This window comes from Helianthus annuus, chromosome 1 (genome assembly GCF_002127325.2).
Source record: "Helianthus annuus cultivar XRQ/B chromosome 1, HanXRQr2.0-SUNRISE, whole genome shotgun sequence".
NCBI lineage: Eukaryota > Viridiplantae > Streptophyta > Magnoliopsida > Asterales > Asteraceae > Helianthus > Helianthus annuus.
The window spans coordinates 131,091,243-131,163,331 of record NC_035433.2 but is presented as its reverse complement, the minus strand read 5'-3'; the positions used below and the strand labels follow the sequence as shown (position 1 = coordinate 131,163,331).

Genomic DNA, 72,089 nt, shown 5'->3' with positions numbered 1-72,089 from the left:
TATTGATAATTACAAAAATGCCACCTTGTCTTTTTGAGTTTTCCTTCAATTTGTATGTTTAGTATGTTAAGATTATTTGTACAAGAACTTTACCCTATATATATATGCAGTATCTTTCTAGTTTTGGAAAGTATCAGCCAGTGATTCAGACTTTGATCCTAGAATCGGGATGGGAACGCGCTCGTAATCTCGCGTTTGCTGGGGGTGCTAGTTCGGGCATATTATGTGCCATGAAGAAATTAAGAGGCAAGGAAGATGTGCTGGCACGGTAACCAACTTATACTCAATCTCCAAAATATCCCAGCTCGAGCAAAAAGATAAATAATAGGGAACAAAACATGTTTTCGATTGCATACTTATCTACGTATAATATCGTTGCAGTATGGCGGCAGCTTTTGGTTGCATGACCACCATGTCATTAGTGATGGGTTTGAGAGGCCCGGAAGTAATTTCTTTTGGTGCTATGTTTGCTCTCTGGTCTGGTGGAATGTTTAAGGTGATCATGTTACATTCTCTTTAATCTTTCTATGAAATAGCAGCTTAGATTCATGCTTTTGATTCATTTGTTTATAAATAAATGCGTCAAGTACGTGTCAGCTGTAACTTCTTCAGCTTATATAACATGCTAACTTTTTTTTTTTTTTTTTTTTTTTTTTTTTTTTTTTGTAAAATCTCTAGGACAAAAGTATATTTTCCTGTCAAACCCAACCCAACGCAACATGACCCTTTAAACACGTATAAAAAATATTTGTTTTGACCTGGACCGACTACCTATGTGCAGGTGTGTGAGAAGTTATCAAAGGTAAAAGCTGACGATGTGTCTTATGATAAAACAAGAGACAAGTTTTCTTGTATTGGTCTTGGTATTGATCATCATGGAATGAACTTTAACACGGGCTTCTTCACTAGCAACGCTCTCGCATTGCTTACTGATCACAGGCAAGTAATAACATATCATATTGTTTTTTTGTTTTGTGATGTTTTGTACCATATTATTGATTTGTCAAACCGGTATTCTCTTTATGTTTTTGTGTTTATAGGAAGGAGGCGAAGAACGGAGGCAAGTGGAAATGGTTCCGCTGATGAGCTTTGAAGATAAAATTTCAGTGATCTGGTAAATTTTTGTAAGTAGTATTAGAGCATGAGAAAAACTTTTGAATAGATTAAGGGAATCTCCTAAAATATGGTTTCATCTTTGAAATTTCTATCGATGTTATGTGTTATTTTTCGATGTCATTGTCATATGAAGCTAAAAAAGGGTTGGATTCATCGAACGAGTAGATCCAGTTTGAGAGTGGGAATGATTTACACAAACACAAGGTCATAATGTAGAATTGGACATGAGAAACTAAGCTGAAAGGACAAGTTGGTCAAAAGCAGATCATTTAAACATAACTTGTGAAACGATCGCTCGTTTCATAATCAACTCACCCAACGCCGGTAATAAGTCTAGAGTTCGATATCTGGCCTCTAATTCTAAGAAAGATTGTAATGGTTCCTTATGACTCAACAACCCGGGAGTTGTGAAAAGTTATCTCAAGGAAAACTAATGGACGAGCCTAATTGTCCCCTTAATACATTTGAGATCAACCCATGGCATTATAGCCTAGTGGTATCTAGCTTGGTGGTGGGATAAGACTTATGACCATTATGTCATGGGTTCGATTCCCACAAAGGGGGTTTTTTTCCCAGATTTATTGGGTTTCCTCCTGAATTGGTGTATAGGCATTATTGCCTAGTGGATATGGATATGATCGGGTGGTTCTGCTGGTGGCACGACGATACTCCAGTGGTCCGTCAGTGATCCAAATTTGCCGTCCAATATATATATATATATTTGAGATCATTTTATGAAACGTATAAACCCTTCATTAAACTTCCTTTCATAATCCATCCATAAGTGAATTAGCCAATGACACTCAAATATTCTTCTTGAATCCCTTACTTTAGTTATTAGGGGTTGGTTCTGATACAAACCATATTTATCCTACAAACCATAAGAACAGATCTTAGCACTTAAAAAAAGTTAAATTAGCAATTACTAAAACAATACATACATAAAAGTAGCACTTTAAATTATATTAGCACATGAAAATTAATCAAGATAATTGATTTTAGCACATATGTGAAATGATATCAGCACTTTTCTTTATCAGCACATTGAAAACAAAAGGAAGATTCAAATAAAGAATTAATTGTTTGTTAGCATAATTATAAAGAATTCAAGATAATTGATATTATTTAAGTTATCATTTTACCATTTCTCTATAATTGGTTGGATGTTACATGTTACTTTTTAAATGGTTCTTACAATTTATATACGAAATATACGTGATTTGTATTTGATACTACTCCCATATAAACCCTTCATTAAACTTCCCTTCATAATCCATCCATAAGTGAATTAGCCAATGACAGTCAAATATTCTTCTTGAATCCCGTACTTTAGTTATTAATATTTTCTTACTATGCTTTAATCCAAGTTAATAGAGATCCCGATATTTATGTTGTAATTAACGTGTAATTAGCTGTGATTGGTTATTTCCTATTATATGTCACACATTGTATATTATATATAGTTTGGTAAATGAATGAGAAAGGGGTAAGGAAATCATATTCAATATGGTATCAAGAGACCAGTAATATTCCTCTCGAAACTTCCCCTCTTTCTTTTTCAAAACCCTTCTTTTCACAAAACCCTTCTGCCGCCATAACCCTTCTTCTTCATGGCACTACCCCTCTTCTCACTTGCTCCATTCAATCATGTCTAACAAAAACAACATCCATCCTGCTTCAACTGTCTCAAATATTAAGGCCGTAATCCCTATCAATCGTGGTCGGAACTTTTTCGAATTCACTGTCGGACTTGTCTTGTTGCCGACCACCTTTCTCCTCCACCTGCCTCCAAACAACCTGCTTCTTCCGATGGCAAAACAACAGATGCTATCAAAACCGATGATGATTGGGATCGTCTGGACGACATCGTCCTCCAGTGGATATACGGCACCATATCCAACGACCTACTTCACACCATTCTTAAACCCAACACGACTGCCCACGCTGCCTGGAAAGCCATTGAAGATATTTTTCAGGACAACAAGAGTTCCCGCGCCATTCACTTGCTTCACAAATTTTCGAATACTAGGCTGGACGGGTTCTCAAGTGTAACATTTGTGCTTGTAGTCATTGTGAACAGTTCAGTTATCAATAAAACAATGTTATTTTATTCCAATGTTTGTTTGGTTGTGTTTTACATTTTTCATATTTTGACTTTTGTCCAATTTCAAACTCTACATCGTTTTCTGGAGAATTATAAACAAACTAGTGCGTAAACGTACTCAGTTTATTGCGACAAATACTCCGGAACATCAACATATACTCAACATACCTTAAATAACATTTACATAACTTAGAAATAAGTTTTGAAGGCTTTGGTATAGCAAAAACAAGTTAATTCGCTTACAGGGACTAAACTTGACAAACTGCGAAAGTATGCCAATTTGAACCGTAACGAACATTCTAGGACATGTCCATAAGTTAAACATACCATAAATATCCTTTACATAGCTTAGAAATAGGCTTTGAGGGGTTTGGTATGCTAAAATAAACTTTTGGATCATTCAGGGACTAAAAGTGTCAAAAAGTGCACAAGTTTGCACTTTCGCGCATAACTTACGTTCTGAATACATCCGGACATCCAAAAATTTATGTAAGCATCCTAATATTATGCCTTAGTGTTTGGCATGAGAAAAATCCATTCGTCGCGTCATTTGGATCGTCTTTCGCGCTTATGCGCATTCCGTAGTAATTAAGCGAACATCGCGATCGTACGGCCAAACGAACTGACATCCGACATATTTTTTAGCATATTTCATGTCCACAAAGTTTAGGCACCATTTTAGGGCCTTAAAGTTGGCTTTACGGGCCTTAGAAGTGTCGGAAATGGCTTAAATACGCAACACTGACCAAAACTGCCAATTCTGAAAATATGTGCAGATCAGACGGGGCTAGGCGGCCCGCGTGAGTTTGGCCTGCATATTGAGGCGGGCCGCGTGGGACTATCAGACCAGATTCAATGTTGAATCCACTTGCAGTTGGCCTTTCGTTCGTTCAAGGGGCAATGCCCTTTCACCCAATCAAGAGCCAAGGGCCATTTTCAGTAACCACAACATTTTGACAAGTGGACGCTCAAGATCGTGGCACGAAAATCAAGAAACGATCCTAACGGCTCTACTTTTCCTATAAATACCCCCCCCCCCTTGTTGCTAAAAACTCACACAATCTGATCAAAATGCTCTAAGTTAATGCCATTGCTTCATACCTGAGCTCTTTGATCTAGATTAGCATTCGGGGACCCTCCGTAAGTCTTTTTTCGTTCTTTTATTCGCTTTTTGAGTCCGAAAGTCAATGTTTTGTTGACTTTCTGCATTGACCAGCCTATGGTCAACATGAAGTTCATTAGAACTTCATAACGTGAGCGTGATCACGATGGTTATAGTCCGTAGTGACTATACCTACTGATTACCACGTTATCTAGGCTCAGTGACGAGTCGTAGTTTCGGCCAAAATGTGCATTCTTGCATATTTTGTAACCAAACTACTCGTGAGCATCAAAGCCGTTTGCTTTGACGCCAAACCTGTTTTCTAAACTTAGTTAAGCATGTTCTAACATGCTTAGCTCGTCACTTTTAGTTTAGTGCTTATATAAGGGTCGTAAGGTAAGCGATCTAAACCATCGCTTATACTTTCGAACCCGACCCATTTGGTCGATCATTAGGATCCGACCAAACACATTAGGTGACCATAGCTATAACCTTCCGAGGTTATGCCTTGTGGTCACGATGTTAGGCGTTCCAAACGCGTTCTACGCGAACGACGCGTAAGGTAGCATAAGCTACCTAAACGGGTCGTAATGGGTCGCAAGCACTTAGGTTAAGTTTCATTTTAGTATGTAGGCTTCGTTAAACCATATTACACGAGTCTCCATACTCGTTTGGTTTACGAACCCGCATACTATCCGATCCTTCCGATTTGGTCCGGTATATTAACATAGCTACCTATTAGGTGCCGTTTGATATCCCGTGATCTTTAGCATTACCTGGTTATTATACAAGGAATTCAAAGCAATCTCAGGTGAGTACATAGAACCCCATTTTCTACTGTTTTACAAACTGTTTTGGGGTGAAACACATGTGCCAATCTGTTACATTCATGCTTTCCATGTTTTCACATCATATGCCTGCTATGTTGTTAGTACATTATAGTACACGATTTCATTACATTTTATGCTATGTATGCCCATTGTGTGCGTACTTAGTGCATTGATTTACATTACATTTCTGTTGCATATGTTTACTCAGCATATGGACACATTTATTTACATGAACATTTCTGTTGCATATGTTTACTCAGCATATGGACACATTGATTTACATGAACATTTCTATTGCATATGTTTACTCAGCATATGGACACATTGATTTACATGAACATTTTTGCTGCATATGTTTACTCAGCATATGGGCACATTGATTTACATGAACATTTCTGCTTCGTATGTTTATTTAGCATACTTAGTACAATTGTTTACATCACATGCCTTCATTTTGTTATGACATTTGGTTTGTTTAACATGGGACAATACATTCATTAACATTAGCTGCGCCGTTCGTTAGTAGGTAGTGGTACCATAGAATTGACAACTCCCGTTCTTGAAATCCTGGGTTTGATAGGACTGTAAGGAATGACCGAATTCGATATACATAACTTAGATAAACCTTAATTTGTTTAAGGGTTTATCGCCACAGTCTCAAGGCTTGGATGTATGCATATTTCACAATACCGCATAATTGTTAATATTAATAGAGCATGCATTTTTCCACAGAACATGACGTTGATTTAAACCACGTTTTACTTCAACGACTTGTTTTGTGCATTTTACATATGGTTTAAGTTGATACATTTCGCTTACCGTACATGATACATTTTGGGATACACATTACATGATTTACATTGAACATAAACACGTTGACATTGACATACACATTTGGTGGTTTACATTGAACATAGACATTTGACATGGTTTACACAATAACACTTGACAATTGAGTTATACAAGAACAATCTTACATGGTAGATGGTTTGGGTAAATGGTTTGAGTAACGTGGAGTATGTAAAATGATGCAAACATGGTGGATACGCCGCTGGTACTTCCTATATATAAATGTTTGTATAATATTACATATCTTAGCGTTATCTAAATCATTTCAGTTTAGACATATAACATTTTATACAAATAACATACTTTTCATAAAACATTGTCCTACAAAACAACTTATCTTATTCAACTCATTTTACTAGGTTATTCATTTAACCTTACATTTATCTATACATATCATCTGATATTATCGTTTTTCAAATGGTTTACAAAGCGAGACAAATTACAAGGTTCATGACTGACTGTTATTAAACATTTCTTTAAAACCCAAGTCATGAGTCCCACTTTCACAAAACCTATGTATCTCACAGGCATTTTTATGCTGACGTACCTACTTTCAAATGTGTTTTCAGGAGCTGTTCCATAAGATGTTGATCACGAACTTAGGGCGAACCTGTGCCTTAGAGACTAAAAGTGAAGATAGAACTAGTATAACTATGTTTTGAATTCTGTACTTCCTTTTAAGACAATGTAACACCCGTGTTTGATAAATAAAATGTGACTTTAATTTCCATGGTTGTATAACAATTAATTCTGTCCACAACACTCCCCGACGTTTTCCGCCGCGGTTGCATGTTATACGCGGTCGGGTGTGACAGAAGAGTTGGTATCAGAGCCAATGGTTATAGGGAATTAGGTTATTAGTAATGCTTTGACCTAGACTATAACTTTCTAGGACCCTAACACAAGTTATCTTGTGTTTAGAGTTTAAAACATGCACATCACCTATCCTTAGGTGATAACCACAACGAGAACTTCGGTTCTGAATCCGCTTTGAAAATTAATCATCTGTTCGAGGATGATTGATTACTAGGTTTTGAACCCTCTGTTATAAGGTTTTGAACCCCTTTGGATTCTCAAAAATCTCGTCAAGGTTTTGGGCTTTAATAGTGTGAACACGTGCGAACTGGAAGAGTGAATGCCTGTACCCTGAGTTTTCGGTCTAAGGCTAGAGTGTTCGTACAAATCCACATAATCGGACCAGTCACTCTTACCTGGGAACTCTTGGGGTGAGTGTTCACTTATAGGCGAGCATGTCTTCGCGATACACTAATTCTGACCCATTTACTTTGACTAGACATTTCATGTCGCTTGTTTGCTTTGCGATGCATAACCGCCATCTTTGCTTTTGTTAATTTTGCTTCATCTCATTCTCTTCATCCAATCATCTCACTCGTTTCATTTCATGTTTTTCTCTTCTAGAATGCCTCCTCGACGCGACAACCAGATAGCTACTGCCGAGCTGGCAGAAATTATTGCGCAGCAGATGGCTGCTCAATTCCCAAATCTCTTTGCTCAATGGAACCAGGCCAACAACAACAACAATGGTACATGCAAATACAAGGATTTTAACTCGGCTAAGCCACTCAAGTTTAGTGGTTCTGAGGGAGCAACTGGGCTTCTTCAGTGGTTCGAGAGCATCGAGAACACTTTCCGTCATGTGCAGTGTCCTGACAATCGCAAGGTCGAGTTTTCTTCGAGTGTGTTTCAGAAGAGGGCTCTTACATGGTGGAACGGGGTTATGAGAGATCAAGGTGCAGAAGTTGCTCTAGCTCAGACATGGGCTGAACTGAGAGCTCTTATGATGAGGGAGTTTTGTCCTCGTCATGAACAACGAGCGTTGGAGAAAGAATTTGATGTTTTGAAGCAAGATAGTGGCGAGCACAGGGCTTATACTGATAGGTTTGAGGAGTTGAGTCTGCTTTGCCCGACTATGGTTACCCCACTCGATAAGGCTATCGAAAGGTACATCGACGGCCTGCCTGACTCGGTACAAGACATCCTTACTGGTAGCAACCCTACCACACTCCGTCAGGCGATCGAGTTATCAGCGACGTTGACTGAGTCGCAGATTCGAAAGAATAAATTACACAGGAAGGGTGACAAGGGCAAGAAGCAGTCGGCTGACAAGTAAGATAGCAAGAAAAGTCAAAACAAGAATGGAAAGGATTCTGGTTCATCAAAAAGGTCAAGGAAGCGTAAGGCTTCCCAAAACTATGCTGTCACTGCCCAAGCTAACCAGGCAGCTCCCAACCAGCCTCCAGCAAAGAAGCCCTATTCAGGAAGTGCACCTTTGTGCAATCAATGCAACAGTCACCATCAGCCGCAATATCAGTGCCGTTTCTGTACTAACTGTGGGAAGTCGGGTCATCTTGCCGATGTTTGTCGGTTTGCTCAGAATCGCGCAGTTCAGAACCCTGCTCAACAAGTTGCTCAGCAACAGGGTCAGGCTGCACGACCAAACTACCCACCAGGTGCTTGTTATAACTGTGGGGATCTGACCCACTACAGAAATCGGTGTCCAAGACTAGCCAACCAGAACCAGAATGCAAACCAGAATCAGGCTCAGGCTCGAGGTCGAGTCTTCAACATGAATGCACAAGAAGCACAAGCAGACAACGAAGTGGTGAACGGTACGTTCTTTATTAATAATCAGCCAGCATCTGTTCTTTTTTATTCGGGCGCCGACAAGAGTTTTGTGTCATTGTCTTTTGAGACAATGCTTCGCGTATCTAGAACAAAACTAAGTAAACCTTTGACAGTAGAGGTTGCCAGTGGTGAACCCGTTGTTCTTAATTCTGTTCTACGCAACTGCCAGTTGAACCTTAACGACCATATTTTTCCTATTGACCTCACGCCAATGCAACTTGGAAGCTTCGACGTTATAGTGGGAATGGATTGGTTATCCAAGCATCGCGCAGAGATAGTTTGTTCTGAGAAGATTGTTCGTGTGCCGCTGTCGACAGACGAGATCCTACAGGTTCGTGGTGAGAAGCCTGCCGGTGGTCTCAAACTCATGTCTTGTTTTAAAGCACGGAAGTATCTACGGAAGAAATATGTGGCTTTCTTAGCACGTGTTACAGCAGATAAAGGCAAAGGTAAGTCTATTTCAGATATTCCTGTCGTTCGGGATTATTCTGAAGTTTTCCCTGAAGAGTTACCTGGTCTACCTCCAGCACGCCAAGTCGAGTTCCGTATCGATCTCGTACCTGGTGCAAATCCCATTGCCAGAGCTCCATACCGTCTTGCGCCGTCTGAGATGCAAGAATTATCTAAACAGCTTCAGGAGCTCTCCGACAAAGGTTTTATCCGTCCTAGCTTTTCACCTTGGGGTGCTCCCGTTCTTTTTGTAAAGAAGAAGGATGGATCTTTTAGGATGTGTATCGATTATCGTGAGCTTAACAAGCTCACCATCAAGAATCGATATCCCTTACCTCGCATTGATGATCTCTTTGATCAATTGCAAGGCGCTTCTTATTTTTCAAAGATTGATCTACGATCTGGATATCATCAGCTTCGGGTGCATGAAGAAGACATTCCCAAGACAGCGTTCCGTACTCGTTATGGACATTATGAGTTCACAGTCATGCCATTCGGTTTGACTAATGCTCCTGCTGTTTTCATGGACTTGATGAATAGGGTCTGCAAGCCTTATTTAGATAAGTTCATCATCGTTTTCATTGATGACATTTTGATATATTCTAAGACGCGAGCTGATCATGAACAACATCTTCGTCTTACATTGGAACTCCTAAGGAAAGAGCAACTTTTCGCCAAATTCTCCAAGTGTGAATTCTGGCTTAAAGAAGTTCAATTCTTAGGGCATATTGTCAACGAACAAGGAATTCATGTAGATCCCTCTAAGATCAGTGCGATTAGGGATTGGGATACACCTACTACCCCTACTGAGGTTCGTTCTTTTCTTGGTCTAGCGGGTTATTACCGCCGCTTTATTGAGAACTTCTCAAAGATTGCAGTTCCTCTAACTGCTCTAACTCAGAAGAACAAGCCATTTGATTGGGGAGTCAAACAAGAGGAAGCGTTTCTGACTTTGAAACAGAAACTTTGTGACGCGCCTGTCCTAACTTTGCCCGAGGGTAATGATGATTTCGTCGTTTATTGCGATGCATCTAAATTGGGTCTTGGCTGCGTCCTGATGCAAAGGAACAAAGTCATAGCATACGCATCGAGACAGTTGAAGATTCATGAGAAGAACTACACCACTCATGATCTTGAGTTGGATGCAGTTGTCTTCGCTCTTAAGATTTGGAGACACTATTTGTACGGTACGAAATGTGTGGTTTTCACTGACCACAAGAGTCTTCAACATATCTTCAATCAGAAAGAGCTCAACATGAGACAATGACGTTGGGTTGAACTTCTAAACGACTACGACTGCGAAATTCGCTACCATCCTGGTAAGGAGAATGTCGTAGCCGATGCTTTGAGTCGCAAGGAACGTACTAAGCTTCATTGTGTTCGTGTCCAATCTGTTATCCAAGCTCAAACCGATATCCAAGCTCGTATTTCTCAGGCTCAACAATCTTGTGTTTCACAAGGTTTGATGGATAAGGAATTTCCTTATCACATAACACCTGCTCTTGAACTGAAGGACAATGGATCGTATTACTTCATGGACCGTTTGTGGGTCCCAAGCCAAGATAATCTTCGTACCTTGCTTATGGATGAAGCCCATAAGTCTCGTTATTCTATTCATCCTGGCTCAGATAAGATGTATAAGGATCTTCGTATTCAGTATTGGTGGCCTGGTATGAAGAAAGACATTGCCTTATATGTATCAAAATGCCTTACTTGTCTTAAGGTTAAGGCTGAACATCAGCGTCCTTCTGGTTTATTGGAGCAACCAGAGATCCCGGTTTGGAAATGGGAAAACATTACTATGGATCTCATTACTAAACTCCTGCGCACAAAGAAGGGTCACGATGCCATCTGGGTAGTCGTTGATCGTCTTACCAAGTCAGCGCATTTCTTGCCAATCCGTGAGGATTTTTCGGCTGACAAACTTGCTCAAATCTACGTAGATGAAATTGTAGCTCGACATGGTGTTCCTTTGAAGATCATTTCTGACAGAGATGCTCGTTTCACTTCTCATTTTTGGAGAACCATGCAATCTGCTATGGGGTCTCAACTTAATCTGAGCACAGCTTATCATCCGCAAACGGATGGTCAATCTGAAAGAACAATCCAGACACTGGAGGATATGCTTAGAGCTTGTGTGATCGATTTTGGTGGTAGTTGGGATTCACATCTCCCGTTGATTGAATTCTCCTACAACAACAGTTATCACTCCAGCATCAACATGGCTCCTTTCGAGGCTCTCTATGGTCGAAAATGTCGTTCACCAGTCTGCTGGAATGAGATTGGCGAGGCTCAACTTACTGGACCTACCCTCATTTTAGAGACAACAGATAAGGTTAAGAAAGTACGTGATAACCTTCAGACAGCTAGAAGCCGTCAGAAGAGTTACGCGGACCTAAAACGCAAACCCTTGGATTTTCAAGTCGGTGATCGTGTATTACTTAAGGTCTCACCTTGGAAAGGTGTGATTAGATTTGGAAAGAAAGGAAAACTTGCACCTAGATACGTTGGACCATTCAAGATCGTCGAAAGAATCAGTAAGGTAGCCTACAGACTTAAGTTACCTCCTGAACTTGGAAATGTTCATCCAACCTTTCACGTGTCCAATCTCAAGAGGTGTTTAGCTGATGAAAACCTCCACATACCGCTTGACGAAATTCGTGTTGATAAAACACTGAAATTTGTCGAGAAACCAGTAGAAATCATGGAACGTGAAGTCAAGTGGCTTAAACGCAAGCGCATTCCTTTGGTCAAGGTTCGCTGGGAATCTAAACGTGGACCCGAGTTTACTTGGGAACGTGAAGATCAAATGAAGGCAAAATATCCGCATCATTTTTCACGAGTTTCCTCTAAATAAATTTCGGGACGAAATTTCCACAAGTAGGGGAGACTGTAACATTTGTGCTTGTAATCATTGTGAACAGTTCAGTTATCAATAAAACAATGTTATTTTATTCCAATGTTTGTTTGGTTGTGTTTTACATTTTTCATATTTTGACTTTTGTCCAATTTCAAACTCTACATCGCTTTCTTGAGAATTATACGCAAACTAGTGCGTAAACGTACTCAGTTTATTGCGACAAATACTCCGGAACATCAACATATACTCAACATACCTTAAATAACCTTTACATAACTTAGAAATAAGTTTTGAAGGCTTTGGTATAGCAAAAACAAGTTAATTCGCTTACAGGGACTAAACTTGACAAACTGCGAAAGTATGCCAATTTGAACCGTAACGAACATTCCGGGACATGTCCATAAGTTAAACATACCATAAATATCCTTTACATAGCTTAGAAATAGGCTTTGAGGGGTTTGGTATGCTAAAATAAACTTTTGGATCATTCAGGGACTAAAAGTGTCAAAAAGTGCACAAGTTTGCACTTTCGCGCATAACTTACGTTCTGAATACATCCGGACATCCAAAAATTTATGTAAGCGTCCTAATATTATGCCTTAGTGTTTGGCATGAGAAAAATCCATTCGTCGCGTCATTTGGATCGTCTTTCGCGCTTATGCGCATTCCGTAGTAATTAAGCGAACACCGCGATCGTACGGCCAAACGAACTGACATCCGACATATTTTTGAGCATATTTCATGTCCACAAAGTTTAGGCATCATTTTAGGGCCTTAAAGTTGGCTTTACGGGCCTTAGAAGTGTCGGAAATGGCTTAAATACGCAACACTGACCAAAACTGCCAATTCTGAAAATATGTGCAGATCAGACGGGGCCAGGCGGCCCGCGTGAGTTTGGCCTGCATATTGAGGCGGGCCGCGTGGGACTATCAGACCAGATTCAATGTTGAATCCACTTGCAGTTGGCCTTTCGTTCGTTCAAGGGGCAATGCCCTTTCACCCAATCAAGAGCCAAGGGCCGTAACCACAACATTTTGACAAGTGGACGCTCAAGATCGTGGCACGAAAATCAAGAAACGATCCTAACGGCTCTACTTTTCCTATAAATACCCCCCCCCCTTGTTGCTAAAAACTCACACAATCTGATCAAAATGCTCTAAGTTGATGCCATTGCTTCATACCTGAGCTCTTTGATCTAGATTAGCATTCGAGGACCCTCCGTAAGTCTTCTTTCGTTCTTTTATTCGCTTTTCGAGTCCGAAAGTCAACGTTTTGTTGACTTTCTGCATTGACCAGCCTATGGTCAACATGAAGTTCATTAGAACTTCATAACGTGAGCGTGATCACGATGGTTATAGTCTGTAGTGACTATACCTACTGATTACCACGTTATCTAGGCTCAGTGACGAGTCGTAGTTTCGGCCAAAATGTGCATTCTTGCATATTTTGTAACCAAACTACTCATGAGCATCAAAGCCGTTTGCTTTGATGCCAAACCTGTTTTCTAAACTTAGTTAAGCATGTTCTAACATGCTTAGCTCGTCACTTTTAGTTTAGTGCTTATGGACACATTGATTTACATGAACATTTCTGTTGCATATGTTTACTCAGCATATGGACACATTAATTTACATGAACATTTCTGTTGCATATGTTTACTCAGCATATGGACACATTGATTTACATGAACATTTCTGCTGCATATGTTTACTTAGCGTATGGGCACATTGATTTACATGAACATTTCTGCTTCGTATGTTTACTTAGCATACTTAGTACAATTGTTTACATCACATGCCTTCATTTTGTTATGACATTTGGTTTGTTTAACATGGGACAATACATTCATTAACATTTCTACGCCGTTCGTTAGTAGGTAGTGGTACCATAGGAATTGACAACTCCCGTTCCTGAAATCCTGGGTTTGATAGGACTGTAAGGAATGACCGAATTCGATATACATAACTTAGATAAACCTTAATTTGTTTAAGGGTTTATCACCACAGTCTCAAGGCTTGGATGTATGCATATTTCACAATACCGCATAAATGTTAATATCAATAGAGCATGCATTTTTCCACAGAACATAACGTTGATTTAAACCACGTTTTACTTCAACGACTTGTTTTGTGCATTTTACATATGGTTTAAGTTGATACATTTCGCTTACCGTACATGATACATTTTGGGATACACATTACATGATTTACATTGAACATAAACACGTTGACATTGACATACACATTTGGTGGTTTACATTGAACATAGACATTTGACATGGTTTACACAATAACACTTGACAATTGAGTTATACAAGAACAATCTTACATGGTAGATGGTTTGGGTAAATGGTTTGAGTAACGTGGATATGTAATATGATGCAAACATGGTGGATACGCCGCTGGTACTTCCTATATATAAATGTTTGTATAATATTACATATCTTAGCGTTATCTAAATCATTTCAGTTTAGACATATAACATTTTATACAAATAACATACTTTTCATAAAACATTGTCCTACAAAACAAGTTATCTTATTCAACTCATTTTACTAGGTTATTCATTTAACCTTACATTTATCTATACATATCATCTGATATTATCGTTTTTCAAATGGTTTACAAAGCGAGACAAATTACAAGGTTCACGACTGACTGTTATTAAACATTTCTTTAAAACCCAAGTCATGAGTCCCACTTTCACAAAACCTATGTATCTCACAGGCATTTTTATGCTGACGTACCTACTTTCACATGTGTTTTCAGGAGTTGTTCCATAAGATGTTGATCACGAACTTAGGGCGAACCTGTGCCTTAGAGACTAAAAGTGAAGATAGAACTAGTATAACTATGTTTTGAATTCTGTACTTCCTTTTAAGACAATGTAACACCCGTGTTTGATAAATAAAATGTGACTTTAATTTCCATGGTTGTATAACAATTAATTCTGTCCACAACACTCCCCGACGTTTTCCGCCGCGGTTGCATGTTATACGCGGTCGGGGTGTGACAGAAGAGTTGGTATCAGAGCCAATGGTTATAGGGAATTAGGTTATTAGTAATGCTTTGACCTAGACTATAACTTTCTAGGACCCTAACACAAGTTATCTTGTGTTTAGAGTTTAAAACATGCACATCACCTATCCTTAGGTGATAACCACAAAGAGAACTTCGGTTCTGAATCCGATTTGAAAATTAATCATCTGTTCGAGGATGATTGATTACTAGGTTTTGAACCCTCTGTTATAAGGTTTTGAACCCCTTTGGATTCTCAAAAATCTCGTCAAGGTTTTGGGCTTTAATAGTGTGAACACGTGCGAACTGGAAGAGTGAATGCCTGTACCCTGAGTTTTCTGTCTAAGGCTAGAGTGTCCGTACAAATCCACATAATCGGACCAGTCACTCTTACCTGGGAACTCTTGGGGTGAGTGTTCACTTATAGGCGAGCATGTCTTCGCGATACACTAATTCTGACCCATTTACTTTGACTAGACATTTCATGTCGCTTGTTTGCTTTGCGATGCATAACCGCCATCTTTGCTTTTGTTAATTTTGCTTCATCTCATTCTCTTCATCCAATCATCTCACTCGTTTCATTTCATGTTTTTCTCTTCTAGAATGCCTCCTCTTCGCCACAACCAGATAGCTGCTGCCGAGCTGGCAGAAATTATTGCGCAGCAGATGGCTGCTCAATTCCCAAATCTCTTTGCTCAATGGAACCAGGCCAACAACAACAACAATGGTACATGCAAATACAAGGATTTTAACTCGGCTAAGCCACTCAAGTTTAGTGGTTCTGAGGGAGCAACTGGGCTTCTTCAGTGGTTCGAGAGCATCGAGAACACTTTCCGTCATGTGCAGTGTCCTGACAATCGCAAGGTCGAGTTTTCTTCGAGTGTGTTTCAGAAGAGGGCTCTTACATGGTGGAACGGGGCTATGAGAGATCAAGGTGCAGAAGTTGCTCTAGCTCAGACATGGGCTGAACTGAGAGCTCTTATGATTTGGGAGTTTTGTCCTCGTCATGAACAAAGAGCGTTGGAGAAAGAATTTGATGTTTTGAAGCAAGATAGTGGCGAGCACAGGGCTTATACTGATAGGTTTGAGGAGTTGAGTCTGCTTTGCCCGACTATGGTTACCCCACTCGATAAGGCTATCGAAAGGTACATCGACGGCCTGCCTGACTCGGTACAAGACATCCTTACTGGTAGCAACCCTACCACACTCCGTCAGGCGATCGAGTTATCAGCGACGTTGACTGAGTCGCAGATTCGAAAGAATAAATTACACAGGAAGGGTGACAAGGGCAAGAAGCAGTCGGCTGACAAGGAAGATAGCAAGAAAAGTCAAAACAAGAATGGAAAGGATTCTGGTTCATCAAAAAGGTCAAGGAAGCGTAAGGCTTTCCAAAACTATGCTGTCACTGCCCAAGCTAACCAGGCAGCTCCCAACCAGCCTCCAGCAAAGAAGCCCTATTCAGGAAGTGCACCTTTGTGCAATCAATGCAACAGTCACCATCAGCCGCAATATCAGTGCCGTTTCTGTACTAACTGTGGGAAGTCGGGTCATCTTGCCGATGTTTGTCAGTTTGCTCAGAATCGCGCAGTTCAGATCCCTGCTCAACAAGTTGCTCAGCAACAGGGTCAGGCTGCACGACCAAACTACCCACCAGGTGCTTGTTATAACTGTGGGGATCTGACCCACTACAGAAATCGGTGTCCAAGACTAGCCAACCAGAACCAGAATGCAAACCAGAATCAGGCTCAGGCTCGAGGTCGAGTCTTCAACATGAATGCACAAGAAGCACAAGCAGACAACGAAGTGGTGAATGGTACGTTCTTTATTAATAATCAGCCAGCATCTGTTCTTTTTGATTCGGGTGCCGACAAGAGTTTTGTGTCATTGTCTTTTGAGACAATGCTTCGCGTATCTAGAACAAAACTAAGTAAACCTTTGACAGTAGAGGTTGCCAGTGGTGAACCCGTTGTTCTTAATCATTTCAGTTTAGACATATAACATTTTATACAAATAACATACTTTTCATAAAACATTGTCCTACAAAACAACTTATCTTATTCAACTCATTTTACTAGGTTATTCATTTAACCTTACGTTTATCTATACATATCATCTGATATTATCGTTTTTCAAATGGTTTACAAAGCGAGACAAATTACAAGGTTCATGACTGACTGTTATTAAACATTTCTTTAAAACCCAAGTCATGAGTCCCACTTTCACAAAACCTATGTATCTCACAGGCATTTTTATGCTGACGTACCTACTTTCACATGTGTTTTCAGGAGCTGTTCCATAAGATGTTGATCACGATACTAGGGCGGACCTGTGCCTTAGAGATTAAAAGTGAAGATAGAACTAGTATAACTATGTTTTGAATTATGTACTTCCTTTTAAGACAATGTAACACCCGTGTTTGATAAATAAAATGTGACTTTAATTTCCATGGTTGTATAACAATTATCTGTCCACAACACTCCCCGACGTTTTCCGCCGCGGTTGCATGTTATACACGGTCGGGGTGTGACATCAAGTGTCTCGGCTTATTGTCAAGAATTGAAAGTTCTCGTAGACCAGCTTGCAAATGTAAACGCCCCTGTGGATAATGAACGGTTGGTACTTCAGCTTATTGCCGGTTTCAATGAATCGTATGAGGGCATCGCCACAATCTTACAGCAGCAAGAGCCCCTTCCGTCGTTCTATAAGGCACGTTCCAATCTTGTCCAAGTTGAAGCCCGGAAAGCCGAACAAGCACTCCAAGCATCCAAGACTGCCGGTACTGCCCTTGCCGCCGGAACATCCAAATCGCCTGCTTCCGATCATCGTACGGACGCCGCATCCGAACGTCACCGTGGTCGTGGTCGTGGCTCCCGAGGCCGTGGTCGCGGTCGGAATTCAGGTCGTGGTCACGCCCCATGGTTTCCTCCACATAGCGGATACTGGCAGCCACCATGGTCCAACAATTGGTCCTCACAGAATCATGTCCCACAAGCCCAACAACAGCCTTCTTGGGCCTGTCCCCCTTGCCCATATCCACATACAGGCCATCGACCGCAACAGCCCAATAATTCAGCCCAAGGCATACTTGGACCCAGGCCAAATCAAGCTTATCATGCTGCGTATGCTCCCACGGATATCGAACAAGCCCTCTACACCATGTCCCTGCAGCAACCTGATCCCATACCTTATATGGACACCGGGGCGACCACCAACATGACAAACGAGCAAGGTGATTTCCACACTTTTTCTAATAATTGCATTAACAAAAATATAATTGTTGGTAATGGCGATACCATACCAGTTCTTGGACAAGGCACCAAATACTTACCCAAGCCCTTCCCACCACTTATTCTAAAAAATGTCCTTTACTCATCTAATTGCTTAAAAACCCTGTGTCTGTTCGTCGATTTACCACTGACAATTCCGTATCTGTTGAATTTGATCCGTTTGGTTTTCTTGTGAAGGATCTCAAGACCCGGACCCCTATCCTCAGGTGCAACAGCAGCGGTGATCTATATCCACTCGTGCTCGGGTCCGCCGGTTCACCACCATCAGCCTTTGCAGCTATTTCCTCACAACTCTGGCATTAACGTCTTGGTCACCCAGGACAACAGTCTTTACATTCGTTAAAAACTTCATGTTCCATTGACTTTAATAAGTTAAAAAATAATGTATGCCAGTCTTGTGTTTTTGGTGAAAGTGTTAGATTGCCATTTCATTCTTCTACTTCTTGCACTTTACAACCATTTGACATGATTCATAGCGACCTATGGACTTCTCCCATTGTTAGCTCTGGGGGACATAGGTATTATATATTATTCTTAGACGACTTAACCGATTTTTTGTGGACATTTCCTCTCGCTAAAAAATCCCAAGTGTTTACCATTTTCACCAGTTTGCAAAACGAATAAAAACCCAATTTGAAGGAACCATAAAAACATTCCAATGCGACAATGGGAAGGAGTATGTAAATGCTTCTTTTCAACAGTTTTTCAACGCCAATGGAATGGTTTTCCGTCTTTCATGCCCTTACACCTCCTCACAAAACGGTAAAGCCGAACGAAAAATCCGCACAATAAATAACATGATCCGTACGTTACTAGCCCACGCTTCCTTACCAAACCATTTTTGGCATTACGCTCTCAAAACCGCCACTTACCTTTTAAACATTCTTCCTAACAAACCAACCAAGCCAAAAACCCCAACTGAACTCCTTTATCTCACCACCCCTACATTTGACCACCTACGTGTCTTCGGATGCCTCTGTTATCCTCTCACCCCGTCTACTTCCAAACATAAACTTGAAATTCGTTCTCAACCTTGTGTCATTTTAGGCTACCCTCCAACACACCGGGGGTACAAATTGTCACGGCCCCCGTACCCGGTTTGACCCGGTCCAGGAGCCGCGGGACAGAAAATCCCGTGGTATTTAGTTTTACAGCGGAAGTCTTAACAGGATCGTTTTAAATTTGAAAAATGCTCGAGTATTATTTATTTACACTTCGGGATAAACCCCGTAAATATCATAATTTCATTTTATTTTACAAACATGTTTATTTATTTATTTGAGCCACCACTTCAAGCTTGATAGTGCTCCGTAGCACGTGTACTTAATTTAGTAGGTCACCTGAAACATGTTGTAAAAAGGTTTTGTCAGCGGGGAAATACTGAGTGAATCATTCATTTTTGATAAAATGACACATAGTTATAAATTACAGCATAAGAGGGATTACTATGGCAGTATCTTATTTTATATCTGGCCTTGCCACCCGTGTGACGATGGTCATACCGCTATTGGGTCCAGTCACCCAATTAGCGACGTTTTGTCACTGTTAGGTCTTATTAGCCTAACCACTGTTAGGGCTTATTGCCTAACCGTGAGAAATTAGTAATGTGCACAATACCCCACTAGCCAGCGGTCAAGATAACCATGACTTAATCCCTGTAATTATAATATTTTGAAAATAATTTGAGGTATTGTAAAACAGTTGATAAAAAGAGAATGACTCACATTGCAGATTTATCGAGCAAGGTATAAGCCTACTGATTAGCCTTGATTAAACCTAATTTGATAATAATGCACACACAACGGGTTAGTAACTTAATACAACAGTTACGTCAATTCACGAGATTAAACCCTCACATCGATTAACAAGTGCGATACTTAATAATTCAATCGGATTCACAACGAATAACAGAGCATAGTCCGAATTCGAACAGTACTCAAATATTCAAGTCGAAATCACGACGAATAATCAAAGTAGAAGCTCAATTTGAGCAGCACTCGGACAATCGTTGGATAGTTATAATCGATCGGACGTTGAATCGTAATAGCGATCGAGTTATTACCCTGATTGCGGCAGCACTTCGTGACCCGTGTGTGTTTTAAGACTATACAGAGTATAACTCAGTGTGTAATTTGACTTTGAACGTCGTTTGAGCAGCATAAACCGACTGCCAATGTCTGCTATTTATACTAATTTTTGGGACAGGCTTACGGACCGTATGACTTCTTCCCTTACGGTCCGTAAGGGACACCTATTTATCATAGGTCGGCCACGGTTGGGACTAGCTATGCTGAATCAATGAAATCGACCAATCAGGACTAAACAACGTTTTATTTAGATAAACATCCAACAAGGGTTTGCCCCCCTTGAGTTTTAGGGGCCCTGATCCTGATTCCGATTGTTCTGAAAATTTTAGGGCTAATGCAGAATTACTTGGGTGTCTCAATTAGGGATTTCTTATTGACTAATTATCGTCCTAATGATCGATTTTAGTGACAGTTGTTACATCCTCCCCACATTGAGAAAAATCTCGTCCTCGAGATAGATGAGGGTATTTTTCCTCATTTCTGATTCTAGTTTTCACGTGTATTCTGGTCCTCTTTTAAATTCTGTTTGGCTTTGTCCAGCATTAGTTGTTTGTGCTTTGAGAAACTGGATCTTTCTATCTTTGTAATGGTTTCCCTACCATTTAAATTTTCCATTTACCTCTATATCTTGAAGAGATACTACCAGAGATTCGTCTGAGAGATATTTCTTGGGATTGGATACATGAAACACATCATGTACCTCTATTAATTCTTCTGGTAGTTGTAAATGATAAGCAACTAGTCTTATACGTTGGATTATAGGAATGGTTCTATGTACCTTGGACTTAGCTTTCCCTTCATACCGAACCTAATAACTCCTTTCCAAGGAGATACTTTTAATAGTATTTTGTTTCCAACTCGAACTCCAACGACTTTCGTCTAGTATCTGTATAACTCTTCTGGCGATCCTTAGCCGTTTCGTAGTGATACTAAATATCATAGCCGTAGTTACTTATGGATAAATTTTATGGCTCCTAATTCTAAATCTTGAGTGGTATAGCTTTCTTCATGTTTTTCCAATTGCCTTGATGCACACACAATTACCTTTTTGCGTTGCATTATCCTACCTCCAAATTTTTAGATTTGAAGCATCACCATATACTTTTAAAATCTTCTGTTCCTTCTGGTAAGGCTAGGATTGGGACATTTGTTAAATTATACTTTAAGATTCTAAAGGCTTCTTCTGGTTTAGATTCTTATTTAAACTTAATTGTTTTAGCTTAGTTAAGAATATATCTATCTGAGAAATGTCCTTAATAAACTACCTTTAGCATCTGGTTAAATCTACAAAATTCTTAATTTCCATTTAGGGATTGCGGAATTTTCCATTTAGTAATTTGCTGTTATCTTAGCAGAATCTAAGTGAATATCTTCATGATTTACCATATGACCTAAAAATTGTACTTCCTGCAGCCAGAATTCACACTTTGAGAATTTGGCATAAAGCTTTTCTTTTCTTAACAAGGTTAAGAGTGCATGCAGGTGTTCACAATGTTCTTTCTGACTTTTGGAATAAATGAGTATATCGTCAATGAATACGATTACAAATTTATCCAAGTATGGGTTACAGATTCTATTCATCATGTCCAAAAATGCGGCTGGAGCATTTGTTAATCCGAAGGGCATGACTGTAAACTCATAATGACCATACCTAGTTCTGAAAGCAGTTTTGGGTATGTCCTCCTCTTGCACTTTCAGCTGGTGATATCCGGAGCACAAATCTATTTTAGAAAAATACCTAGCTCCTTGCAATTGATCATAAAGATCATCAATCCTAGGTAACGGGTATTGATTCTTAATTGTAACCTTGTTCAATTCCCTAAAATCGATACACATTCTCATCGACCCATCTTTCTTTTCACAAACAACACTGGTGCATCCCAAGGGAATGAACTAGGTTGTATAAATCCTTTGCTTAGTAATTCATGTAATTGCTTTTTCAATTCTAGCATTTTAGTAGGTGCTAATTGATAAGGTGCCTTAGCTATTGGTGTAGTACCTGGAATTAGATGAATTCTAAACTCTACTTCCCTATCCGGTGGTAACCCAGGTAATTCTTCTGGAAAAATATCTTGGTATTCTGAAACTATAGGGATGTCCTGAAGTTCCTTACTTTTAGTGTTAATGATTACAGAAATCATATACATTGTTTCTTGTTTTCTTGAATGGCTAGCCACTTTCATTACTGAAATGAATTTTAATGGCTTTTGTGGCTTATCTTTGGTAATTATTACTAATTCTCCTGTGGGGGTCTGAATTTCTATGGAGTTCTTTATCATACAGGATTCGAGTATGATTGGCTACTAACCAATCTATTCCTAATACTACATCAAATCCGGCTAAATTTATTAGTAACAAGTTTTGCAGAAAATTTATATCCTAATTCTATCTTTGCTTCTCGCAAAATCTTATTTATTCTAACGGAATTCCCATCTGCCGTTTCAATTGTAAAAGTCTACCTAAGGTTGGTTAGGGGTAATTTAAGGGCTTGTCAGAATGAAGTATTTATAAAACTTTGGTTTGTACCAGAGTCAAATAATACTTGCATAAACGCTTGTGAACTAAAACGTACCAACTATGATGTCAGGAATTAGTTCAGCTTCCTGAGTGGTTAATTGAAAAGCTCTTGCGTTTTTCTTGGTAGTCCCTTCTGCAGGTTTCGTCTTTTCGTTTACTGGGTTGCCTAAGTTCGGACAGTTTGTTCTGAAATGTCCGGTTTCTCCACAATTATAGCAGGTTATTGCCTTCTTTTTCCTGCAATCCTCTTCTCGATGTCCTGGAATTTTGCAGTAATTGCAGCATCCTTTGCATTTTCCAAAATGCTTTCCTTTGCAGGTATTGCAAAATGGAATAGTGGAAAATCGTCCGGTTCCTCTTTTCCCGAAATCGCTACTATTACTCATATGGAATTCCTGGGAAATTTTCTGGGCTAAATTCTTCTTTCTATTTTCTTCTCGAGTGCGTACCAGTCCGTCAGTTAGAGTGTTGGCTATCTCTACTGCATCGTCAATCGTGCGGGGTCTCGCAGCTTTGACAATGTCACGAATCTCACTAATCAAACCCCAGATATAGCGAGAGATAAGTACCGGTTCTGGCGAAGCCAGAGTAGGTACAATTCTGGCATACTCAAAGAATTTTGAAGTATACCCTCGACAATCTACATCCACCATTCGGTGACTTAAAAACTTATTTGCCATTTGCTCTTTCTCATATTCGGGACAGAATTTTCTTTCTATTAATTGCTTAAATTCTTCCCAACTCATGGCATAGGCCACGTCACTTCCTTTAGCTTGTAACATTGTATTCCACCATTCTAACGCTTCTTCCTTGAAAAGATGTGAAGCGTACATAACCTTATCTTCCTCAACACATTTACTTATTCTGATCACTGCCTCGGTTTTCTCTAACCAACGCAGTGCCACAGTTGCCCCTTCATTGCCTACGAACTCTACAGATTTACAGGCAAGGAACCCCTTGTAAGTGCAACCAGGCGTTGCAGCTTTCCTTTTCTTAGGGAGCGGAGCTTGTCGTGGTTCCTCATCATGATTAACATAATCATTGCCTCCGTTTACGCTATTACTGAAGTTATCTTCAGAAATACGTTTGCTAGGAATGATTTGCTGTGGTTCTATTGGATTTTTAACAGCAGCAATGATTGCTGGAATAGCGTTGGCTATCCCTTGAGCTATCATTGTTGGAATAGTGTTGGCTATTCCTTGAGCAACGATATTCTCTATATCCTGCCTAGTCATATATTGATTCCCCGGTTGTTGTTCAGACTCATTAACTTCATTAACTGGTTCATTATTCACGTTTTCCATCTGATAACTAATTTATATATAAATAATTAGTTATAAAAAAATTGATTCAAAGTCACAAATAAGTGCACATAATCACGAATGTACAAACAAAATTATGATTTTCCAAAATTTCATTTGTACCATGTTTCTATATGCCCACGTTTTATTATTTATTTTACATATACTGATTTTACTATTATTATTATACGATCACAGTTCCATAATTCCCTATCTTTTGTCAGATGATATTCTAGTAATGGTATTCCCCCTCATCGTATTTCCAGGAAATCTGTCCTCCAATCTATTGGATCCTATTCCCAATGTCCATTAGTTCTTCACTTAAGGCGAAGTTCAGCTATATTCTCGTTACTTATTGGTGGATTTGGTAAAGGTTCTGAATTGAACTGAGGAAAAAGTTTATAGGGATGGTTTTGTAACTGTATTTCTTTAATCAACCATTCGTCTATTTGCGAGTGGATTGAAGGGTTTGGAATAGCCGGTTCTAAGTTCATTGGTAGTTGGGTTTCAAGAGAGTGAATAAAAATATGTTCATTAACAGGCTTAATAGTATTATAGCTTGCCATTATAAAATCTAACTCTTCCTGAGATGGTAACTTTTCAAATTGCCTAGAACTTTCCCCAATTTCTATTTCCTTAGGCTTGGGTTTCTTGAGAGGTAAAGCATCGAATTCTATAGGTTCCTCTATATTTGGTATATATCTATTGAAATCTCTGGAAATCTCTACTCTTACTGGTTAGAGATTCAAATTCTGAAGGACCTCAGACAAGTTACTCATACTGTATAGCAAAATACACATAATTACTAGGTTAAAATTTATAACAAATTTTTATAGAAATATTATTTCATGCTGGGTATCTACCAAAACTACTGAAAATTTAAAACACACTAGGTTTTATTTGTAAATTTTATGATCTCCCGAATAAGACTTCTAGACTGTAGATATTAAAAATACTAAAACTTACGTCAAATTATTTTTAAGAATTTGTATTACTTGCTACATTGACTAGCATATACAGATCTGTCCATGATTAGTCAGATAAAGCAGATAATCACATAATAGCAATTAATAAATTTAGTATTTCCTAAATACTTAATTGGCTTAAATCAGTGGCTTGATCAGTGGCTCTGATACCACCTTTTTCTGTCACGGCCCCCGTACCCGGTTTGACCCGGTCCAGGAGCCGCGGGACAGAAAATCCCGTGGTATTTAGTTTTACAGCAGAAGTCTTAACAGGATCGTTTTAAATTTGAAAAATGCTCGAGTATTATTTATTTACACTTCGGGATAAACCCCGTAAATATCATAATTTCATTTTATTTTACAAACATGTTTATTTATTTATTTGAGCCACCACTTCAAGCTTGATAGTGCTCCGTAGCACGTGTACTTAATTTAGTAGGTCACCTGAAACATGTGGTAAAAAGGTTTTGTCAGCGGGGAAATACTGGTGAATCATTCATTTTTGATAAAATGACACATAGTTATAAATTACAGCATAAGAGCGATTACTATGGCAGTATCTTATTTTATATCTGGCCTTGCCACCCGTGTGACGATGGTCATACCGCTATCGGGTCCAGTCACCCAATTAGCGACGTTTTGTCATTGTTAGGTCTTATTAGCCTAACCACTGTTAGGGCTTATTGCCTAACCGTGAGAAATTAGTAATGTGCACAATACCCCACTAGCCAGCTGTCAAGATAACCACGACTTAATCCCTGTAATATAATATTTTGAAAATAATTTGAGGTATTGTAAAACAGTTGATAAAAAGAGAATGACTCACATTGCAGATTTATCGAGCAAGGTATAAGCCTACTGATTAGCCTTGATTAAACCTAATTTGATAATAATGCACACACAACGGGTTAGTAACTTAATACAGCAGTTACGTCAATTCACGAAATTAAACCCTCACATCGATTAACAAGTGCGATACTTAATAATTCAATCGGATTCACAACGAATAACAGAGCATAGTCCGAATTCGAACAGTACTCAAATATTCAAGTCGAAATCACGACGAATAATCAAAGTAGAAGCTCAATTTGAGCAGCACTCGGACAATCGTTGGATAGTTATAATCGATCGGACGTTGAATCGTAATAGCGATCGAGTTATTACCCTGATTGCGGCAGCACTTCGTGACCCGTGTGTGTTTTAAGAGTATACAGAGTATAACTCAGTGTGTAATTCGACTTTGAACGTCGTTTGAGCAGCATAAACCGACTGCCAATGTCTGCTATTTATACTAATTTTTGGGACAGGCTTACGGACCGTAGGACTTCTTCCCTTACGGTCCGTAAGGGACACCTATTTATCATAGGTCGGCCACGGTTGGGACTAGCTATGCTGAATCAATGAAATCGACCAATCAGGACTAAACAACGTTTTATTTAGATAAACATCCAACTAGGGTTTGCCCCCCTTGAGTTTTAGGGGCCCTGATCCTGATTCCGATTGTTCTGAAAATTTTAGGGCTAATGCAGAATTACTTGGGTGTCTCAATTAGGGATTTCTTATTGACTAATTATCGTCCTAATGATCGATTTTAGTGACAGTTGTTACACAAATGCCTAAGCCTTATTACCCACCAAATCATCATCTGTCGTCATGTTGCGTTCGATGAAACCACTTTTCCCTACAAACAAACTCTCTCAAAACCACCTACTTACGATTTCCTCAACGACCACCTTAATCCTCTATTTTGGTCTCATATTCACCCAACATCCAACACCCACCCATCATGTACCTCACCTCCACCCACCCCTTCCTCACCGAGCCCTTCTGCAACACATATACCGAGCCTAGCACAGCCCCCTCACCTCTCCCAATCCCATCCCCACCTCCCGTTACGCGTGGCCCAACAACACCTATTGGGTCGGCCCAACCACACCCAGTCTCTCCTAATCCATCCCACCAAACACCGCAAACACACTCATCCCACCCTGCCGCTCCACCACCACCCCCTCCACCACCGACCACATGAACGATGCACACCCGCTCCATGAGCGACATTGTCAAACCGAAAAAGCACCTGAATCTACAAACTTCCGCCTCCACTAATACTATCACCCCCATTCCCAAAAAGCCATCCGATGCCTTGTCTATACCGGTATGGTACTCCGCCATGACTAACGAATATAATGCACTTGTTAAAAATAGTACGTGGGAATTAGTACCTCGTGAACCACATATGAACGTTATACAAAGCATGTGGCTATTTAAACACAAATTTAAATCAGATGGTACTTTGGAACGGTACAAGGCGCGTTTAGTGTGTGATGGGCGTACACAACAGGTAGGAATAGATTGCGGGGACACCTTCAGTCCGGTAGTAAAACCAGCCACGATTTGGACCGTTTTAACATTGGCCTTAGCAAACTCGTGGTCCGTACATCAACTGGACGTCACAAACGCTTTTCTCCACGGGAACATCCACGAGACCGTCTACATGCACTAGCCTATGGGTTTTCGAAACCGAGATTTTCCTAATCATGTTTGCTTACTCCGAAAATCTCTCTATGGGCTTAAGCAAGCACCGCGTGCTTGGTACCAGCGGACCGACTATGTCTTATCTTTGGGTTTTCACCACAGCAGATGTGATGCTTCTCTTTTCACTCTCCACAGTGGCCACGACGACACCGCTTTTCTACTCCTCTATGTTGATGACATTCTCCTTGTGACCTCTTCTGACCATCTTCGCAAAACAACTCATGGCCAAGCTTGCTTCTGAATTCGCCATGAAAGATCTCGGCCCTCTTAGCTACTTCTTGGGTATCTCGGTCACCAGGAACAAGAATAATATGTTCTTATCTCAACAGTCTTATGCCACTGACATTATTAAGCGTGCCAATATGCAGAATTGCAACCCGGTGTCCACCCCAGTCGACACTCATGCTAAACTAAGCGCCAACTCGGGTGAACCCTTCCATGATCCTACCCTATACAGGAGTCTAGCCGGAGCACTTCAATACTTGACATTCACACGACCGGATATCACCTATGCTGTGCAACAGATATGTATGCACATGCACGCTCCGAGGATCGACCACTGGAACGCCCTTAAACGAATTATCAGATACCTAAAGGGCACAGTTACATACGGCCTCACACTTGGACACAGCTCAGCCCCATCTTTACTTGCTTATACAGATGCAGACTGGGCCGGTTGCCCTGATACACGCAGATCCACCAGTAGCTACTGCATTTACTTTGGTGATAATCTCATCTCTTGGTCCTCGAAACGACAATCAACGGTTTCTAGATCCAGTGCAGAAGCAGAGTATCGTGGGGTCGCAAACGTAGTTGCCGAACTTTGTTGGTTACGAAACTTACTTCTTGAGCTTCATCACCCTCTGACACGTGCCACGCTGGTTTATTGTGACAATGTAAGCGCCATCTATCTCTCAGGAAACCCGGTTCAGCACCAACGGACGAAGCATATTGAACTCGATATTCACTTCGTCCGTGAACAGGTACAACGCGGTCAAGTCAGGATTCTCCATGTCCCCTCTCGATATCAGATTGCGGACATCTTCACGAAGGGGCTACCTCGTAATCTCTTTGAAAACTTCAGATCCAGTCTCCGCATCCGATCTCCTCCCGCTTCGACTGCGGGGGTATAATAGAGATCCCGATAATTATGTTGTAATTAACGTGTAATTAGCTGTCATTGGTTATTTCCTATTATATGTCACACATTGTATATTATATATAGTTTGGTAAATGAATGAGAAAGGGGAAAGGAAATCATATTCAATACAAGTGAATCTCGTAATTCTTTGGAATGTTGATATATATATATCAAATAGTGAATTACACATGCTCCTACATATCTAACTTAGTTGGATTCCTCGATTGAAATGGTGGGATCTCAGTTTTGGTCTATGTTGGTTTAGTTTATTACTTTACTAGTATGGTACAACCAAAAGAAAATTTCGTAAAAACCATAAAAATGTATATAGATGTCAGTATCATTATAGATAAAACTTTAAAGCATGAATTAAATTTGTAGAGATCTAACAACTGTCTTTTATTTTAAGTGTCATATTTTTTATAACCAATGCATGTTGAAACTCAAAACATCAAAAGAATGCTAGTTTAAAAGCAAGCTACAGTATCCATGATCAGTTAAGATATTTCTCATTTGAAATTCCTTATGTTTTTTTTTCACTTCAGTTTGGACTGTCGTGTTATTAAAGAATTAAAACTACAAGTAAAAATGCCTCGATCCTCTTTTGAGTTTTCAAAATAGAAATATTGAGGTTTTGAGTTTTTACATGTAACTACAAGTAAAAACACCTAGATCTACCAAGTGTTTACATGCTGACATTACAAAGGGTTAAGGTCAACATAGGCCATGCTAAATTAACTTTTATACAAGGAACATATGTTGGGCTGCATTGTCTATATATATTCAAAAAATTTATAAGTTTGAATAGAAGTTTTAAGGAATTAGTGTCTCATGTACAAATATATAAGTTTCACCAGTGCATTGTCTATATATATTCAAAAAATTTATATCAAAATTGGATCAAAGTCGAAGATCATATAGATGGACAACTCTTACACACGTGATAGCGTATTTGTGTACATGTTATATGGTTAGTTTATGTGGTCCATCAATTTTTTATGAGATTTGATAAAGTGCCCCATAAATGATTATTTGCAATGAAGTAATTAAGGGTGCGAATTCATAAGACATTTAATGAATTTGAAGGATCAAATATGAATTCCAGACACAACTACAAAAAATAAAGCCAAAAATTAAATCCAGAGCAAATTAAGGAAATCATAAATTAATTTGACCATCACTAACTACCATTCAACAAGTATAACTATTCTACCACGGCAACTAAATGCTTAGTCCCCTTTTAACACCCATCTTGCCATCGTTTCACCATCACACATGTTTTACAACCATCTCACTCGCCATATACTACTTTTAAACACACAACCACTATTTATACAAATAAATCTACTACCATTAAACAATTTAACTCAAATCCAAACCCTAATAGATGTTTTAGATATTCATCTCAACAAATCTACATCATAATATAAGCAAAGCGGGACCCATATCCAAGTTTGAGATGTAGAAAAAGAGAATACATGGAATGTCCAATATCAAAATAAATATGATAGTTGCCGATAACCTTGTGGTCCAGTGGTGGAAAGTGATTGAGTTCTCAAATAAGGCTCAGGTTCGATATCTATTAACTGCAAGTGAGGTGGTAAGGTTTACCCACCTTGGTGGGGTTCCTGACCGAGGTCACGAGTTCGAGCCTGACAATCGGGATTAAGTTTCCACAAGGTGCGAGAAAGGGCTCTGCACTGCACTCCCCCTCATTCGAACCCGGGTGGTTGTGCTTCCGATTAAAAGGGTTGAAGCACAGTTGATAGTGGGTTTCCAATCCATCTACATCTTTCAAAAAAAAATCAAAATAAATATGATAGCAATATTGATCCGATAAAAATGCCACAATTTAAATTTGTTATCCGGGTAAAAGATAGTCGGGTCAAGCCACTCAACCCCGACCACCTCAACCCCCATCCCCACCCACTTCTCTCTCTCACCTCATCCACACATCTCTCTCTGAATTCAGCAGCCATAAATATATATCTCAACAATTAAACAGAGGGTTACACTTCTCCGGCATCCATGGCTACCACGGCGACCTTTCTCTATCAGTCTTTCTCCACGCGCCGCCATGGAGATGCTTTGTTCTCTTCGCCGGTCATGGGTGTGAAGTTGAAGACCTGTAAGTCGAATGGCCGGTGGTAGTTGTCAAAAACCCATGGCTCCAGGTCCTTAACCCTTCTGGATAAAATCCCTAAGCCCCTATGATGACCTGCAAATCGACTAGCCGGCGGTGATTGTTTCAGGTGTGATTTGAAGATCTGAGATGAAGGTAAAAACCCCCCCTTGTTTCTGGTGAGATTTGCAGATCCTCGTTTTTCCGGTTGATTTCCGTTTGATATAATTATGTTTGAGTTGCGGCTTTGAATCTGTTAAATCAGAAAGCGATTTGCGATTAAACTCTACAGTCGCCGGAACAGAAGTGCTTATAAAATGCAATTAATGTATGTAAGTAAGTGAGTGTCGCCGGAAGAGATGATCAGCGGCGGTAACTGTCGCCGGAAAAGTTTGTTGGAGAGGGGTTTTAAAATTAGATTTATGTTGTTGGTGTAATGATATTGTTTTTATTATTAATCTAACGTGGTGTAATGAAATCTGGGGTGGTTGTGCCAGGGGTTTGATGGTGGTGATGGCGGCGGTGGATTTTTTTTTTTTTTTTTTTTTTTTTTTTGAACGACCAACATAAAAATCGCCGGGTACTCAGCACGCGACATCCATTGGTCGAAAGGTAGCCCACGGCAGCCCAACCTGCATGCACGGAGCCCCTAGCCCACCATGCCATCAGTTCTGGGGAAAACTAGACCCTGCACCCGCCCGAGGGCACGACAATGCAGAGCCGGTAAAACCCGGGTGGATCATGAATCAAACTCGAGACTATTCGGCCAGGAGTCTTTCCCTCATTTCCCCATAACCACTGAGCTATAAGCCCAGGGTTGCGTGATGGTGGTTTTTTAAAGGAGAGAGGGAGAGCGCGGGTACAAAAATTGTTTTATTTTTTATTTTTATATAGTTAGGTTGTCTCACTTATATAATATATACGTATTTAATTAATTTATTTTGTTTTACATTTGGATAAATCAGTCATTTCACACACCCACTTAATTGAAAAAAACTAATTCCCATTCGCTTCAGAGACTATCCGAGAACAAATTTGCCAAAGTTGGAGACTATAGCTGTAATTTTGAAAATGTAGGAACTAAATGTGAAATTAGAGCAAACCACATGGACTATTCGGGCACTTTATATCTATATAGCTTACCTTCACTTAGGGGTGTGCAAAAAACCGAATTAACCGAACCATAACCGAATTAACCGAAAAAACCGAACCGAAAAAACCGAACCAAATAAAAAACCGGTGGATCGGTTAATGGTTTTTTTGAAAACTGAATGTAACGAGTCGGTAATGGTTATCAATTTTTCCATACACACCATAACCGAACCGAACTGAACCGACATGTAATAAATCTTTGTAGGATTTAGGACTTTGCACCATATTTTTAATATTTAATGTTTTTTACTGAAGATTTTTAGTACTTGTTGGTTTTTCATATCATTTTTATTTGAATATTCAATAATAATTGGTATTAATATTATAGATTATATGTATTTTTTAATACTATGTAATATACTAATATATACAAATATGCAATAACAATTTATTTCATATTAAAAAAATTAAACTATTTTTAGCTAAGCTAAATACACAGTTAACCACTCATAACCGACCAGCTATAACTAGGGCTGTTCAATTTTATTCATGACCCGAATTCAAAGCCACCCGAACCAGAATTAGCGAATACTCGAAAAACCCGAACCCAAGAAACCCGAACCCGACCAACCCGAACTTTAAATGGTTCGGTTATTGGGTCATTTTTTCCAGGCAAAAAACCCGAACAACCCGACCCGAAAAATCTGAAACACAAAACCCGAAAAAAACCCGAACATTTATTGTTTTTTTCTTATAAAAGTGTTTAGATTTGGAGTCAACACTAAGTTTTGGGACTATTAAATATTATAATAGCATATTGTCAACTAATCTTTGAACTTTGATGACATTTTTAAAGTAACAATATAAATTTTGATGATATTTTGTAAAAAAAAAAAACATTTATTTTCATTTTACATCTAAACCCGAAAACCGAATAACCCAACCCAAACTAAGCCGAACCCGAATAACCCAAACCCGACTAACCCGAACTTTAAAATGGGTTGGTTATTGGGTCAATTTTTCCTAGAGAAAAACCAGAACAACCCGACCCGAAAAACCCGAAACCCGAAGAAAAAACCCGATGAACACCCCTAGCTATAACCATCAAAAACAAATAACCATAACCACCATAACCGATCGGTTATGGTTATGGTTTTTGGTCAAAACCGACCCATGCACACCACTAACAAGGAATGCAATATTCTATATATTAAGAGTTAAGACTATCCTGTAGAAAATGTTAAATGTAGAAAAAAAAAAATCACATAGGAATGGGGAGTGGTGTGGAAATGTAAAATGTGGTAAAACTGTAAAAGTGTATATGAATACGTAACAGAAATCTTTTCAAAAGAGAAAAGAATGTGCTATGGATATGTACAGTCAAGGGATGATTTCCATTCAGAAATTACAAAATCCCCATTCAAAAGTGGAAAAAAACAGTAATAAAAACCTTATAACTGGTTTTCACTCCTTCTCAGCTATTACAACAAAAACATCTTTTACTGACCACCTTCGTTTCTCCATTTTTCCAGGGGGGTTAATCACAGCTTTCTCAACATTCCCCGAACGGTACCCGATCACTATTTCTCTCCTTTGTCGAGCACGCAACAAAATCTCATAGAAACTCAGTTCTTCACCGTCCTCAAGATACAGATCCGCTTGCCTTATGTGCATCTCGTTCCCCTGCTTCACCATATACCAACCATTTAATATAAACTCAACATAAATATTAAAATAGCGTGTTAGTCAGAGTCCATTGGAGGCCAACATGTTAATAGTTGGGATTATTATAATCCAATATTCCTTAAAATAAACTTGTTGGATTATTTCTTCTAATAATGTGGATTTGGTTACGTAAAACTAGTGTTAAATGCATTCTACTCATTATAAGAAAACATATGATTATATCGAAATAATGATTAAAAAATTACCTCTTCGGCAAAAAGCTCCTCAAGGACATCGTTTATCTGGCGGTCCTCTGCAACCATTGCTAATGCCATACTAACAAGCTCATTTGAAAGAACATAATCACTTATTCTCGACATAGATAATAGGTTTTTAGTCCGCGGGTCGAGAATTTCACTAATTATTACTGATTTATCTGAAGCCTGTTGCATTTCCCCGATCCAAGAACCTTGTGAAAAGCTACCTTTCCGACCTTGAGAAGCCTTCGCTTCTCTGTATGGAAGACGCTTAGCCTGCAAAACAAACTTATTTAATCCATTTCGTTTTTAGTTAATTTTATTTATTTAGCTCGTTGCCAAAGTACCTGGATATCGCGTATTAATAACAATGTAGCGAGAGATCTAGAATCCGCTTGTATTGCTGAATCTTCTACTGATTCATCGGCCAGAATCAAAATCTATGAGAACCATGATCACCATCAGAGTTCATGCAAAAAATAAAAGAGTGAATTTCAAGGATTGTCCTTTATCTTTATACTCATTTTCAGGCGCTGTCCTTTATGTTCAAAATTGACGAGTTTTGTCCTTTATGTTTTCAAAGGTAAGTTCAACAAGAGATTTACAGCTCAAAGCTTCTTCAACCTTTGAATTGACAAAAATGTCCTCATATGCGAAGCACGTGACCAAATTTAACTGAAAAAACTAACTGGGTTAGGCCTAAAGGACAAAACGTGAATGATATGAAAACATAAAGGACAAAACTCGTCAATTCTGAACATAAAGGACAGCGCCTGAAAATGGGTATAAAGATAAAGGACAATCCTTGAAATGGGACAAACTATCTACACACCAAGTGTGTAGATAGTCACCATTAAAAGGTGTTTTTTGTCCTTACATGCACACCCTGCAGTGTCGAACTGTGACCAAAACGCGGCGTTTTGGTCCGGTTAACCAGACAAAGACTGACGGGTGTCTGACGGGTCTGTTGTCCGAACCAAAACGCCGAGCTTTGGCCGCGTTTTGGTCCTGTCAACCAGATCGGGTGTCAGTCTTTTGTCTGGTTGACAGGACCAAAACACGGCCGAAGCTCGGCGTTTTGGTCCGGTCAACAGACCCGTCAGACACCCGTCAATCTTTGTCTGGTTAACCGGACCAAAACGCCGCGTTTTAGCCACAGTTCGACACTGCAGGGTGTGCATGTAAGGACAAAAAACACCTTTTTTGGTGTGTAGATAGTGAAATGGGTGTGTAGATAGGTACACCCCCTTGAAATTCACTCAAAATAAAATGAAAATAAGTATCTAATGTGATGTACATTCAAATAGACTTCTACTCACCGAATCAAAAGATTCCAATGGAAGGCTTTCCAGGTGTCGACGTATAACAGCATTCCCTTCACGATGAACCAGCGTTATATTCATCAATCTCTCAATGTCTAAACCACCGTCAATGAGCTTTTGTTCCCTCACACCTTCAATGACTTCATTAAACATCCATAACTCCGAACCGGGTGCTAAAAACGCATCCAGCACCTAATATATGCACCAAACACAAAAGCGTTCAAAGCAAACTTATAAAAAAGATGATAAACAAAGCACACGCGTATTTTCGAATCCGTTGTTTGTCCTGTTAGGGATAAACGGTAACTGCCACTTGTAAGGTAGTGGGACCCATCAGATTCCTTGTGATTGATTTACCGTAATCATATCTTCAATGTCACGGCGCCAACCACAGAGAAGTATCTTTTCGAGAGAATTTGGAACGAATAATGCTTTAGGTAGGTTTCCTCTCCAGACCTGCAGCATTAAGGCGGAGAAAAAAGAAGATATTAGGGGTTTTACACGACAGAACTCACCACAATCATATCATCAATGTCCCGCCTCCATCCACAAAGTAGAATCTTCTGGGGCTTTCTTGACGGTCGGGATATGTGTACGAATGGTGCTTCTTTCACCTGATGACCAAATTTATTATACACTTATGTAAGTTTTATCATCTTATTCCCCACACTCGCTTCAATCCCATGGTGGGGCCCACCTCAACGTGCATAAAGTAACAACATTCTGTTTGAAAGGAAGAACGAAATGGACAGAGGCGGGGGCTAGGCTACTTCTTAATGTACTAGGAAACGCCTGCTTAGAACTACTAGACATCTACAACATTTGGTTCGAGCTTTGTTTTCAAAGCTCGATCTCAGCTCGTTGGTACTTTCTCAAGCGCGAGCTCTGCTCGGCTCGTTTATTATCTACTAATTAATATATTAAATAAAAATAATATAAATAATATTAATAGACTCGTTTAGGCTCGCGAGCTCGACAAGTGAAGCTCGGGTTCGGGCTTGGCTCGTAAACAAGTTTAAATAAGCTCGGCTCGGCTCGTTTAGTAGACAACTTTAAATAAGGGGTAAATGTTACTATTATTTATTAATAAAAACTAATATTACACTAACGCTCGAGGAGCCTGAGGAGCCTAACGAGCTTCACATGCCAGGCTCGAGCTCGGGCTCGATAAATAAACAAGCTTTATTTTAGGCTCAAGCTTGGCTCGGGCTCGATAAGGCTCGGCTCGTTTCGAGCTTTTTCTCAGGCCGATCTCGAGCGGCTCGTTTGCACCCCTATTTTGAATGCATAAAACCTCTAAAATCATTCATTTCAAAAAGTTAAATTATTACATAAAGTATGTTAATTTTTGTGATAATATTTGACAAAAGTATTTTATACAAAAGGCAAAAAAGAAAAGAAAAAAGTATTCCGGGTTAACTGATGAGCTATGGGCCTATGCTGCATAAGACGGTGGGTGGCTAACCATATTAATAATTTTCCCTTTTTACCCTTTAATCGGAAAGAGGGGACATTGAAACACATACTTTTCATTAGATGATACAAAATTTCAAAAACCGAGTTACTATACGGGAAATAAAATACTAATTATCTTGTTTGAAGTAAAGAAAATCACCGTTGGTAATGGTACAGGAGCATACGTATCGTCATCCTCTGCTATAACAAGAACTTCATCACCTTCTTGTAGAACATACGATTCATCCGGATTAAGAATAATTTTCCCGTTACAAGAGGCTGACTTCACTCCACAAGGAATCGCGTCCGGAAAGCTAATCAACACATCCTCAAACTGCATACCGTCTAATTGCGGCCATCGTTTAATGTAGAACTCGCAATTCTCGAACCCGAGAATATCTTCCCATACCTGTACAACTCATAGAGATGGTTATAACTTATAACATAATAAATCTAATATACTAAAAGATCTACGAGAAAGATAAAATATATACTTGTGCAAGGCCAGGCTGTCTAGCACACTGAATCATTAAACGACCAATTACATCATGTGCCACAACGGTTTCAACAAGATCCCCACCTACAAGTTTTACAAGGACCTCATTGTCGAGATCGCCGAGTTCTACCACAATGTGTCCTCGAAGTCCGTCCTTAACTCCAGTTAGGCTTAACACTGTTCTCAAAGCTCTTGCATCACTCTGCGTTGGAACATATTTCTAGGAATTAAGGGTCATTTATGCATAATAAAATAGATTATACATGTTATATACTTATATATTTATAACCTGGTCAGCATTTCCATCTTCGGCTAGAACGATTATTGCACGCGCCTTTGAAACAGATACCTATGAAGAATTATAAACAGTGATGACTAAGTCCAGTGGCGAAGCTTGAGATTTCCGATTGGTGGGTCGAAAACGTATATACCCAAAAATTTCTATAAAACCGGGAGTCAAAAACGTGTATACCCAAAAATTTCTATACGAAAACTACATACTTTCCACTACTGAGCGAAAAGTTCGGGGGGTCGGTCGCCCCCTCCCGCCCCCACTATGCTACGCCCGTGACTAAGTCTAAAGAAATATTGATTTTTCAAACACCGAATAATGGTTATTTACCTTTTTTAAGTCGGCCAATATTAGAGGGCTTCCACTTCTACAAATTACAGATGTTTGTCTAAAGTCGAATTCCATTTTAGCAATGTCAAGTTCCATCTCTTCTTTGTCTCGTTCAGCCATCACTACCACGATCCCTCCACCCATACTCTCGTTTGCTATAGCAAGTTGATTTAATAGTGATCCCTGAGTCCATTACATCATTAGCAGATAGAAATATTTGAGGTTTTTTATACCAACTCACGAGACCCCACCATTACCCTACTAACGAATGAGAACAGGTAAAACGCAGCTTGCGCTGGGCAGTTGCCCTTCAGCAGGGGGGGGGGGGGTAAAGGCGGAAAACCAGCAAAAGCCGAAACTTGCACCTGAGACTCTGCTAGAGGGACTCAAGCGCTTACCACTGCACGACCCCCTTAAAGGTTGAAACATTTAAGGTTTGTAACTAAAGTACACGGATGGTCCGTGTGGTGTACCAAAAATTTTGGATTTGGTCCCTAGCTTTTCAAAAGTACACGGATGATCCCTGTGGTTTGCACTTTGTAACGCATTTAGTCCCCAACCAACAAATCTAAAGGTTTCCGTAAGTCCAAGTTAGAGGCTAAACGCGTTACGAAGTGCGAACCACAGGGACTGTCCATGTACTTTTGGCAAAGTTGGGGGACTAATTGCGTTATAAAGTGCAAACCACAGGACCATCCATGTACCTTTGGAAAGCTAGGGACTAGATGCAAAATTTTGGTAAACCTATTAGGGACCATCCGTGTACTTCACTCTTGTAACTATTATAATACAAAAAAGAGTAAATTACGTTTTTGGCCCCTGTGGTTATATCACTTTTACTATATTAGCCCAAAATAAGAATTTTTAACATATCTGCCCCCATGGTCTCTATAACTAACCATTTTGGCCCCCAAGTCTAGAGATCATGGGGGCCAAAATGGTTAGTTATAGAGACCATGGGGGCAGATATGTTAAAAATTCTTATTTTGGGCTAATATAGTAAAAGTGATATAACCACAGGGGCCAAAAACGTAATTTACTCTACAAAAAATGTAAAAAGAATGCAACACACTCATTACAAAGGGAAGTTATCTTTTAACATTATAACATAGTAACTCACCAATTTATCACTCCAACCGAGAATAAGCGTGTGGTCTTTCTTAACCACCTCACTTCTTCCTTTCCTCAACGAATCAAACTTCTCCGAAATTGCATCGGTAACAAGTCCAAGCATCATTGCAAATATAAGCATCCCACCAAAACTTATCGAAACCGACACTAACCTAGGACCAACTCCCTCAGAGTTAGCATGGTTCCCTGAATCAGCAACGTAAGTCCACGATAACCACATACAATCTGCCAAACTATCATCGGTAACACCAAAAAGCGCCAACCCACCAACACCTATAAGAAGGAGAGTCGCAACCAGCAACGCCAATGGCTTTGAATATGGGCGTACTGATAAAAACACGTCAACCTTGTAAGCTATCCGCTTATTTAACGATGCTTCTTCCTTTAAATTATCCGGTGATCTCGACTTTGATATGTATTCCACATACTTGAGAAAGAGAAAAGGAATAGAGAGAATTGTAACCGAGATGATCAACGATATACTTTTCAATCTTTTATTGGGAATTTCGACATTTTCTTCGGAATCTAGATCATCGAAATCTATTGGTTGTAGTAAGTTGCAGGCCTGTAATCTCCCATTGAGCTTTGTAATCTGGGCCTGCATATTATTTGAAATATGACTGTTTATTTAATTCTACATGAACATTGCATTAGTGAAGTCCTATGTTTGACCTCAAAAGTCAAAAGTCAAAATGCTCCATCTGATATAATTATTATTACCTGAAGATCATTGGTTTGATTATGTAAAGAAATATTCTTGTGCACCAAAGAAGAAAAAGTCATTATCAAAACCTGCACCACACAACAAACACATTACACAACTTTGATATTTTCATCTAATTCTTCTATATAGAATCTAGATCAAATACATATAGATTTAGGGGCTGTTTGACAACTTCTGAATGGTTAAGTGCTGAACCAGTAAGAGGTCTGAACCATTAAGAGCCATTATAATGCTTAACCCTTCCGAGGCAAATGTCTGATCAGTTCAGATTAGAGGTCTTAACCATTCAGACTATGTATAATACTTAACCATTCAGAGGCAAATGTCTGAACCATTCAGACATCTGCTCACGAAGCAACAGTCGGAACCATTAAGTGCTGAACCAGTAAGAGATCTGAACCATTAAGAGCCTCATTAAGAGGTAAACAAACAACACCTTAGTCTGCTAGGTGTAAAAAAACTATACTAACAAGTAAAAAAATATTACTCTACAGCTTTTATACTAGTTTAACCTACAGTAACTATTACTCTTCATTTTTTAATTATAAATTTATAATTACTCTAGTTCAAAACTCTACCGTAATAATAATTAGAGTAAAGATCCCGCATAAATACAGTTATCATACAAAGCGTACAAATGGCATGGAAAAGTAAAAGAGGGTGGTGGCATTTTCGTAATTATTCTATTAGTAGAGTAATACAAGTGATCTTTTGTCTAGTAAAAAAGAGTGGTGACATTTTCGTAATTATGCACTTGTAGAGACTAGTAGAGTTATTATCAAAATTACTTTACAAGTGCATCATAAAACTCAAAATTACTCTACAAAGTGCATCATAATGACTCTAGTTCATCAAAATAACATAACCCACACAGTTACTCTACAATTAACGCCCCGCTTGCGGTATGCACATATAATGTATATATGTGTGGGCGCTCGGGGGGCAAAAGTGAAAGTGCACTAATTTTAACGTTATTTTACTAATTTCGTGAAAATAACGTTAAAAGAGGAGGATGGTTAATCATGCATCATGTGGTGGCGTTGATAGCCGAAAGACAAGGGGGTACATGCATTAATCGGCAGTTGTCTCAATTGCTGAGTGTTATGTGCCTTATGTCCAAGGCTTGATGCAAAACTACTATCGAGCAGGGAGTCTCACTGGAAGCAGCCTCTCTATTCCTAGTTCCTACGGGGTAGAGGTAAGGCTGTCTACATCTTACCCTCCTCAGACCCTACCTTAGCTTTGCTATTGGTGGGATTTACTGAGTATGATGATGATGATGATGATGATGATGAATTACTCTACAAGTTCATCAAACAACATACAATTCAAAATTAATCTACAAGTGCATCATAATTACTGTACTAGTTTATCAAAAAATTAAAAGAGACACGTTTACTCTACAAGTTCATCAAACAACAAAAAATTCAAAATTACTCTTCTACAAGTGCATCATAATTACTAGACTTAGGATAATTACTCTACTAATATAATAATTACGAAAAATATCACCTGTCTTTTTTTTATTTTCCACGCGAGATAACTGTATTTGTATTTGATCTTTTGTCATAATAATTACCAGTTGTTTTTACCTTATGTTAATTTCACTTCCCACCAAACTAAAATAACAGGTTAATTTCACTTGTACAGCATCCCACCGAATTACTGTACCATAACTGTATTTGTAGTAATTACTAGTAACAGGTTAATTTCACTTGTGCAGCATCCTACCGAATTAAAATAACAAACAATTGTATACAATTAATTAAAAAAGATAACTTACTAACCGCCACTAAAAACGGCATCTGCCACCGGAACTTCAACCGGCCACCGGAAAACTCCTTAAACTTATTCAAACTCAAATTTTTATCATCAGAAACGTCACATTTTTGATGCGGAAGTGAAGAAGAAACAGCCGCTTCCGGGGTAGGAGACCGTTGGTAATGTCGAGAGAAATTGGTACGGCGTCTGAATCCTGCATATTTGAGATCACGATGAGACGATGATGGCGATGGTGATGGTGATGGTGATGAAGTGGTGTGTAACGGTGAGGTGGAGTGTTTGGGGTAGGTGGAGAATCTTCTGGTGGGGGGTTTGTGGAGGTGGTGGCGATGGGAGGGGGTGGGGGTGTGGTGGATGAAGGAGGGAGATGGGGCCGGGAAGAACCAGTCACGGCTGACGGACGGTGGCGATGCTGAGGGTGATGGTGATGGCTCCCGTGAGTCCATCGGTGAGGTTCCATTGTTGTCTGTGATGTCAATGTTATATTTGTTCAAGTCAACGATAAAGTGGCCTGCTTTTTTATTATTATTTTTCTTATGAATTGTTTTATATTAAAAAAGACAAAATTACATATTATTAGTAGGGGTGTTCATGAGCCGAACCGAACTGAACCGAACCGAACGGAGGTCTGCTCGTACTCGGTTCGGTTTGAAACCAAGCCGCTCGGTTCGGATTTAGGAAATCGAGCGAAAATCTTATGCTCGTGCTCGGTTTGGTTTAGAACCGAGCCGTACGGTTCGGTTCGCTTTTGCTCAGTTTTATTTAGCATTCCTACACAGCCATTCATTCACAAAAATTCACCAACTTATATGTCTCACACACACTTTAACAATTTAACAAAATACAAACATAAAAAGTCCCACAAAAATAAACACAAAATGTCATCCAAACGTTTAATGTTTAAGAACAACTAAAATGCAAAATAACTTCAAAAACACGCGTTGAAGTCATTCTAAACATCTTCAATCAAAAATTGAATTCAAAACATAAAACTTGATACAGTATTCAAACCCGTTTTGATTGACCGGCGGACGGTGATGCTTGCGAACAAGGGATCTGGATGGATGTCGGCTGGTGACTTGAGAGTTGAGAGAGATAAGGGTTTTCTTTCTCTTTTTTTTTTTTGAAATGAAGATATGAAGATATGCTAGGGGTTGGATATGTTTCATGTTTATTATATTTAATAAATATAATAATATATATAATAATAAAAATAAATTCGATCGAAACCGAACGAGCGACGAGCGAGCGTACCTATGCTCGTGCTCGGTTCGTTTTTAGACTGAACCGAGCTGCTCGGCTCGGTTTTAACCGAGCAAGGAATCGAACGAGCAAATATCCGAACTTTTTCGAACGGTCGTCGAACGATCTTTGAGTGCCGAGCAGTTTGGACACCCCTAATTATTAGTATCCAAGATTGAACCATATACTTCAGAGTTTAAAAAGTGTAATTTCCAAACGGGAATCAATCTTTCACAATGTTCTAAAAACCGGTTTTTAAGTCATACCGGGTTGTGCTCTAAAATGGTTCAATCGGTTGAACCGGGTTGTATCGGACGGTTAAACCGGATTACTAGTTAACCCTATAAATTCCATAAAATACAAATTCATCTCAAAAAACAATCCAGTCTCAACTAGGATTTATGTAACTGATCATAGTTTTATCTAAAAACAACTATTTTTATTGTAAACTATTAAGCATTTTAATAATATTTTGAGTAAAATGCACGGATAGTCCCTGTGGTTTTACAAAATAACACTTATAGTCCCCAACTTTTGGAAATTACACCCGTGCTCCCTGTGGTTTGACAGTTTGTTACTCGGATAGTCCCTGGAGTGGATGACGGTTAGTTTTCTCCGTTAAGTAGATGTGAAATGACAAATTTACACTCCATTCTATAAAAACAAAACAACCACACCCCACACCCCAAACCCCACCCACCCCCACATTTCTCTCTGTTCCCCCCCCCCCCCCCAATTCATCTTCTTCACCCAGATCACCCTCACGGCCTCACTCTCATCCTCTCTCTCACATTCATCTTCATCGCTCACACTTTCTCACCCAATCTCCTAAACAACCCATGTCATCAACAACAGCTTTTCACTTTCACTTTCACTCACCCACTTTCACCTCATCATTTCCAATATGATCTTCTTCTCTTATCACATCTGGGCTACATACCTCACTGTCGCATCTGATAACAATAACATCTTCCATGACGACGTCACAGTCGCAAAACTCGTACTAAACCTCCTTCTACGACTCATCCTCACCTTCCTGTTCGTGTATTTCGTAACCATCTTCGGCGATAATTTGATGGTTGCGGTCGTTGGGCTTACGGACACCATCGTGTTCACTATCTACGTTGTGTGGTATGATGTTTTGAACACGTATCTTGTGGGAGTGTTGGTGTTGCTCACTGTTATGCAATTAGCTCTGATTAAAGCGGTGGAAACATGGGCAGCTGTAGAAACGATGTTTCTGAAGGTATTGGGTGGGTGAGTGAAAGTGAAAAGCTGTTGTTGATGATGTGGTTGTTTAGGAGATTGGGTGAGAAAGTGTGAGCGATGAAGATGAATGTGAGAGTGAGGCCGTGAGGGTGATCTGGGTGAAGAAGATGAATGGTGTGGGGGGGGGGACAGAGAGAAATGTGGGGGGTGGGTGGGGTTTGGGTGTGGTTGTTTTGTTTTTATAGAGTGAAGGGTAAATTTGTCATTTCACATCTACTTAACGAAGAAAACTAACCGTCATCTACTCTAGGGACTATCCGAGTAACAAACTGTCAAACCACAGGGAGCACCAGTGTAATTTCCAAAAGGTGTGGACTATAAGTGTTATTTTGTAAAACCACAGGGACTATCCGTGCATTTTAGTCTAATATTTTTATTAGTTATAAACAATATTGCATTGTATGAGGTGAGTAACAATTTCAACAACGACGAAATATTATAATAGAAGGCACTAGATTAATTACCGGAAATATGGAAGATCAATATTACCTTAATATTTTATTTTATTAAAATTAAGAAATCAAATCTTAAGATAATGCAAACCGGTTCAATGGTTTGAACTGGTAGAACCGGATTTACCACCGATACATAAGACATACCGTATTCGGGTTTTACTAGCCTTTATCGTACCGGACTCGTGTCTGATATCTGGTTTAACCGGTATAACCGGCCGGTTCATACCGGTATTTAAAACATTGATCTTTCAGACAAACGGCGTCAATTTTCTTGGTGAGGTCAATTTTGTCATTTCATATTTCCAGTCACTACTTGTCTACTTGTGTAATTGTAAATAACTCAAATACCACACCATTTTATTAAAAAAATATTTAAAACAAAAGTTAAAAAAAATAAATAAATTAGATATGTATAAAAAACCCTTCTACTCAATCTCTCTCTCTCTCTCCAAGATATCACCATTATCTACCACTACCATCCACCCTACACCACCGACTACCATCTTCATCACATCACACCACACCGACTTCACAAACACTTTGTAAAAGATCCTTCAACATCAACACACGACACCAACTTCACAACCGCTGGACCTAAAAACGTTGCGCGGCGACGACCACGCTACCTGGCCTTCGGAGATTAGTAAATTGAATCTAAGATCTGTAATTTGGGGAAGAAAGATGTGTGGATCTGAGATTGTTCTTAGAGAGTAGGAGAGGGTTTAGAGAGAGTGATGGTTGGAGCTAATGGTTACGACTAGGGGTGTGCACGGTTCGGTTCGGTTCGGTTATTAGCATTATCCGTAACCGTAACCGAAGTCATCGGTTAATCGGTTCGGTTAATTCGGTTAATTTGTCGGTTTTCGGTTCGGTTCGGTTAATTTTCGGTTAATAACCAATTCAAATAAGGGCTAATTTTTTTGCTTAGAAATACATGAAATATATGTATAAATACATGAAATATATGTATGAATACATGAAATGGATGTATAAATAAATGCAATGTAGGTATAAATGCATGAATAGATGTTTAAATACATAAAATGGAGGTATAAATAAATGAAATGAATGTATAAATAAATGAAATGAAGGCATAATAAATGAACTAGAGGTATTATTACATGAAATGAAAGTATAAAATATGAAATACATGAAATAGAGGTATAAAAGCTAGAAACATATAAAAAAAATAAATGATTCGGTTCGGTTCGGTTAATTTCGGTTAACCGATGGTAAAAAAATTATCCGTTAACCGACGTTCGGTTAATTCGGTTTCGGTTAATTTCGGTTCGGTTTTGTCGGTTTTCGGTTCGGTTTCGGTTAACGGTTCGGTTATTGCACACCCCTAGTTACGACGACTGGAACTTAAAGAATTTGGGGAAAAAAGATGTGTGGATTTGAAATTGTTCTTAGAAGGTGGGAGAGGGTTTAGAAAGAGTAATGGTTGGACCTAATAGTTGCGGTGGCTGGAACGTGAAAATAAACAAACAAGGGTGGCAGTTGATGCAGTGGTCGCTGTGGACGAAAGTGGTGGAGGGTGTGATGGGGTTAATAGTGGTGGGTGGTGGAAGGTGGGGGAAGTGGTAAATAGGGGTGGGGGTTGCACCTGGTGACGGTGGTGAAGCTGTGGTGGTGAACCGGTGGGGCCTAGTGGTGATGGTTGTAGATGATGAAGCTCGATGGTGGCAATGATGGTGTTGATAGTGGTGGAGGGTGATTTAGGTAGAGGAAGGGTAGAAAGTTAACGTGGTTTGTTTCAATGGTTAATTCCCTTAACAAAAGAAAAAAAGTAAAAGGTTGAGAATAACGCTTTTTAAACTGAAAGTTAACGGTAGGAGTGTTCAAGATCGGATCATCTGGTTTTCGGATATCCAAAAACTTCGGATAGTGAATATTAATATCCGAATTTATATAAAAAAAATAAAAAAATCCTATCCGTGCATAGATTAAAACTAAACTTATATTTACTATTTTTTTAGTTTTTGGATATCGGATAATCCGATTATCAGAAATTCTTAGAAATCCATATCCGAATCCGAAAATTCGGAATACCCAATTTTTGGATACCCGAAATTTTGGATATTTCAGATACTGATTTTCAGATATTTCGAATTTGGTTTTTGATCCGGATTTTTTTAACACCCCTAGCACATAATGTCATTTTGGGTATAACTAAAGGTTGATTTGTGTAATTTTCTTTTAAAAGTATAATATTTTGATATCAATACGTATCTAATCTTATAGAATTTACCTTTTTTCTAAACGGAAACATTGACCAAATGCAAGTGCCAAAATAAACATGAAAGCCGCCTGGCATGTAAACGTTTCACAAAAAAGCAAGGGTATGCATACAGTGACACATGGCTCAAACGTCTAGGCTCTAGACGTTTCCTCTGTTAACGGGACCCACAGACGGACCAATGAAGACAGACACGTGACAATTTTCAGCTATATGTCATCTTATACATACCCTTGTTTTTCATGAAAAATCTACATGCTAGACGCCTTTAATGTTTATTTTGGCCCTTGGATTTTGATATGATTTTCCCTTTACGTATTCATGGTAAATGAGTTTTGGATTTATCAATCAACTAGGTTAGTTACCCGTGTAATACACGGGTTAAATATCATAATATATATATATATATAATTAATATTTTTGTTAATATAGGTTTTAAATGAACCGGCCCATCGCACCATTCATAATAATTAATCATAAATGAATTTCAAACAACAATATAGAATGTGAAAAAACATTCAGAACTTTAAGTGCACAATAGCCTTGTCCTTTTTATGAAGACTCGAGTGAAGGCAACAACAAAGTCGGCTCCATTAGCACCACCTGGGATCTCTTTTGAGTCCTAGAAGTACAAGGAAAATAAACAATAGAGAAATTGAAAGAAATAAAAAGTTCCTCACAGATGATTTTAGTCTTCAAATGCATTTTACCTTGACCCAAATACACTAACATATTCTTACCAAGGAAAAGGATTTTCTCATCCAGACCTCAAGTTCATGATGCTTCCTTCCAACGACCCCATAGTAATTCAGTCATTTCTAAAAGTGAACAATAATAATACATCCAAGAACATTTCAGTTTTTATTTATGTAAAGTCACCACCTTAAACTATAGAAAAAGAAACGATATTAAGATTTATATGCACCTCTGTTATAATCTTACCTTGTCCCGTTGTGTTGACCAGGTGTATTTTTTACTCCCACCATCTCGGGATACAGAAATCTGAATCCAAAACATAAGTCTTTAGAAATGTATAAATTATTTACATCATAAGTTAAAAGTGAGATGTTTATAGAGAATTGATTAGCTATCACAGGAGAACTCATCAAATAAAGTAATAAAAACGTAAACTTAATAGGAAAAACTCACCTGTTGCAGAGTACTTCTATTCGCAAATTCTTCAGCAGGCCATGAATTCTTCCTATGATGGAATTTATTCTTTTTACCTAGTTTGCCTAATTTTATTAAACTAATTATAAATAAGTTCACAAAATCTACCATTTCAATCATGACGTAAGCTTAAATTATAAAAAAACTGTAAGATTTTAACCAATCATGCCTTTCAGCCCCTTTTAGCACCAGATTGTAATCAAACTTATCTTTAACATAATTCTAACTCCATTTAGGCTTGTATTAATATAAAGAGCTTACCGTAACACCATTTGGACCCACGTTATAAAATTACTTGTGAAAATCATTCAAAATTCATTGAGATATACATAAAAAAATTAAATTTTGTAAGTAACCAATAAAAGATAAAACTTGGACTTGCCTTTGCTGTTGCATAGCTATCCTCATTCCTAGGATCAAGTTATATATCCTGGATCCAAAAAAATGAAAAAAATACAATAAGAGTAGATGACATGTATCAAGGAATCTGCAAATTACAAGTAGCATTGAAAAATAAATTGCCAAATATACACTTTATAAGCATAGTTGAAGCATTTCATCGAGCAGTTATTTGTATATATTGATGATAATAATAAAGATCATATATAAATTAAATATCACTTAAAATTGATTATGTGATCTTATATTATTGTATTTTTCTCTTAGCCAAAAAACACACAAAAAAAGTCTTTAACAAATGCATCACGGTCTATGTACAGATCGATTATGGATCAACAATGATTGTCGCATAACAACACAAGTTTAGTTTATATGTTAAGTTCCACAGTCGATCAATGCTACATCCGAGCGGTGTCATCCATCGACCATTTATAGTCAAAACAGATGATGAGTCCTTCACAAAATAGTGAGTCAACGGTCAATGACATGGTTTGGCCTTGGAACTACCGTTGAACCCCTTGAGGCCTTGGCTGTCTTTTAAGATCAAAGTCAGCCGCAATGTCAACACGAATGAAAATACAAATACATGGAGTCGTTGAAGTGAAATACTAAATAAATTAAATTAGAAGGAAACAACTGATAACCAACTGATCAAATTTTATCATCACCAAACACATGATGTGTGAGCAGTATCTCTAACAAACAACTTAGAACATCATGATATTAAACAAATCAACTTAGCATATTGCAATAGGATAATCAGAAGAAACATATACAAGTATTAAAATGAGATCCTTGTAGCAATAGTTATATGAGACAATACATTGAACACCTAGAGTGCATACACACTACGCCACCAAAGATATCCGATACATGCAATAAGAAGAAAGGGATAATCTAGGGCGTTGATAGTTGAAGATCGGTGGCACGAGAAGGGTTTTCTTCATGTCGTGATCTGCTATAGATGATTTAGGGCGTTTATAGTTGAAGATCGGTGGCACGAGAAGGGTTTTCTTCATGTCGTGATCTGCTATAGATGATTTAGAGGGTTGATAGTTGAAGATCGGTGGCTGGAGAAGGGTTTTCTTCATGTAGGCGTAGAAGAGAGGAACGTCTAAAACTAAAACCTAATTTAGAGAACATAGATTTTTTGAGATAATTTCATAAGGCTCTAACTATCTGCACACCCAGTTTGCCTATCTGCACACTTAGGGTTTACATACGCTGCGTATTGGTCAATACGCAGCGTATAGGGTTACCTCAATACGCTGCGTATAGAGCTATACTAAGCGTATATAAACCATGGATTTCAGAGCCTTATCAGCAATCATTGCAAAGAAAACAAGGGTTATATATGTTGCGTATAGGTCTATACGCAGCGTATATAAACCATTAGATTTTTTTGGGTCATTTTGGTAGGTTTGAGGGATCATTTTTTCACAAAGTTTAAATACGCTGCGTATTGACCTCTAAGGAGCGTATATAAAGGTCTGAAAATGTCTTTTATACCCTTATTTTGAGGCTATACGAAGCCAAATACAAGGGTAGTTGTGTCATTTTTGTCTCATACGCTGTGTAGGGACCTCTAAGGAGCGTATATAAAGCTCCATTTTTGTATTTTTTTATCGTGTATTCCTTTGTTTATTTATAAAAAAAAGTAAATTAATTGTGTGTATTTTGGGGTATTTCCTTGTTTATTTATAAAAAAACAATATTATTAAAAATAATACAAATATTATGAATTATAAGAATTAAAAATAATACAAATATTAGGTCCCGTATTGACTTCGTATAAGCCTATAAGTGTGATATCGTATCGTATAGCGTCGTATAGGTCACGTATTGACCTCGTATAAGCCTATAAGTGTGATATCGTATCGTATAGGTGTAGTATAGGTCACGTATTGACCTCGTATAAGCCTATAAGTGTGATATCGTATCGTATAACGTAGTATAGGTCACGTATTGACCTCGTATAAGCCTATAAGTGTGATATCATATCGTATAGCGTCGTATAGGTCACGTATTGACCTCGTATAAGCCTATAAGTGTGATATCGTATCGTATAGGGGTAGTATAGGTCACGTATTGACCTCGTATAAGCCTATAAGTGTGATATCGTATCGTATAACGTAGTATAGGTCACGTATTGTTCTTGTAAAAGCCTATAAGTGTGATATCGTATCATATAGCGTTGTATAGGTCACGTATTGACCTCGTATAAGCCAATAAGTGTGATATCGTATCGTATAGCGGCGTATAGGTTAGGTATTGACCTCGTATAAGCCTATAAGTGTGATATCGTTTAATATAACATAATATAGGTCACGTATTGACCTCGTATAAGCCTATAAGTGTGATATCGTATCGAATAGGTGTGGTTTAGGTGACGTATTGACCTCGTATAAGCCTATAAGTGTGATATCGTATCGTATAGGTGTGGTTTAGGTCATGTATGAACCTCGTATAAGCCTATAAGTGTGATATCGTATCGTATAGGTGTGGTTTAGGTTCCTTCTAATCTTATATGCATATGCAAGACCTATAGGAAACCTATACGAGACTTATACTACACTATACGATACGATACGATACTATACTAAACAATATCACCCGTATAGGCCTCTATACGAGACTTATATACTATACACTATACGATACGATATATGCAATACGATACGATACGATACGATACGATACGATGCAATACGATAAGATAATTTAATTTAAACGATAACAATATAATATATTTGTATTATTTACGAATAATATTGTTTTTTATAAATAATTTTCTTTTTTTTATAAATAAACGAAGGAATACGATAATTTAATTTAAACGATAACAAAACAATATATTTGTATTATTTACCAATAGTATTGTTTTTTTATAAATAGTTTTCTTTTTTAATTTTTATAATTCATAATATTTATATTATTGTTTATTTTTATAATTTATATTTGTATTATTTACCAATAATATTATTTTTTTATAAATAATTTTCTTTTTTTATAAATAAAACAATAAAAAATACAAAAATGGAGCTTTATATACGCTCCTTAGAGGTCCCTAAGCAGCGTATGAGACAAAAATGACACAACTACTCTTGTATTTGGCTTCGTATAGCCTCAAAACAAGGGTAAAAAAGACATTTTCATACCTTTATATACGCTGCGTATAGGTCTATACGCAGCGTATATATAGGGTAGTTTTTATTTTTAACCCCAAACATGTGGTTAAGTTATCTTTTTAACCCTTACTGTTTAAATACGCTGCGTATTGACCTCTAAAGAGCGTATATAAAGGTCTGAAAATGTCATTTATACCCTTATTTTGAGGCTATACGAAGCCAAATACAAGGGTAGTTGTGTCATTTTTGTCTCATAAGCTGCGTAGGGACCTCTAAGGAGCGTATATAAAGCTCCATTTTTGTATTTTTTTTATTGTGTATTCCTTTGTTTATTTATAAAAAAAGTAAATTAATTGTGTGTATTTTGGGGTATTTCCATGTTTATTTATAAAAAAACAATATTATTAAAAATAATACAAATATTATGAATTATAAGAATTAAAAATAATACAAATATTAGGTCCCGTATTGACTTCGTATAAGCCTATAAGTGTGATATCGTATCGTATAGCGTCGTATAGGTCACGTATTGACCTCGTATAAGCCTATAAGTGTGATATCGTATCGTATAGGTGTAGTATAGGTCACGTATTGACCTCGTATAAGCCTATAAGTGTGATATCGTATCGTATAACGTAGTATAGGTCACGTATTGACCTCGTATAAGCCTATAAGTGTGATATCGTATGGTCTAGCGTCATATAGGTCACGTATTGACCTCGTATAAGCCTATAAGTGTGATATCGTATCGTATAGGGGTAGTATAGCTCATGTATTGACCTCGTATAAGCCTATAAGTGTGATATCGTATCGTATAACGTAGTATAGGTCACGTATTGTTCTTGTATAAGCCTATAAGTGTGATATCGTATCATATAGCGTTGTATAGGTCACGTATTGACCTCGTATAAGCCTATAAGTGTGATATCGTATCGTATAGCGGCGTATAGGTTAGGTATTGACCTCGTATAAGCCTATAAGTGTGATATCGTTTCATATAACGTAGTATAGGTCACGTATTGACCTCGTATAAGCCTATAAGTGTGATATCGTATCGAATAGGTGTGGTTTAGGTGACGTATTGACCTCGTATAAGCCTATAAGTGTGATATCGTATCGTATAGGTGTGGTTTAGGTCATGTATTAACCTCGTATAAGCCTATAAGTGTGATATCGTATCGTATAGGTGTGGTTTAGGTTCCGTCTAATCCTATATGCATATGCAATACCTATAGGAAACCTATACGAGACTTATACTACACTATACGATACGATACTATACTATACAATAACACCCGTATAGGCCTCTATACGAGACTTATATACTATACACTATACGATACGATATATGCAATACGATACGATACGATGAAATACGATAAGATAATTTAATTTAAACGATAACAATATAATATATTTGTATTATTTACGAATAATATTGTTTTTTATAAATAATTTTCTTTTTTTTTATAAATAAACGAAGGAATACGATAATTTAATTTAAACGATAACAAAACTATATATTTGTATTATTTACCAATAGTATTGTTTTTTTTATAAATAGTTTTCTTTTTTAATTTTTATAATTCATAATATTTATATTATTGTTTATTTTTATAATTTATATTTGTATTATTTACCAATAATATTATTTTTTTATAAATAATTTTCTTTTTTTATAAATAAAACAATAAAAAATACAAAAATGGAGCTTTATATACGCTCCTTAGAGGTCCCTACGCAGCGTATGAGACAAAAATGACACAACTACCCTTGTATTTGGCTTCGTATAGCCTCAAAACAAGGGTAAAAAAGACATTTTTATACCTTTATATACGCTGCGTATAGGTCTATACGCAGCGTATATATAGGGTAGTTTTTATTTTTAACCCCAAACATGTGGTTAAATTATCTTTTTAACCCTTACTGTTTAAATACGCTGCGTATTGACCTCTAAGGAGCGTATATAAAGGTCTGAAAATGTCATTTATACCCTTATTTTGAGGCTATACGAAGCCAAATACAAGGGTAGTTGTGTCATTTTTGTCTCATACACTGCGTAGGGACCTCTAAGGAGCGTATATAAAGCTCCATTTTTGTATTTTTTTTATTGTGTATTCCTTTGTTTATTTATAAAAAAAAGTAAATTAATTGTGTGTATTTTGGGGTATTTCCATGTTTATTTAAAAAAAACAATATTATTAAAAATAATACAAATATTATGAATTATAAGAATTAAAAATAATACAAATATTAGGTCTCGTATTGACTTCGTATAAGCCTATAAGTGTGATATCGTATCGTATAGTGTCGTATAGGTCACGTATTGACCTCGTATAAGCCTATAAGTGTGATATCGTATCGTATAGGTGTAGTATAGGTCACGTATTGACCTCGTATAAGCCTATAAGTGTGATATCGTATCGTATAACGTAGTATAGGTCACGTATTGACCTCGTATAAGCCTATAAGTGTGATATCGTATCGTATAGCGTCATATAGGTCACGTATTGACCTCGTATAAGCCTATAAGTGTGATATCGTATCGTATAGGGGTAGTATAGGTCATGTATTGACCTCGTATAAGCCTATAAGTGTGATATCGTATCGTATAACGTAGTATAGGTCACGTATTGTTCTTGTATAAGCCTATAAGTGTGATATCGTATCATATAGCGTTGTATAGGTCACGTATTGACCTCGTATAAGCCTATAAGTGTGATATCGTATCGTATAGCGGCGTATAGGTTAGGTATTGACCTCGTATAAGCCTATAAGTGTGATATCGTTTCATATAACGTAGTATAGGTCACGTATTGACCTCGTATAAGCCTATAAGTGTGATATCGTATCGAATAGGTGTGGTTTAGGTCACGTATTGACCTCGTATAAGCCTATAAGTGTGATATCGTATCGTATAGGTGTGGTTTAGGTCATGTATTAAACTCGTATAAGCCTATAAGTGTGATATCGTATCGTATAGGTGTGGTTTAGGTCCCGTCTAATCCTATATGCATATACAAGACCTATAGGAAACCTATACGAGACTTATACTACACTATACGATACGATACGATACTATACAATACAATAACACCCGTATAGGCCTCTATACGAGACTTATATACTATACACTATACGATACGATATATGCAATACGATATGATAAGATAATTTAATTTAAACGATACTAATATAATATATTTGTATTATTTACGAATAATATTGTTTTTTTATAAATGATTTTCTTTTTTTTTTTATAAATAAACAAAGGAATACGATAATTTAATTTAAACGATAACAAAACAATATATTTGTATTATTTACCAATAATATTGCTTTTTTATAAATAATTTCTTTTTTTTATAAATAAACAAAGGAATACACAATAAAAAAATACAAAAATGGAGCTTTATATACGCTCCTTAGAGGTCCCTACGCAGCGTATGAGACAAAAATGACACAACTACCCTTGTATTTGGCTTCGTATAGCCTCAATAGAAGGGTATAAAAGACATTTTCAGACCTTTATATACGCTGCTTAGAGGTCAATACACAGCGTATTTAAACTTTGTGAAAAAATATCCCTCAAACCTACCAAAATGACCCAAAAAATCTAATGGTTTATATACGCTGCGTATTGACCTATACGCAGCGTATATGACCCTTGTTTTCTGTGCAATGATTGGTTGTCAGGCACTGAGATCCATGGTTTATCTACGCAGCGTATTGGTCAATGCGCAGCGTAGAGGGTTAACCATATACGCTGCTGCGTATTGACCAATACGCTGCGTAGATAAACCCTAATTTTGCTAGGGTTTGGTGTGCCAATAGGCACTTTAGTGTGCCAATAGGCACACCCTTTCATAATTTGTGAGAAGGAAAAACACGTATGAATGAATCAACACGTGTACCAAATGCATACGTGGCAGCATAGTATAATACATTAACTTAGGAGAATTAAAGAGATGGGGCTGAAACCAAGCCAAGTGTATAACATTTTTGTTTATAAGGATGTATGGGGTGGGTTAGGCAAACCCATCGGCAACCCCCTTGTGCCGATTGGTGTTGATGATGAAGAGGGTGATTTCGGCATGCACCTGCCGCAAGCGACAAAGAGAAGGAAATGGAGAAGTGGTGGGGCCCATACCAATCACATGTTTTTGTTTTTTTTAAATGGTTTGCCTAATCTCAATTTAGGCATGCACCATTTGTGTTTTTTGGTAATAGGCAAAAGTTATAGGCAAATTACATGGCACAATTCAGTTGAATGGGAGGAAACTTTGCCTAAAGGGTTAAACATGCACCCCTTACACCCTAAGTAAAGAGATTTTACTCGTGCACTTTTTTTTTTTTTTAAATAATGTCACTTGCTTACCAGTAGATTTAACATTAGATTTTCTTAGTCGAAAAGTGTTTGAATTGATGAGGCCAACCCAAATTGGTTTTAGCTAAAAGAAGACAAAACTATTAATAACATAAATGACTAATTATAAAAATTTAGAAAACTTAACATTAATTTAAGGTTCATTTTAGTTCATTACCGAACTGATTTGTCCCATTTAAAAAACTTAACATTAATTTAAGGTTCATTTTAGTTCATTACCGAACTGATTTGTCCCATAAGAAAATGATAAGTTCTTTTTTTCTATTGTTTTAAAAGACATAAATAAGTATTTTATTAGACTATTTAATGCCAAAAAATATATATTAACTTATGATTTTATTTTTATCTCTAGGTATGTTTTTTGTTAGAAAGAAAAAAAAAAAACAAGTAAGTAAATGTTTAACATTTATTAATGCTAAAAATAATTAAAACAAATTGTTTTTTAAAACCACATATAAAAAATGGAACTCCATATTACTAAATAATTAAACTTCATTCTTATTAATAATAGATAATTATCAATGTATTTTTTTTAAACCTGTAATTAAAGTAAATAAAACTTCAGATATATAAAAAATAACTATTTATAAAACAGATTATATTATATAATAATATAAAACAGATGATATAATAATGGAGGATCTAATTCTACAACTTCGATAAATTCAGGTGTGTGTTCAAATAATGCTTCCTAGATGTTTGAAGACCGACAAATGTCCAACGAAGCAGTACTGTGGACATTTGTTGTTCTTTGTCGGTTTTCAAACATCTATGAACCATTATTTGAGAACACCCCTGCATTTATTGGAGCTGTAGAATTAGATCCTCTACTGTTGGGTTATCATCTTTCAAACCCATTTTCCCTAAATTTATCGATTTTGTTTTTCATGCAGGGATATAATTTGTTTTTTAGTATTTGATTTGGCTGATGACCCATGTTCAAGAATGCTTTATGTTTCAGAATATACTAAGATTGCCTCTTGGTTATCATAAAGTTAAATTTTAAATTAATATGGTCTCATTTGTTAATAAGCTTATAATTATTCTTAAGCCATCACATTCTTTTTGTGAGGTCTCATTGCATCTAATCACAGCAACAACTGTTGAGCCATCACATTCTTTCCGTTTACATCTCAGGTAACGGTTTTCCTTAATACATCTCGAAACTTAGGTTGTTTTATATGATTTTACAATCACATTGCTTTGAAACTTACTGGATAGTAATTGTCAATTTCAGGTAGGTTGGGGGTTGAAATCAAGAAATTCAACGCCACTTGCAGATATGATTTCAAGGCCAATATTTGCTTGAAACAGAGACAGAGGACTTTTGTTTTTTGAATGTTTTGTAGCTTCACTTATGACTTATAAAATTTGAAATTCTCAATTCATAACTATAATCCGAATGTGATGTTCTTGTAATTATTTACTCACATCAGATTTTACATATAGATGTAGGAAAAAACTTTGCACATTATAAACTACTAAGTTTATTTCTATATCAAACATGTACACTAACACATACTGTCTTTAACATTGTTTTATAAAGATATGTAACTAAACACAAAGAATTTAAATAATATATTATAATATGTTTTTAGTATTTGATTGTGATCATATTTAAACAAGCCCGTGTATTCACACGGGTGTACACCTAGTAATATAATTATAAAGTATGTATAGCATATTAACAGGGGTAACTCTAACTTGGGCTAAAAAGAGAAAAGGGGCCCAATGGACACAAATAAAGCTAAAAAGAGAAAAGGGAGCCCAATGGACTCAAATAAAGGCTGGACTTACTTAGTTACCCATTCTACAACCTTTTAGTTTTGCATAGCGTATTAGACTGGTGGGTATAGGGCGTGGGTTGTGGCGTTGAAGGGGGTTTAACGCCGGCTACACCATCCCGGCTCGGCGTTGAGCTTGGCATGGATATTCTGCCTGGCGTGGGGTGAGGGGCTGGGTGACGTGGCGGGCTGTGGTTGACTGGTTCAAAGTAGCTGTTGCTAAGCGAAAAAAAATTTCACATGGCTGGCCATGCCCAGCTAAGCGACGCCCCACCACACCCCTATTTTTTGAGTATTAGCTTGTGGATCCCACCTTCACCACGTGTCGTGCAATTCTCCCAACCCAAGCCCCTCCACACTCGCGCATAGCGTCTCAGCCGCTCATGTACTTGTGTAAATGGATTTTTAGCTATCTTATAAAATATGAACGTTGTGACTTAAAGATTTTATGGATATTGATTTTTAGTGCTGATCTAATCCATTAGAAATCAAGTCTTTATGGCACCTCTAAATAGTTGTTTATATTTGTAAGCAAATTATATATAACCTAAATCACCACATATACACTTTAAACCCATAATCACTTAGTTATAAACCACACCACGATACCACATAGAACATACCACTAAGATATCCCCTTGGGCCTTAGGGGAATACTTCTCTGTCCTATTTTCCAGATACTTCTATGTTGGTTCTAATTTTTAAATACTGTAAGTTACATATCTAAGATAAGCTTATAACTTACAATACTAGTAACACAAATTTATATGAACATAAAAGGTAATTATAGATCAATGACATATTTAAAAATGCAAGTTTAGATAATTTGCATATTTTAATGCTCCCCATCCAAATAATACCATAAGTACTATTGTTTAGACAATTAATATATAAGCTTTTTTTTTTTTTTTTTTTTGAAAGATAGATAATTAATATATACGCTAAACCCAAATAATATAATAAATATTAGAGTAAACTTGTAGTCTATGACCCTATGTTTTTTGGGCGGAGTCAACTTATGTCCTTTTTTTTTTGAAAATTTTGCTCCTTGGGCCCCTCTGCTTCAGGTTTTGTTACTATATGATCCCCCCCCCCCCCCCAACACCATTAAGATTTTCCGTTTGGCCAGGGGGCAGAATAGTCTAATATAAGCCCTAAAGTATGATATGCCCTTCATTTTTGTCCACTAATATCGTTAAGATATTCCGTTAGGCCAGGGCTAGAATAGTCATTTAAGTCTAATATAAGCCTTAGGGGCTGTTTGGTAGCCTCTGAATGGTCATTAAGAGGCTACCTCTTAATGGAACCATTAAGAATTTAATCAATGAGAAGGTAGAAGAATGTGACATGTGATGATTTATCATTCAGAGGTTACCTCTTAACCAAACCATTCAGACTTGAGGTTACCTCTTATTCATTCAGAGGTTTGAAACCATTAAGAGGTAACATCTGAATGATCATTAAGAGGCTACCAAACAGCCCCTTAAGATATGTCCATTTTTGTCGTCACACATCCAATTGCGTCCCTTTGATAATCATCATCCTCGTCTCCGAGTAGTGCTTAAACCCACATCCAAACCCACCTCTAATACCCACCTCCGGTGAACAGACGACGATGACGCGACCATGGTTGTTACGATTACAATAGAGGCGACCATGGACATTCCACGTTTGACAGGTAATTATTATTCCTTTATCTTGATTGGTGATTATCAAACTTGAACTTGATTGAACATGAAATTGAACATTTGTAGCCAGAATTAGGGTGAATGCTATCTTAAGGCACCTTAGATTGCACTTAAGGGTAGTGTTGAAGTTTTGGCCCAATCTGAACTTTGATTTTCAGTTTGGATGATGAGGTAGGGAAGATAGGATTAAGTAGAAACAAATGGGTTTTTTTGTATGATATTGATGCGTAATTATGTTTAACATTTGAGTTGATCATATTAGACTATATATATATATATAAACATAATTATTACAATTCGATAATTATATGTACTTATACACTATTATGATATTCCGTTATGTATGTATGTATGAAACGATTTAGACGAACGGTTGTGTCGGTTGGTTAAACGTTTCATCTTTGGCGGTTATTCCCGCCAAAACCAAACCTCCACATAACCGTTTTATGTCTAATGTATATATACACATTGCCGGGAACTTCTCTCGGCACCAAGACATTTCTCACTCGAAATTGTCCTTTCTCTATTATCATTTGCCATTCATTGACCGCTGCATTGATACAATGAATCCACACGTAAATGTTAATTCCGCTGCACATACGTTCAACATCCAACAGATCAGAGATTTTTTTATGATCGAGGTCTTTTTTATCGATTATGGTTTTATCTTGATCAACATTTTTTGTTGATTAGGTTTGTAATGAATGATCAATTTTATGTGTTTTTGTTGATCAGGTTTATAATGAATGATCAGTTTGTTATATATCATTATATATCTTTATATCAGGGTTGGCAATTGAGATAAAAACACAATAGTTATTGTTTTATAAGACTGCAATGTTGATTTACTAGTGTTGAATTTGGATTTTGGTTTGAACTTGTTTTGTGTTGATGATGAGATCGGTTACATAGAATTGCAATGTTGGTTTTGTTCTCGGTAATCCTTAACGACAATTCAGTGTTACCAACTTAACTAATTTGCATTTGATTTACTAATCATTTGCATTTTTATGGTCCGGTGTTGATTTAGGTATTGATAATCCTTAAACTTGGTTTTGGTTTTATAATTGTTAAATCTAGATTTGGTTTTGATAATCATTGAAAGCTAAACTATGAATTTATAATCTACACATTTGTTGAATGCGGTTTGAGTTTATTATCAACACATATGAATGTAGAGGGAAAGAAAGACAAAGCAGATGGACGCATATGGCAAAGCACATAAGGGCATTATGGTCTTTTCACTTTGTTTTTAATAGAGAAACCCGATTTATTAGAGGAAGGGACGCAATATATTACGGATTTGGAAACGTAAGGAATCGGGGAGCAAAGTTTTCAAAAAAGGGACTCAAGTTGTCACCGACCAAAAAATACAGGGAGGCAAACTGCAGTTCAGTTTACTATAAATAACATTATATACTTTCATTTATATATATAGCAGAGGTATTAAAACCTAAATAAAATGTAATACTTAGAGCATGTGTAGTGGGCAACTTGATACCAGTGGCGGACACAAAATTTATTTGCTGGAGGTGCGGATGAGTGGTTCAAGCATATTTTCAGGGGGTGCGGTCAAGTTTTTTGCCTAAAAAATACACTAAATTTTTTTTTTTCAAGGGGTGCGCCCGCCCACCCTGGGCTTAATGTAGGTCCGCCCATGCTTGATACCCTTGGGCTTTTTGCGCCATGTGACAGCCCAGTCAGCAATGGGACATTATTGAGCGTTTTTTGAAATGGGTGTAGTGGCGCTGGGGCATTATTGGGCAATATGTTTTGTAGTAAAATAAAATTAAAAAAAAAACACCTAAAAATTTTATTGGCCAAGCAAATGGAATCTCTAATGTGATTGGCCAACTTTTTCCCCATTCGGCTTTTTTCAAACCACGCCAAGGAGCATTTTTTGCAAGATAACGCCCAATAACGCCTAGGTGTAGTGGGGAAGGGGCGTTATTGGGCGTGAATGGGCAATTTTCTTTTAAAAAAAAATGCCCCACTACGCATGGTGTTACCGTTATATATAATGCCACGTATAAATAGAATTATATATATAGTTACATACACCCACAAGTCAGTACTTCAACTTCTTACAAGTAATGCATATATTTTTGGACGAAAATTAAACAAGAGGATTGTTTTTTTTAATTCAATCTTGAAGTCAAACTTAGGTGAAATTTATCTTCTCAAAGGGGTTGGAGGCTAGCACTTTTTTGTGTTCATTACAAGCTTAAAGTGTGGATACATTTTTAGACAACATGTTTCTTTGACTCCCCACCATCCCTTTCATTATTTCATTTCAAATTATAGCTTTAAAGGACCTTTTCGTATACCACTCTAATAGTTAGTTAGTTTTTTTTTTAATGCATGTGGATCATTGGTGAAGAATCCTAAAGATTGTAAATTGTTGTACATGTTTCTTTTGTTAAATTGTTTTAAAATTGGTGAACAAACCCTTACCCTTCTTTCCTTCGATAACCTCTAACGCCACCTTGTACTACCTCTAAGCAATCAGCCAATTGTCATCCTCTCCCTCACCACATCTCCATATTCATTTTGTCTCATCATATAAGCATCGTCACCACCATTTTCCTTACCATCAATATCATCACAACCTCGATCTTAGGTCTTGGGTTTTACATTTTTGCAAGTGATCTCTTAAGTTTATGATCCCTAAACATCGGTCTAATTACTCTCTCAAGGCACATAGTCCTCAAGGTGGAAATTATACCTCTTTCCAGTTCACATGCCTCCCATACGACGTCAACCACCAATAAACACCAACATCTACTTCACCCATCAATCATCATACCCACATGCAGGGCCAGCTTCGAAAATTAGTGTACCATGTTCGAACTCGAAAAAACATACCCTTAGGCCTTAAAGAAATTGGGTATTAGACGGTCTAAACCTAATGACAATGGGCTAATAACTAATCTAAACCATAAAAATAGTTTTGTAAGTGGGCCTATGTTGGTGTTTATATGGGTATACCCTATTAATTTATTTTTTTACATATAAATATAGGATTTTTTTAAAACTAACGGGGCCCTTCGAAATATCGGGGACCTGGCCGGTGGTCCTCTCCGCCCACCTTCAGGGCCGGCCTTGTCCACATGTAAACAACCGCTCCCCACCCTTTAACTATCATGTTGAACAAACCCGCCCCTGTAAAATCATAACACACATACTTGTATTAAAATCATAACATACATGCAAAACACAACACAAAACCTTTAGACAAACTCTTTCCTTTTATTTATTGTAACACAAATAGACATCATATTGTAAGTTGTATATTCTCAATCACACACACCAATGGACACAAGGTCCTATGTGAAACCTAACTTCCAACATCGTAAACACGAAATATAAAATATAAATAGGTGAGAGGGAGGGGTATTTTGGTGTTGGGTAAGAAGTGTTATTAGGGCTGTAAACGAACCGAACGAACACGAACAAGACCTTGTTCGTGTTCGTTCGTTAAGGAAATAAATGTGTTCACGAACGGTTCATGAACACTTACCGAACGAGATTTTGTGTTCGTGTTCGTTCATTAAGGAAATGAGCGTGTTCGCGAACGGTTCACGAACACAAACGAACACAAATAAATTTGGCGAACGCGACGAAGGATAAAGATAGATGGCCTATAGAGTAGCACTCGAACTTGAATCCCTTATTGTGGAATGGGGGTCGATCGTATTCGGCGATGTAAATAATGAGATATGAAAGGGAAATAGTGAATAAACAAGGTGAAAGAGGCTTTCCTAGTTTAATTGTTAGGGTAATAAAATAAATAAAAGTTTAATAATATAAAAAGCACACATAAAATATATGTAAGTACAAAGATCTTCAATTAAAGCACAAACATACGAACATAAAAGAACGCAAATCAACGAATGTTCATGAACACGTTCACGAACACCTTACCGAACGTTCACGAACACAATCGAACGAACGAGACCTCTGTTCATGTTCGTTCATTTAACTATTCGAACAAAATTTTTTGTTCATGTTCGTTCGCTTATTAAACGAACGAACATAAACGAACTTCCCGCCGAACGGTTCACAAACTGTTCGATGAACGTTCGGTTCGTTTACAGCCCTAAGTGTTATGGAGGAATAGCATGAAGGGAGCAATGGTAATTGAGATGCTTTGGCTTGAATTAACATGTAACGTTTAAAAATAAATAAAGTTACATTCTTATTATTATTATTATTATTGTAAAATCCAAGTCATGTTATATGTCACATCATCATAACTATCATAACTGAACGGCAATTATAGGTTACCGGATTAAATAAACTTGGCAAATATTATCATATAATAAACAATAAAAATTATAGAGCATATAACCCAAATCGAAACTACAACGTATTATATAACTACAAAATGTTTTTTAAATAATATATTCAGAGGGTTTTATAATCTTACCACACTTTTGGCGAGTTTAATTCTATTTAACTAATTTTTATGTATAATAGAAATTTGTTTTTATTAATAAAATACATGTATTTAAGCAGATTAAGATGTCAAAAAGGCAAAACAGAAATCCATCCAATGCATACATAAAGATTAGGGTTAGGTTTAAAAAGAATAAGCTAGCCGGGGCTGGTACACGTTGCAATATTTTAAATTTACTATTGTCTAGGAAATAGGGAGGCTCATGTGTATGCACCGGCATTCAAACCCATGCCACCTTTTCGTATTTGTCTCCTTCAATGGTGTCAATCCTAAAGTTTGTTAAGAACAAGTATTTAAATAGATTAGAGAACATCTCATTATAGTCTAGTGTCATTTTAGGGGTGTAATAAGGCTTATGAATCATGAGGTTCTGGATTCGATTCCCACAAAAGGGTTACAACTTACAAGTAACCTAAGCTTGGATCTAGAGCCTCCAAAAAAACAGAGAATCCACTTAAAAGAAAATTAATATGCTAACTATTAATATTAGTGCAAACTTATTGTTTTAGATATGTTTGATTTCTTATACAAGTAAACCACTCTTTGTTATAGTTGTGTTAGATTTTTGGTTGGTTTCAAATACGGATAAAGGCGTATTGTTTAGGGTGTCCGAGGTCGATGCGGCAAGGCTAGCGGGGAAGGGTTTTGCCGCGCGGTGAATGTGCCGCCAACATGGAAGGAGTGTGCAGTGAAGGTGATGTGCGGTTAACACATGCCTCATGCGGTGAAGATGAGGGACGGGGGTAGTGGTGGGCCCCACTCTCTTTCAACCAATCATCCCTCTTTAAAAAAAATAGTTTGTGAAAACCACCCCTTGAGTTTTTGGGCAAGGGGGAAGAATGAGAGAGGAAATAACATAGCATATTATGATTAGGTGGGTGAAATTCCCTCCCCCCCCCCCCCCCCCCAACTCATGAGGGTGCACCCCGTTCACCCTTATAATTAATCAAAGACGGAAAAAAAGGCTTAGAATTTCATTTCGCCTCAGTCCTTCAAAAACGTTGGACCAACACTGATAGATCTATACTTATTTAAGAGCTAAATAACCCTTCATTCGACTTTAGCCGAACACAAAAGAATACAAACAAAATCCTAAACTTTGTTGAGAACCAGTATATAAATACATTTTATAATTTAAAAAGTAGATGTATACTTAATTAAGAGCTAAATAAGCCTTCATTCGAATTTAGCCAAACATATAAAAGAATACAAACATATAAAAAATAAATGTGTGTCACGCACTCAAATATATGTGTTTCTTTTATGTTGGTTGACATGCACATTCGAATTTGTGTTTCTTTTATGTTGGTTGACATGCACATAAACAAATAAATGTGTGTCACGCACTCAAATATATAATGAGAGTGCGAGAATATGTAAAATAAAATCAATCATTTGTTTTTTTTTTCAATTGTAAAAGTTTTTCAAAGATGCTAGGAGAATATAATATTGGATTTTAATTTTTTTGAACGTCCAACATAAGAATCGCCGGGTACTCCGTACGCGGCACCCATTGGCCGAAAGGTAGCCAAAGTATTCAAAGTATTCGTCGTTGACCGCCAACAGTCCTAACTTTAAAAATAACCACTTGCAGTCCTAAAACATATTGACAACCAATAGACCCTGACTAACAGAACCCTAACGCTGTTAGTCTTCGGTCGCCGGAAAAAAACGATTTTGGCCGGAAAACTCAACATTTTTGTCTCAAACCTCTTTGTAATGTCGCAACCCCCGATCCCTAATCCCCGGGAACGGGCGGCCGCGAGCCAGTTTCGGTGGTATCGCGTTATTGTCTAATTTGGCAGCGGAATTTTCATCAGGACCGTAGTTAGGAAATATTTTATCAGAGTAAAATACCACATTTTATATAAATAACACATTGGGATAAAACCCAAGTTTTCATTATAAACTTAATTTATAGGGATAAATCCCATTTTATTTAAATAAAACGCCTTCTTTTGTTTAGGTAACTTTTATAGCCATTATTCCAAGCCTTCAGTGCTGTCCAGCTGGCTTCTAATTGGCTTTCACATTGTGTTACCTGAAACGCGTTTTTAAAAACATTTGTCAGTGGGAAATACTGGTGAGTGAATCCCAATTTAATCAAGAAAAGTTTTATTAATTTAAACAGTATTGAGAGCGATCACAATGTTTATATCTACACAGTTACTCATTCAGTACTTGCCACTCGACCGGATCTGTGGCTATGGTCATATCACACATTGGCTAACCCGTTGTCCAATTATGAAGATTATCAAGTAATGTATACAAAACCCCATAATACCGGCAATAATTGAAGAATTACAAAGACTCAATCACTGCTAATTATACTTTAAAATAAATAAAGATTTTATAAAACAGTTTATAAAAAGGATATTACTCACAAAAAGGTTTACACAAAAAGAAGGATTACTCACATTGCTGTCTTAGGGTTTTCAGTAAGGACTTCCTGGGAATAATCTATAAATTACACAAATGCACACGTGTTAGTATAATAACCCATTTTAACATTAGTAATACCCTCGCCGAGACGGCATTCCAACGACTACGTCGGGCAGAACCACGACAGCCGTTACAGAACCCTAGATCAATCGGGCAGAGTATCTAATACGTCTCCAGGGGTTATAATACTTACATTGTAGCAGAACCTCGCTATTTAGGGGGGGGGGTATAATACCCGTGTATTATCTCTACTATTCAGAAATTGAGATTTGAGAAATGTTTGTGAGCGATCGGAACTGAAAGCCGATGCCCCTCTTATATAGGGCCTGATTCTGGTCCTCACGCGGCCCGCGTAAAACAAAGACAAGGGTTACGCGGCCCGCGTCAACCCTGGTCAAACATGTAGCTAGTCCGAGTCAGCGAGTAGGGTCAACACGCGTCGGCCACGTGGCCACACCGAGCTGCGCCATGTTTCTGATCTTACGCGGCCTGCGTAAGTGTAAGCTAAGGCTTACGCGACCCGCCTAAACTAAACAAATCAACGAAATCAGGTCTTGACCTTTATACCGCCTGCGTAGGAGTTGAGGTGGGTTCTACGCGGCCCGCCTCAGCTTAAATAAACTTGTTCTTAATTTATTTTTAGTGCTATATTGTATTTCGGGCTCGGTTTTCACATATGTGATGTATTTAAAGACATGTTGGGATATTTTAAAATATATTAGAGTGTCGGGAAAATAATCGAGGGTCTCAGTTTAGCTAGGATTGTTACATCCTCCCCACCTTATTTCAGAGCTCGTCCTAGAGATCTACTGGAACAAATGTGGATATTTTTTTGCATTTCTGATTCAAGCTCCCATGTGTATTCAGGTCCTCTTTTGGAGTCCCACTTTACTTTGACCAGAACTAATCTTTTATGCTTGAGATTCTTAATTTTCCTGTCTTCAATCTGTAGAGGCCTTTCTACAAATTTAAGTTGTTCATTTACCTCTATATCCTTAAGAGGTACTACAAGTGATTCATCATCTAAGCACTTTTTTAGATTAGATACATGAAATACATCATGTATACCTGCCATTTCCTCTGGCAGTTGTAGCTGATAGGCTACAGGTCCTATTCTTTTAATAATCTCAAAAGGTCCAACATACCTGGGACTTAGCTTTCCTCGTTTGATGAATCTTACCACTCCTTTCCAAGGAGAGACTTTTAACAATACTTTATCACCTACCTGGAATTCTAATGGCTTACGTCGATTATCAGCATAGCTCTTCTGTCGATCACGTGCTGCGTTTAGTCGTTCTTTGACTTGAATGATCTTATCGGTTGTTTCCTGCACTATCTCAGGTCCAGATAGTTGCTTTTCCCCAATTTCTGCTCAATAGACTGGGGTTTTGCACTTTCGTCCATAAAGTGCTTCGAATGGTGCAGCATTGATACTTGTGTGATAACTATTATTATAAGAAAATTCTATTAAAGGTAAGTGATCGTCCCAATTACCTCTGAAATCAATTACACAAGCTTTAAGCATGTCTTCCATTGTCTGAATTGTCCTTTCGCTTTGTCCGTCCGTTTAAGGATGGTAAGCTGTACTTAGATTCAACTTGGTTCCCATTGCTTTTTGGAAACTTGCCCAAAAATGAGAGGTAAAACGGCTATCTCTATCAGACACAATTGATAAAGGTATTCCATGTAATGAAACAATTTCATTTACATATAATTTGGCTAATTGTTCCATGCAAAAAGTTTCTTTCATTGGTAAGAAATGAGCTGACTTGGTTAGCCTATCTACAATCACCCAGATTGTATCATTACCTTTTCTTGTTTTGGGTAACTTGGTAACAAAATCCATTATTATTAATTCCCATTTCCCAACTGGCATTTCTAATTGTTGCAACAATCCTGAGGGTTTCTGGTGTTCAGCTTTGACTTGGGAACAAGTTAAACATTTAGAAACATTTTATCACTTCCTGGATGCATCATATACTTAGACTTATGGGCTTCTTCTAATATACGATGGCGTAGATTTCCTAATTTAGGTATCCACATTCTCTTTTTATGGAATCTCCAAATTCCATCTGTTCCTTGTTCTAATTCTTTAATCATTCCTTTTAATTTTTCAGTATCATCCTTGATTACTTATTCTTGTGCTTTTCTAATCTGATCGTTTAAATCTACTTGTAGATTTAATTTAAGAGAACGTACCCTTTTTGGCTTTTCATGATATTTTCAACTTAAAGCATCTGCCACTACATTGGCTTTTCCTTCATGATACTGGATATCACAGTCGTAATCACTAAGCAATTCCATCCAACGTCTTTGTCTCATATTCAACTCTTTTTGCCCAAAAACATAACTTAAACTTTTATGATCTGTGAATATGGTAATCTTACTACCATAAAGATGATGTCTCCAAATCTTAAGGGCAAAAATTATAGCTCCTAGTTCTAGATCATGGGTTGAATAATTCTCTTCATGATTCTTAATTTGTCTAGAGGCGTAAGCTATAACCTTTTGACGTTGCATTAATACACATCCTTAACCTAACTTAGAAGCATCACAATAGACTACAAAGTCTTCAGTTCCTTCTGGTAATGCTAGTATGGGTGCATAGGTTAATCTTTGCTTAAGAATTCTAAAGGCTTCTTCTTGTTTTGGTCCCCATTCAAACTTAATGGATTTACAGGTTAACTTGGTTAAAGGAATGACAATTCTAGAAAAATCTCGAATAAATCTTCTATAATAACCAGCCAATCCTAAGAAACTTCTAACCTCGGTTGGTGATTCAGGGGTTTTCCATTTGGTAATTGCCTCAATCTTTGTTGGATCCACATGAATTCCTTCATAATCGACTAAGTGTCCAAGAAATTGTACCTGCTCTAACCAAAACTCACACTTGGAAAACTTAGCGTAAAGCTTTTCCTTTCTTAATAGACTTAAAAGTAAATGCAAATGCTTTGCATGTTCCTCTTTACTCTTAGAGTAAATTAGAATATCATCTATGAAGACAATTATAAATTTATCCAAATATGGCTTACATATTCGGTTCATCATGTCCATAAATGCGGCTGGGGCATTGGTTAAACTGTTAGTGCATCACGTCTATTGACTTCGTCTTGTATCATTTAATAGGATAGGTTAGGTTAGGTTTATCAGTGCACGAGGCTCGAGAACCAGAGCTTAGAGATTAATGTGCTGATTTTGCTCGTAAGTGCAGAATGTCAGTTTGAGCGAAATCAGAAACTTCTGATTTCGCCCGAAACCTGATTTCGCCCGAAAGTGTCCCTTGGTCATTTGGAGCGAAATAACCATCCTATATATAGTGCACTGTTCATTTCATTTGGTAATGACTTCCGGATTTGTAACGAAGTGCTGCCAAAATCTGTTCAGGTTGTAAACAGTGTTATAATCAATATATGTGACAGATATTATAGTATCAAGCTGTTTCCACGTCCGTTTAACTGATTCCGCCTTTGATACGGATATAAAGCTCTTCTGATTGACTCAGTCAGGTCAAACAACGATCCTACAAGTGGTATCAGAGCTCAGGAAGAAGAGTTTAGCTTGATATCATCCACATTCTGACTTCTACACCTTCTTTTTCAATCTGGACAAGTTCCTACGGTCAAAATGGAATAAAAATTTCACCGAACGTGTATAATAGTGTAATAACAAAGCCTTGAAAGTTTGAGACCAGAATCCGGACTAAAAGTGACAAAAATTGGACAAAAACTTGATCTCGCTCGAACGAAGATGTTTAGTTCCGCCTGAAAATTGGGTCTAATTTCGCTCGAAACAGTGATTCCGCTCAAAATTCAGATCTGATTTCGCTCGAATTGTCAATCATCTGATTTCGCTCCAAAGGATTGACATCTAATTCCGCTCGAGAATTAACCTGATTTCGCTCCTAAACATCAAATTCTAATTTCGCTCGTAAATCAAATCCTGATTTCGTTTCAAGAAGCACCAAGAAGCAAAGTCTGATTTCGCTCCAAGTTGCAAAAGACTGATTTCGCTCCAAAAGTGATCTTGCTTGAATTTCTAATTTCGCTTCAAAAGTGAAATTTCGTGTCGAGATCATTTCACGTTCACCGAGTGTCAGTCTGTTTCAGTTTGTTTGATATTGTCTATACTGATTGTGTTTGTTTGATTGTCTGTTCAGGTTATTTGCAGGTTTACATCATGGCTGAGGAATTCTACAACACGTTTTTCAACGCATTCACATTCGAATCGTCTGAGATTACAAATGTCACACCTAAGACCATCACGAAGGCGATCAATGAGAACATCAAGCATGATAACTTTTACGGAACGCACTCAAAGCCACCAACTCTGGAAAGCATTGAGGATTATACATGGTGGAAAGAACGGTTTATCAACTGGGCGAAAGCGTATGCACATGAAAGCTGGTTCTGTTTAGAGTTTGGTTACGAACGACCAAAAAATGATAAAGGCGAAGAACTTCCATTCAAGAAGTTATCAAAAGATGACAAAGCAGAATACGCAGCTGAACAGAGAATGATTGCTTTGATCCAGACAGTAATTAGAAATGACATTTTTGCACTACTTAATCATGATGGATCATCGAAATCGGTTTGGGAAGCTTTACGACTTAAAGCTGAGGGTGGTAAACAGATTAGAAAGAACAAAATTGCTTTACTTAAAAAGGAATTTGATCTGTTTGATAGTCTAAAAGGAGAGACAGTGAGACAAATGATTGAGAGATTCTATCATCTTAAAATTGAACTTGAGAGATTTGAGATAGTAAAAACAAGAGAGGAACTTATAGACAAAGTGATTGAAGCGTTACCACAAGCTGATCAGTGGCAAACGTTTGTTTTTATTCTGAAAAATGATGCTTTGTATGAAACAATTTCTCTTGATAAATTGTTTGAAAAGATTGAAACTCATGAGCTTGAATTGCAGAAACAGAACAAGATGAGCAGTTCTTCACATCAACAAAATGTTGGCTTGTACTACAAAGGAAGTTTACCTTCAGAGAAAGGTGTGAATTCACCCAAGACAGCATTCAGTGGTGAGAGAACAAAAGAACCTGAAAAGAGCTCATCAAGTTATGATCCGGGTTATCATTCATCGGCTTCAAAAGCTAGTTCTGAAGATGCAGAGGAGATATTGTGCAACATTGCTCTCAAACTGAAAAATTCTCCTGCAATGAGCATTAACGCAGCTAAGTAGCAAATGAGTTTCCTAGCATATGTTCTGGAATCATATGAAGGTCTTGTAGCTGGTAAAATTGGTAACTCCGAATTGACTAAAGATGACTACGACCAAATTGATCCGGAAGAGATGGAACTCATTGATATTCGTTGGTGTTTAGCAAGTTGCATCCGAAGAGCACAGAGGTATATAGAAATTACTGGGAAACAATCTCTTGGAGGAGCGTCAACGAAGCTTGGATTCGACAATTCCAAAGTGACCTGCTTCAGATGCAAGCAAAAGGGTCATTTCAAAAGAGAATGCAGAAACTTTGAAGTTGCTGAAGGAAATGAACGTCCTTTCAACGATGACTATTATCGAAAGGCGATCTACCATCGAAGCAGAGAAGAGCCAAAGTTAATTGAAGATAAATCAAGAGCTTGTGTTGTAATTCACGAAGATGAAGGTTTTGACTGGAGCTCAATTTGTCCAGAAGAAGATCGTTTGGAGAATGTTCGAAAAATAGCTCATGGCAGGGATATAACAGAGGAAAGAAAGTTTGTTTTTGTGGCTGAAATTAAAGAAGATAACAAAGACACAGATACAACTGAAAACAAAGAAGAAAATGTTGTCGTTGAGATGAAGGAGAAAACTCGGGAAGAGATCTTGAGTGAGAAGACTTATCGAGAAAGAAACGTTGTTTACAACAGAATGGATGACATGCAGGAAGAGTATCAAAGTGCTCTCAGCAACAGAAGATGGGATAAGAAGAGAGAGTGTTACTACAACAGAGAAGGAGAA

The 72,089-nt window shown here is 37.7% G+C and overlaps 3 protein-coding genes and 1 long non-coding RNA gene across 5 annotated transcripts in view; 2 read left to right on the top strand and 2 right to left on the bottom strand.

Annotated features, from left to right (window-relative positions):
• The window catches only part of LOC118491449 (chloroplastic import inner membrane translocase subunit HP30-2-like), a 2,904-nt gene extending 1,786 nt beyond the window's left edge, over positions 1 to 1,118 (top strand). The window contains exons 2-5 of the mRNA XM_035989247.1: positions 111 to 268; positions 382 to 496; positions 782 to 943; positions 1,041 to 1,118. Of these exons, the coding sequence (XP_035845140.1) occupies positions 111 to 268; positions 382 to 496; positions 782 to 943; positions 1,041 to 1,118 (513 nt within the window). The remainder of the gene's footprint in view (positions 1 to 110; positions 269 to 381; positions 497 to 781; positions 944 to 1,040) is intronic.
• A 26,769-nt stretch (positions 1,119 to 27,887) lies between these two features.
• On the top strand, positions 27,888 to 28,799 carry LOC110931480 (uncharacterized mitochondrial protein AtMg00810-like). The gene has a single exon (XM_035989242.1). The coding sequence runs from the start codon at positions 27,888 to 27,890 to the stop codon at positions 28,797 to 28,799; it is 912 nt and encodes a 303-aa protein (XP_035845135.1).
• Positions 28,800 to 33,320: 4,521 nt separating this feature from the next.
• Positions 33,321 to 41,936, bottom strand: LOC110878230 (ion channel CASTOR). 2 transcript variants are annotated; one of them, XM_022126501.2, is made up of 12 exons: positions 41,481 to 41,936; positions 39,690 to 39,761; positions 38,959 to 39,567; positions 37,839 to 38,021; positions 37,506 to 37,565; positions 37,215 to 37,418; positions 36,881 to 37,129; positions 35,623 to 35,721; positions 35,263 to 35,457; positions 34,291 to 34,383; positions 33,953 to 34,219; positions 33,321 to 33,704 (listed from the first exon to the last, which is right to left on the bottom strand). In XM_022126501.2, the coding sequence occupies exons 1-12, from the start codon at positions 41,919 to 41,921 to the stop codon at positions 33,486 to 33,488; spliced, it is 2,691 nt and encodes an 896-aa protein (XP_021982193.1). In that variant the 5' UTR covers positions 41,922 to 41,936; the 3' UTR covers positions 33,321 to 33,485. The 2 variants fall into 2 exon arrangements, with proteins under 2 accessions (XP_021982193.1, XP_021982198.1); XM_022126506.2 differs by lacking the exon at positions 35,623 to 35,721 and adding an exon at positions 35,781 to 35,879 and having other exon boundaries at positions 41,481 to 41,924.
• A 5,299-nt stretch (positions 41,937 to 47,235) lies between these two features.
• LOC110939858 lies at positions 47,236 to 49,410 on the bottom strand. Its single transcript, XR_004861774.1, has 4 exons — positions 47,830 to 49,410; positions 47,623 to 47,682; positions 47,421 to 47,498; positions 47,236 to 47,302 (listed from the first exon to the last, which is right to left on the bottom strand). It is a non-coding gene; the product is annotated as an uncharacterized LOC110939858 (long non-coding RNA).
• Positions 49,411 to 72,089: the final 22,679 nt, after the last annotated feature.

Bases quoted from the DNA above. Each gene is read 5' to 3' on its own strand.
- LOC110878230 (XM_022126501.2), bottom strand. From the start codon at position 41,921: ATGGACTCACGGGAGCCATCACCATCACCCTCAGCATCGCCACCGTCC. The intron at 39,568-39,689 runs GTAATAATAATT...AATAATATGCAG, and splicing joins ATCAAACCAATGATCTTCAG to GCCCAGATTACAAAGCTCAA. The intron at 33,705-33,952 runs GTAATTTTTTAA...ATGGTGAAGCAG, and splicing joins AGGAGCTTTTTGCCGAAGAG to GGGAACGAGATGCACATAAG.
- LOC110931480 (XM_035989242.1), top strand. From the start codon at position 27,888: ATGGCCAAGCTTGCTTCTGAATTCGCCATGAAAGATCTCGGCCCTCTT.